Genomic DNA, 72,089 nt, shown 5'->3' on the forward strand with positions numbered 1-72,089 from the left:
CATGAGAGCGTTAATCCATCACCATGATATCCTTGTTCTTTGCCAACCATCTTCTTATCCTTTTGATTTTAGTATTGTTGGTAAAGAAGATTTATGAGTGCTTGGTTTATTTGTTTTTCTTCATGCACTCATATCTCGTAATTGTTGGACTCAAGTTGTTCTTGATAAGCATATTCTCTTTATCTTAGTTGTGTTCTAAATGATATATAGGGAGTGAGGATTCCATGTTTGTGCATATTGTATTCAAATGCAAACATTATAAATTGTGCACGAACCTTGGGGAGCTTTCTTATTTTATTTAGAGCACTATATCTCTCTTATCATGATATCTTTGTTTGTCCAATTGGATCTTTGATTGCTCGCTTTATTTGTTGAAGCTCACTTCACCATGTTACCTTTATGCAATCTTTGATCCTCAATATAGTTTGACTTCCTTCAAGTATTCATCATTGGATATGTGCATTTGATTCCACTCAAATTATGAGAAGTGCACACTTTGGGGAGGATCTCACATTATATTGGCTTTCTAAATTTTTCACCCATTTTGGCACTTGTTGCCAATGGGGGAGAAGTTTAGAGGGTTTAAGGGAACGGTTTTATACTTAAGTTTGGTTTGTGCTTAAGTGTTTTATCCTCTCATGCATTCCATATTTATATGTCTTGCATGGTTGTATATATATAGTGGAAACTATCCCAAAGGTTAATCTTGACAATATATGCAATGAATTCATGTTCATCACACGTGCATACATTGTGGGGGAGTTTCTCTCTATATATTGGTTCTACTCACATCCCTTGCATTTGTTGTAGTTGTGTGAGTAGAGCCGGTTTTGATATGGGCTAGTAGCTTTGTGTTACTTGACCATATCAAATACAACCTCTTGTATACAACTTATTCTCGAATAAGTTGCGTACTTGTTTCTAATATTCATTATATAAACCCTCTTATTGTGATTGTCATCAATTACCAAAATGGGGGAGATTGTAAGGGTATATTGCCCCTATGTGTGGTTTTGGTAATTAATGACAACCCCTATGGACTAATGTTTTCATTGAGTTTATATGAAGGAATATTCCATAGGTACTTCTTGTATTCCATGTGTTGGATTCAAGTATGGATGCCATGAAGATAAAGATACACCTTGTGTATTGGCATCAAGATCATCGATTTAAAGATACATATGTGATATGATCAAGAAGATGAAATGAAGATGGAGTTCTTATGTGGAACTCAATATTATCCATGCTCTATCTTAAGTGAGTATGAGAAGATACAAGATTGAGTTGGGCAAGTTCAAGATGAGCATCTTGAGTGGATCACATGCTTGAAGCTTGTCGTCCATTTGGTGATAATGGACATGTGAAGATGTGCATCAATGGAGCTTTCCCATCATAGTGTATGGGGGAGCATTTGTGAGTCTTCACGAAGCAACATTGATCAAGTGAGGCATTCCGGCTTGAGTGAAGCTTGAAGAGTTATCATCAAGATCAAGCGGGATGCGCAAGGCAAAGGTATGGCCTTGCTAGGTTTTCCTTTTACCGGTCTCAAGGTGGATGTTGGGAGACCGGTTTATAGGATAGATAGCCACACTATCAAGAGGGGCTTTCGGTTGAGTAACTTGATCACATCGTCTTAGGGAGCTCAATCCTTTGCATACTTTGCATATCCTTATTGCTTCTTGGTGTTTCTCTGTGTGAGGATCTTGAGCTTGTTGCTAGCTTTACAACAAGCCCAAGTTCATCGAAAACGGAATCCGCATGCATCTTCTATTGCGTTTTCGAGTTTGGACGTCTTCACCGTCTCTTGGCGGTGGGAGACTCCCTCTCTAAAATCATCTAAAAATGTTCTGTGAGGAGTCTCTATATTTTGTTGGGGTTCTATTCGTCGTTATCTTTCCAACAAAATTGGTTTCATGCGAATCGGAGTTCGGGAGCATTAGTTATTAAAGAAAAAGGAAAAAGGAGAAAAGAAGAAAAAGAAGAAAAAGAAAAAAGGGGGGGTGCAACCGGCCGACCGACCGGCCTGCCAGGCGGCACGCCGGCCCACCCGGTCGTGACCGGCCCAGGCGCCTTTGCCATCCGGGCAGCGTCCAGTGGGCTTGGCCACCCCATCCGACCCGGCGCCGGTCACCAAACCGCCGCCCCGCTGCCCGCCCCGGCCTGACCGGCCTCTGGCCGGGCTGGGCCTCACCGCCCGCGGCCCACCTGCGGCCTGCGCCCCGCTCGCCCCCGCGCGACCAAGCTGCCGCCCGGTGCGGCGCGCTGCTCCGCCCGGTTGCTGGGCCGGTCCGGGCGGACCCCCTGCTGGGCTCCTCAGCGCCAAATCCGGCCGGCCGGCCTGGCAGCCGCCTGGGCCACTTTTTGGAGCCGTTTTTCCTACGTTTTTCACACAGCTTTTTCCCCAACGGTTATTTTTCTCCTTGGACTATAAATAGCCCTTCTTCCACCTTGAGCAATTTAGTTCTTCCCCTTTCTTCACCTCCATTGTTGCTCTTGGAAGAACTTGCTCTCCCCTTTGATTCCTCCCATAATTCTTGCTAATTCTTGAGGGATCTAAGAGAGGAGATCTAGATCTACACTTCCACCAATCCATTTCTTCTCTAAGTGAGGGGAACTCTTGGGATCTAGATCTTGGAGTCTTTTGTTGACTTTCCCCATTGTTCTTCCTCTCCAATCTCATCCTAGCATTTGTTGTTTGGGTGGGATTTGAGAGTGAAGGATTTGAACACCTCTAGTGTTCTTGCTTTGCATCTTTGCATAGTGTTGAGCTCTCCACCACGATTAGTTCGAGTGAGAGACCGTGAGCTTGTTACTCTTGGAGGAAGACCTCCTAGTTGGCTTGGCGGTTGGTGCTCCGGTGATCTCTTCAAGAAGATTGTGAAGAGGCCCGGACTTCTCCTTTGTGGAGCTTGTGAAGTGGTTCTGGAGCTTGCCATCTCCGGAGCGGAGGAAAAGCTAACCATAAGGAAAGGGCCATTATCCTTCGTGGGTGTGGTTCGGAGAATAGGGTGAGCCTTCGTGGCGCGGGGAATCCTTCGTGGGACCTCCACTCCTCCAAACGTGACGTACCTTCTTGCAAAGGAAGGGAACACGGGAATACATCCTCGTCTCCGCGTGCCTCGGTTATTTCTATACCCGAGCTCTCTTTCCTTGTGACAGCCATCGTGCTTAAAGTACATATATCTTGCTATCACTTGTGCTACATATATCTTGTGCCTATCTTGCTTAGCTCTAGTTGCTCTTGTTACACTTGGTTGAGCTTAGCATATTTAGGGTTTGTGCTTGTAGACTAAACGTTAGTTTAATTCCGCATTCTTACAAGACAAATCCGCAAGAGTTTTTAATTGCCTATTCACCCCCCCTCTAGGCGACATCTCGATCTTTCAATTGGTATCAGAGCAAGGTCTCTCCTTGTTTAAGGCTTCACCGCCTTGAGAGTAAAGATGTCGGCTAGTATAGTGCACAATGACACAATTGTCTTTAATGGCACAAATTATCTTTTGTGGCGAAATTGCTTGCTTTGTAATCTTCGGACCTTGTGTCCAAATATAGAGCAATTTCTAGATGTCGGTTTTTCTCCTACGATGGATTCTCAAAATCTATCTCTAGAGGATGAGAAAAACTTACATCTTGAAGCTCTAGTATCTAATGAGCTTTTATTCTCCTTGAGACCCGATTTTCGTAGGTTCTTGATATATATAAAGCGAAAGTCGTCTCATGAGATGTGGATCAAGCTTAAGGAAATGTTTGGTGGATCCATTTCTCATTTGGTCGGTGGTGTCTCCGAGGAGCTCTCTTCCCCTTCATATCATGAAGAGCCCCAAGTTGCTTCCACCTCCGGCCGTGATGAGTTCTCATCTTCCTCCACTTCACCAACGTGTAGCAAGACACGAGGTAATGATATGGTGAGTGGTGAGGAAAATTGCAATGTTGATATTGTGCTCAATAGTGATGATTCTTCATCTCTATCCCATTGCAATGCTTCCTCTTTGGACTTAAACACATCTAGCATTGAAAATAATCTACATGCTTGTGTTGATAGTCCTTGCATATCATGTGTAAATTGCTTACATAAATCCCATGATGATATGCTTGCCTTGTCTTGCTCCCATAATCAAAATGCTTCTATTTTCTCTAGTTGTTTGTTGACTAAAAATGTAGAGGAAACCGAACACTCTATGGATCAAGACATGCTTTCAAATGAGGATTCAATAATTTCTTCATCTTCATCCTCCGGTATGCACATGTGCCTTATGGCAAATGGATCAAAGGTATCTCCTACTTTGACTCCTAACACTTCCTCTAATGATGAGAGTGATGATGATAATAATGATGAAGAATATAATGCCTTGGTGCATAATATGGCAGTGGTATATGCTTCTCTTCATGGTAATAAAGAAGCTCGTGCTAATCTCGAACACTCTATGGAAACCTTGAATAAATATAAGAAAACCATAGTGGAGTTGGAGTCCCATGTTGAAAATGGGGAAATGAGATTCACTCTCCTCAAGCATGAGCTAAAAGATGAGAAGCATACTAATTTTATGCTTACACAAAAAATTGAATCCTATGAGCTTAGCATATTTAGGGTTTGTGCTTGTATACTAAACGTTAGTTTAATTCCGCATTCTTACAAGACAAATCCGCAAGAGTTTTTAATTGCCTATTCACCCCCCCCCCCCCTCTAGGCGACATCTCGATCTTCCACTTCTTACAGCGGAAGCAACATTATCAGTAGGTGCGGAAGACTGTCCATTATCCTTTTCCTTTGCTTTAAACTTTGGCATTTCCTTCTTGAAGGTCTTCTTTGGCGACTTTGAAGGGCCTGGCCCGTCATGCTTTCTGTTTGAGGAGCCAACATGAAAAGCCTGATCCTTGTTCTGCCTCATCATTTTTTCTTCTTCCTGGATAATCCGAGGGGATATCTCAGCAAGTGTCCACTTCTCCTTCATGAAATTGTAGTTGATCTTGAACTGATCGAACTCTTCAGGGAGGGACTCCAAGATCATGATGATAAGGAGATTGTCACTGAGCTCACACTTTAGGTGCTTCAACTTATTTGAAGCATTTATCATTCTCAGTATGTGTCCCCTAACATCACCATCATTTTTGTACTTGCCAAGTAGCTTGTGAAAAAGCTCATGTGCATAAACCTTTTCAGAGCCTTTGAATTTCTCCTCCAAGGCTTCCATAAATTCCTTGGCAGTATCTTTCTTGGGGAGAGCCCCAATAATCTCAAGTGAAATGGAAGAATTCATCACGAGCATTGCAACGTGATTGGATTTGTCCCACTTCTCCTTCTTGGAGTCATAAGTTTTCTTTAGTTCATCATACCGCGCCACGGGCTTATACTCCCTCAAAGCAAAATCAAACTCTTTGAAAGCCAAACATAGCTCAATGGAATTCTTCCAACGAGGAAAGTTGCTGCCGGTCAACTGCTCGACAGCATCATAACGCATCGCAGCGGAAGCTGAAATTTGACATGGACATTCATTAGTAAAATTGCATGCATATAAAATAAACATGCCATAAGTTTCTTATTCTATGTCAAACACCGTTGGGCAGAAATGACATGAATTAGAACAACATTAGGGGTTGACATGCAGAAATAATGCAACGTTGGTCAAAATTATTTTGCAGACATAACATTCTCAAAATAAATATCAACTTTAAATCATTTAAGGAACAACATATGTGATGCTTAATTTGATAATTCAACATTAAAACATGCTAAATACTCTAAACAAAATAATCTCGTTGGTTCATTTTTGTCCAGAAAAAATAGCATGTTTTCTAATCATATTATTTTAGGCAATTTAATTTCTGTTCAAAAACAGTGCAAAAACAAAAAAAATCACCTTAATAATCATTTATTTGCACTGATAAAACAGAAAAAGTAACAGAGAAACGTACAGCAGCCCAAAACTTTATGGGCTGTCGAAAACTTGGGCCGAAGCCTGCCTCCAAAATCAGCCCAAAACCCCCTTTGGCCTGGCAACCGTCCCCACCTCCATCTGGTCCGTCCAACCAAACGGACGGCCAAGATCGGTTCAGAAACGAACAAAAAGGGGGGGCCGGCCAGGAAACCCTAACTTATTTCTTCTCCTCCTCCCCCGAGTTTTCCTCGTTAGAGAGAGAGGGCCGATGCCGGCGGCGCTGCCCTCCTCCCCCGGCGGCGCGAGGCGCGCGAGGCGGCCTTGCCCGGTGGCCAGAGGCGGCCCTTCATCATGCCGGCGCGGTGGCGGCGCTCGCCGGAGCAGCGTGCGACGGACCATGTCTGGCGCGCTCCTCCGTCGAGCGTGGCTACTGGCGCCGTTTTCGTTTGCGAGGGGGGGGGGCGCTCACCGGCGAGGCCGACAGTCATTCCGCGCGTTACCGCACGTCCATCCGCGCGCTCCTCCATCGGGAGAGAGCGGCGGCGCGGGATCCTTGCCCTCGCCGGAGCTATCGCTGCTCCGGCGGGCCCCGAAGGGAGAGGCAACGACCCGGCGGCGTCAGGTGAGGTTCTCATCCTCAACGTGCCAAAATTGCATATTTAGGGTTCATCCGTAATTGGGGAATTAGGGTTAGGGTGTATACATCATCTAATCATGCAACATAAAACAACAATTTGGGCTAATCTGAGGCTTAAGCATGATTTCGAAACTAAAATAGGATTATCAGATTGCTTGCATAACAAATCTGAGAGCCTAGCATGCGTAACAGGGGCTAAACATCAACATAATCAGCCTAAAAACATGATCTTTATACAAAATTGTGATCTCAGATCACCACTAGGGTTCTAGTGCTAGCAGTACTAGGCTTCTGATACCATTGTTAGATCTAAATCGATTGCAGCAGCACAAGATCGCGAAAAGTAGCCACTAGAACACATAATGATCATAATCAGAGAGGTTTAGAGATGCATTACTGGGCATTGCAGTTGCCATCGATGCCTGCGTGAGGCAGGCTTGGTGCAGCGGTGTTGACGACGATCCGGTGGTCGCAGACGATCTGGAGATCCTCCTGATCCCCTCCGGGCGCCACCTGCACTGCCCTGGCACAACACGGCGAGGTTCCAGCCTTCCCGTTGCTTCTGGCCACTCTAGATCGGTAGAGTTTTGGGATGTGGGGGAAGCAGATGTTTAGATCGTTAACTGGATATCGATCTCTGCCAGACTCCCCCCCTTTATATGGCACAGCGCAACAGGGGACCAAAACCATCGAGTTGGTTTTTGGTACCCCCGATCAGGGTGCGTTTGTTACATACGAGAATAAGTCACGTACAGATCAAGTCCTGGACATTGGTCCAGTGGGCCCATCCCTTTAACGTAAAATTTTGACTTTTCTCTGTTAACTGAAAATGACTGTCGAACCTGACAGATCAACCAACATCACCATCCATATGGCCTTACTTAGCGCATCATATCTACCCAGTCGGTAGAGATGACATATATATGATGATCGTGTTTTGAAGCTTCTGATGGTAACTTAATTTTGTTCGTGTTGTTGATCTTCTATTTTCTCATCAATGTCAACTTATATACTTGGCTTCCTTCTCGTTATCTTTAGCCGAATTAAATGGTCTATATCTTACAGCTTTTCTGTAGCAATGGCTGGATGGATCCCAACAAATAAGTAGACATGAAAGTGCCGTACGAAAGCCAGTTTCCCTTGTTACGCTTTCTATAACCCCACATGAATGACGAACCTACTTGTTGAAATATGGCAACAATTAGCCAAGAATGCAACAGCCATCCCTAACTGCACCCTTGTGTTTTGCATTGTGCATCGAAAACGAATAACTACATGCCTTGGAACTTGGATCCCTGCCCGGCCTACACGTAGGTTTTCCATCTTCTCTCTAAGACCAGTCACAATGAGAAGTATCATACACTAGTATCATGCACATGATACTCGTTTATGATACTAACCTCACAATGCATAGTATCATAAGATAGTATCATAATATCATCATATTTCATGTTTTGTAGAATCTCAATGCAAATGTGTGTACATGATGTGTTTGCCATTAAGTTTTCTAGTTTTACGTGCTATGATACGGTATCATATTATGATACCACTCTCATCTCTCACCTCATTAATTGGGGTGCCACGTCAGATTTTTGCCAACATGGCATGTATGATACTACTTATGATACTCACACTGTGACTAGTCTAAGCCGTCAGAGCTCCAAGGTGGCCCTTTCCCCGACCGCCACAACACACTTGGGGAAGGAAGCCTCAGTCTTTGCCATCTTGCACTCCTATGGTAGCTCGTGCCGAGATGTAGAAAATTTTAGGCATTTGAGGGTTTTTTGCTGGCGCAAGAGGTCAAGATCATAGAGATTTCGAGGTACTAAATTTTCTCCGAGGCGAAGTAATCTTTTTTTCCAATGCGAAGCAAGCAATTTGTATAGTTAACTAGTTAGAATCACTATCTTAGGGTTCATAAAAATTTCACAAAATGATACACTTATGTTTGTGCTTTGACATAAATGTCACGCCATGTACCATCGACATGTGGCCCCAGACTCCACATGTCGGTTACACAAGGGCATCATATTTTGTCAGTACAAAAACTAAAAGTGTTACGTTTTTCAAATATATTGGCATTTAAGGGAGCATTGACATGTTTGTTAAATTGGTGCTGAGTGGTCGCATACGGAAGTTCATGCCTACTGCACTTCCATTTACTTCGATTTTCCAACCTCGGTTGTGATTGAATTCTTGTATTTGTGCAACAGGTCACCTCACTGCCATGCCTAGTACTGCTTTGAGTAGCGGTTGAGATGCAATATACCACCTCGAGGTGCTCAAGCTTAACTGACATCAAATTTCTGGACTCATGTATGGAGAAACTACATCTATCGCACCGGGCATGTGTGATGTGTCCATGCAGACACTAACGTCTTGGTGCAAGTTGACACCTGATAAGGAGTGTCCCAACAAATGGGGAGAGAATCATAATTCAGCAGTCAAAAATTCTCATCAGCACTTGGCTGGTTCAGCCAGTGGGTCAAATTCCGAGCACAATAATGCAGATATCTCTAATCTAGTTCTGTAGTATTCTGGTTCATTTGAGCTTAGTGCAGTTGAGCTACAATATCAAGTTTCAAGAAAATGGAACAAGTTTTCACTTCATTGCCATGGGTTCTTCTTTCGGCCTGCTGCAAGTGTAGAACTTGATTTGGAACCCTGCAGGTACAAAATCATAAGATGTGTGTAGGATTGAGCTAAGAAAGCATAGGTGTGAAAACTAGTAGGTTTTGCAGGCTTACAGATTTCAACTTCCTCAACTTGGCTCGGACCCTGTTCTTTTGAGGTTTTAGTTTATAAATGCGGACCATCCAGTGGTGCGTCGTGAACACCTTCATTCAGCACCATGATACGTAAGCACAAAAAGCAAAGGATGGAAAAAAAGGCCAAAACCAACTTTAGCTAATGGTTAGGAGAGTAATATCGCAATACCTCCTCAAAATGTGTTAGCTTGAAATGCTTCTTTCCTATTTCATATCCTCTTACTCTATCGAAGCCTTTCCCATCAGTCTCAACGAACCTGAGGGGAACAAAGGTAAGCAAATGTCAAAAGAGCATGCATGGTGAAGTCAACTGAACTTATGCTGCTGAATTCTATGAGCCATACCTGTAATAGCAAAGCTTGTACATGAGGCAATTCAACATAGTTGGGGTTGCTTGAGCATCGACACGGTACTGGCCATCTCTCTACCAAATACATAGCACAACACAAATCAGAAAAGGCATGCCATACGCTATGTTGAATATGTTTCAACATTGCTTTACTCCTTACTGCTAACAAAATTATGTGTAGGGCACTATCTAAGAAAGAAATTCAGTACTCACGAGATAATCCGGTTCCTTGATGTGAGGGAATTCACCACCTCCTATGCGAACCATCCAAAGGAACTTATTGATATCATCACTAGGGTAGCCAACCAGCCCTGTAAAAGAAAATTTCACATGTCAAGAGATTGCTGGTTTCAGGCATGCACTTCCTTTTTTTTTCAAGTCCATAAAGAACCAACCTCCAAACACAACAAGCACATATTTGACATCTAGAGAATCAAAAATCTCCCACGCTGCTTTTTCTGGGGATGACATCGCTGTACCAACTGTTGCTATGTGAGTGTTGTTCCAGGTATTGTTGTCTACAATCACAGTCCTGTTGGCCATAGCAGTTGTTTGATAACCATAGTCCCACCAGGATGCAACCTATAGCAGAGCATCTTGCTGTAAGAACAGAAAAACAGTACACATAACGATAAAACCCAAGGGGTTGATCATACCTTGTCATCAACATCTGTGTTATGGCTAAGCCATGCGTAAGCTTCACGGAAATCATCAAAAACATGCAATCCCTCACGCGAACGAGATGTCAACACAATTGAAGGTGCAGAGTATGCTTCAGCTGCAGCCCAAACACAATGGACCTGCAAAAGTGGCATTGGTTAATCCATCTATCTATCTATAAAGAGAAAATTTTCTGGTACGACTAAGGGCAGTGAACTTACTACGTAGAAACCACCTAATATAATCAGTAACAAAGTGCCTATAACAGATGCTTCCAAAGGAAGAACAGAAAGTCTCTTTTCCTTCTTAGACTTGGCAGGAACACTTTCTGTCACTTCTTTTTCCTTCCTCCGGTTCTTCTTTGATGATTTTTCCTTTGGGGCTGCTTCGGATTTTTCAGTCTTATTTTCACTTTTTGATGAATTTGTATTAACTGCGCTAGCACTAGTAGCCTCTGTGCTACCATTCCCTGACTTCAGTTTCACAATAAACAAGTTGTCAATAAGTTGTTTTAGAAGAAACTTAGTGATTCAATTCAGACAGGACAAAAATTGGAGGGAATGAAGCAACCATACAATAGCAGAGCCATCATCAAATAATTTTGATAGCTGAAATTTCATTGATCGTGTGAGGACATCAAAAGCTGAGGAGAGAGCAATCCCAGATAGAATGCATGCAGCAGGAGCAAGGACAAGCATAAGTCGAACCTAACAGAAAATGAACATAACGAGAAGTTAATACATAAGCATTGAAAAACATAGGACTAAATGATTTATGTACCACATATACTTACCATCACTCCAGAAAAATAGACCGCAGTGACCAAGTACAAGACCATGAATGAGCTTGCATCGGATAAAGGCAAGAAGCATGACTGTGGATCATGTCAAAAAGCGAGTGGTTAGAAATTAGACTGGTGCTAAATCACCTCCAATTCAAAAGGTGCATTGCTTACAATTATCCCGGCAGGAACCAAGAAGGCCAAAACATTGATATCCATGAAATAAGAGGGCCAGGTAGGGGGTTGATGTTCACTGACACTGGCAATGATGGGAATATACTTGCTTGCATAGGTTCTGTAAGAAAAGCAATATCTTTTAGCACAAAAAAGAACCAGAGCAAATGGACTCTAATAGAACAGTATAAACAAAGCAAAATGCACATAACAAAGATGTAAACTATACTAATTAGTGAGAAACTGCATTTCATTGAGCATCAAATGTAATTCTTTTAAACGACTAAAAAACCTAATTAGTGAGTAGCTGATTAAAAATGTTTAGCAGTTCCCCCAAACAGTTCATTCAACTGAAATAGCAAGATAACTAAAGTTTTGTTTGATAAGATGCATAAGAACTTACGGGTCAAGTAGACTCAAACTGCGCCCGCTCCAGCCTTTTGTTGGGCTAGATGCCACCAATGCTACAAGTATAGCTACCACAGCGAAACAAACAGCCCTGTAGGAAGGAACTCTCGGTTAACATATGGTGAATGAGATGCCACCAGTTCAACAAAAACAAATGTTTATATTTTTGGGATATTGTTTGGTAGTTTTAAAATATGAACACCTATCTAGGTTTTAATAGTTCCTTATGCCTTCTAGCTGATAGATAAGGTCAGAAACTTACATGCCAACAGTTATAACAAGAGTCATAGCCATTTTGTACAGCCTGGGAGTCAAAAGTCCTTTGATGTAAGAAACAAAGGCAACCACATGAAGGATTATAAACACCTGCAATACAAGTGTACTGTTATCAATGAAATCAAGAGTGCACTTATTGCATTTTCTTCACATCTATCAATTATTGTGAAGTTAAGAGATGGGGGTGGAGACTTTCTTTGAATAGGCTAGCATGGTCTTGCCTTGTTAGTTGTGATTGATTCATAGGATAGGAAAAGCATAGGATTGAGATGCCATGGCTAGTTGAATCCTCTAGGAAGGTGAGTTGTGTTTGATTGTGCCAAAGGAATTTTTCCATGAGGTATGACCTAATGTTTTATTCCTACAGAATTTGCACTACAAGATTCCTATAGGATTAGTTCCTATAGGATATGTTCCGAGAGAATAGCCAAAATACCACACATCAAAACCGAGAGTGCCAAAATACCACACTTAAAAACCAAAGTGCCAAAATACCACACTTTTTGGTTTTTCCATGCCAAACTACCACTACCCTCCATTTGTCAAAGAAACTCTCTTAGTGAACCCTTCAGGTTTTTTCAACTTACCAAAACTGCCCCTGAACAAAGAAAAAGAAAACAAACATCAATATTCTTACTTCTTAGCTATTCCCGTGCCCAACAATTCGTGCTCTCTGTTATGTGAGGAAGAACGTGGCGGCACTAGTACATGCCCGCAGCTAGGGATGCCATCGGCGAGCCACTCCCCTAGCTCCCCGCCTCTCCGCCACTCTCTCATCCCCGGCTGACAGTCTCCCGTCCCCTACTCCAGTCCGCCGTTACCCACTTCTGCTAACCCTAGCGGCCGCCACTGCTTGGCCCCACCCACCCGTGCTGCAAGGAGATGAATTTAGTGCATTTTGGTGAGAAGGTAAGGGTATCTATGTCTTTTTGTGAGAAAGTTAGTCTCAGTTAGTCATTAGTGGTAGTTTGGCATGAAAAACTGGAAAAGGGTGGTATTTTAGCACTTTGGTTTTGAAGTGTGGTATTTTGGAACTTTCGGTTTTCATGTGTGGTATTTTGGCTATTCTCTCATCAAAGAAGCCTCATCTTTTATTGATTCAGTACCTCCTTAGTCTGTGCACGCAACGCAGTTGCACAGATATTGTGAATAGAGTAGGTATTCATTATACATAGATGGCGGGAATGGGGTTTATTATGTATGGCCTCGCTATTGCCATTGATGGGTCACTTTACTGGGATTTTGGAGATGGAGACCGAGGTACAGTACCTCAGCTAGTTACAAAGACAGGAACAGGCAAGATGGTTGTGCTCCTGTTATCAGTTTCAAGGAAAACTGTGATTGCTACACGCCAGAATTATGCATTCTAAATGGCTTTTCATGTTAGTTTGTAGTGTTTCCGGACTGTTGGTCCAATCAAGAGATGGCTTAATTAACTTACATGAAGTACTCCCTCCGATTCGTATTCACGCTAATATAGATGTATCTAGACACATTTTAGTTGTAGATACATCCATTTTAGCATCAAGTAATATGGATCGGAGGGAGTAGCATTAACTTGATCTAGCCTTTTATTGTGCATTTTTACAGATGGACTAAAAAAGGTTAATGCATCTTTTCATTAGGTCCTAAAGAATCGACATCCAGTGAACACATTTCGTCACTGTAACTGATGTTGTTTTCGCAACACGTATAAAATTCAACAATTCAAGAAACTTCATTAAGACCAGTTTCAAGAAAACTGAAAGAGTGAATGGGTTAATATTTTTTGCTGAACAGAGGAAATCGCAAGGAAGAGAAGGCATGCATAAGAACGTGAATGTAGGTACCAGAAAGGATGCAAAGTGCTCAGATGTCAATACTGCATTAAAACCAACCACAGGTACCAAGGCTGCGAGAAGTGTTCCCAATATAACCTGCAATAAGATTAGTTAATCAAGTAAGATAATTTTCTAACAAATGGTACTAGCAACATGTTCAATTGATATACGTTTATTTTCTTTGCTAGAGCACAATTGTATGCACTTACAAGGGGTGCATATGCAATGTAAAGTCGTGAAGAATAACGACCGGTTACAATGCACAAGAGCACATGCATCGGAATAAGATTTATGATGAATGTGTAGCCTCCCCAAGAACAGACCTGGAAAAATCTAGTACATGATTATAAAATTCATTTTGAAACAACAGATCAAAATCAACAAGTTTACCATGTAGAAATATGAGAGAGCGTTGAGCGTTGCATAAAAGAGTGATCCTGTATTCAGTGTCTGCGTATTATTAACAAACAAGTGAGTACATAATGCTATGTTAACAAGAGGCCAACTGAAGAAACATGAGGTTACCATTACCTTTACATACAGATAAAATGTGAACACCAAGGCAAATATTGCTACAGCCTCATTATCATAGCTGCCTGCAACTGATCTTGAGATATACGAAGGGACCTGTAACAATGCCAAGAGAGGATGGAATTTTGATCAATGAATAATGATAGATAAGATTACACTCGTAGGTAATGCAGCATTCTAGCAAATAATGATAGATAAGATTACACTTGTAGGTAATGCAGCATTCTAAGAAACACAACAAATTGTCTAAACCTGTGGCGCATTTGGGGCAAAAGAAGGATCCTGAAACAGTTCTACAGATTGTGAACTTGAAATAATTGAGGACCTCAGCCAGGGTTCTTCTTAGTGGCAATGACACCATATAGTCATTGAGTAACTTCCAAGGATTCTATAAATACTGGCTTGGCATAACAAAATCAATAAGCGCTAATAGAATGTTCCGTAAATGAAACTTCTATGTTCCCACACAAAGACAGGTAAAGCTGAAACTACCAAATGATGCTCTAGCTTCATCAAGAAGTATTCATATTTCCACTTCCACCATGACATAAGAACCAAAAGAAAAATCGTTAGTGCAATTTACCATTCCCAGAATCGCTGCTGCCATCAATCCAGCTCCAGTGCCCTTTGCTTCCTATAGAAAAAATAAAGCTACAGTAATTAGCACAGAACTTCCAGATGAATGACTAGTGTGAGAACGTATGCTTCTGTTAAAAAGCAACCTTTGTCAATAGGTAAGTAGCCCAGGAAGCGAATGCTGAGAAAATTGGAGCTGTGAACACACATACGGTCTCCACTGACAATGGAATGTTAAGAGCGTTGACCAACCTAGTAGACCAATCAAATATTTCAGGCACATTTCAGTCATTAGAAGGAGCGGGAGAGCATGTTTCTATGATAACATACCACCAAATGCTTCCAGCTGTCAATGTCAACCCAGGATACACAGTGCCACCAATCACACGGCCCAGGGGATACCTAATAAAACAGAAGCAGCAGAAGAAAATTCAGCCTGTACTCACAGTGCATGTTCCACTTCACAAGTAACTTGCACAGAATAGTGCTAAATGATTTAGTGGTGTATGAGGCTCTTACCATGTCCTATCATCAAACCAGTTCCAGAACTCGTAGATTCCATTCTTCGACAGAAACTGCACAAGTAGGGGAAATTTAGAACAGATAGAGGTATAGCTGACTCACGCCATCTACTTATGTTCCACTTTAACTACTTGCTTGCTCTATACTTCCACTAAACATCGATAGAGTATACAGAATCGACCAGACACACAGTGGTCAATTTCCAAAACCCAGAACCCTCCGACAGCCGCGCTCAGATTCACAGGTCAAAAGTGAACATTGCAGTACCCTACGAGTTGGGAGCTCAGCTGCACATGCTCCAGAACAAAAAGGAAAAGAAAACGGAACCGAGCAATCGAACCTGGGTGACGCGGTAGTTGAAGTAGGGGTCGAACTCGTGGATCACGCTCTCGTACTTGATCACCTGCGGCGCCGAAACGACGAGAGACGAGTAAGAAAAACACGATTCCGGGAGCGCTGAACTGGATCTGGGGGCACGGGGTGTGGATCAGATCTTACGGAGAAGAGGCGGATCGAGAAGGCGAGGACGCCGATGAGGATGAGGGTGAAGGCGCACAGCACGCCGCCGAAGGCGTTGCGGAGGCGGCCGGGGGCGGCGGAGGGCGCCGCCGCCGCGTCGGCCTCGGTCTCTGCCATTGTGTGTGCGGAGGTGGGGAGAGGACGAGAAATCTCAGCAGGCGGAGACGAAGACCCTCGCGATCGCGGAACCCACTGGAGCCGAGTCCAGTGTCTGGGATTTATTGCACTTTTGCGGATAGCACCCTGGGAGAGCGTGCTATTCGTGGTAAGAGAACTCTTATAAAATTCTGGTAGTAGAACACTTAGAAATCATAGCTACCCAAAAATACCCTAGTGAGCTTCTGCTACCTCATGTTACATAGTACTTCCTCCGGTCCTATTTAATTGACTCGAATTTAGTACAACTTTATATTAAATTCGAGTCAATTAAATAGGAACGGAGGGAGTAGTATATCTAACTTCAAAATTTTCAAACACGTATTTCAACCGCAATGCGGAAACAAAAATGCTCTACTACTCTACAATGTTTCATGTATGAATTTCATCCGATGCTTCCTCTGCACCGTGTGATAGCCCAACAATCAGATTAGACACGGCCGGATGTCATTGTCATGGGTGAGAAACATCGTGCGCATAGCTGTTCTCATGCGGGAATTCTATGAAATTTACCGAATCCTTGTTGAAGTGCATGCGTGTACAAATTCGAACACTAAGATTGATCAAAAGATACCCATAAGTTTAGGGAGCCATTTATAACATTCTTTTATAAGTAAGATTATCAAACCCAACAAGGAGGCAATGGTGTGTGAAAATAGTACGGAATTAGCTGCAAGTTGTTCAAAGGATTGTTTGAGTAATATTTTGTTGTAAGAATTTTGAATAAAGTAAATAGCAGAAAGTAAATACCATTCAAAGATGGCCTAATCCTCAGTATTAGATCAAGGATAAGATAATGATCACAGTTAATAAAGCTCAATATTCTCAAGTATGTCTAGATAGTTAATTGTTAATAAATTAGTTATTTTCCGATATATTGTTTGTTTGTTCTTAGGTGGGTGGATCCAAAGTTTAGTATAGTGCAATAACCATGACAAATGTATTACTTGTAAGTACACAGTAAACACATAACCATCTACATGTTAGGAATAATTAAGATAAATCCTAACCATGGCCATTAAGTTCCATAATCGCAGTAACCAAGACTTGGGGAATTGTTTCTTGTCACTTCGGCATTCTCTGCTCAATACACTATGAGGCTACAAATGGCAAAGTAACATGTTGTTGATGTTCATAAATTACCAATACAGAATCACAACAATAGAAATTAGTCAGCATCAACTGCAATCTAATATGAAAAATCATTTACTAGGGTTCTCTCATGTCCTAAAAAAACATAATGAACTACTCATAAGTAACAAATATAGGCATGTGGACCAGTGCGGGCTTAAATAAACATGCGGTTTCGATCAACGATAAAGAGATAAAATATTGAAGTGATTATGGACTTCGATCTATGCCAATTGCATGTGGACAACGTCGAAGATGGAGATGGTGCTCTGAGATGATGCTCCCCAGTCTGCCTTGGCATTAGTTTTGAAAACAAAAAAACAATTATGCAAAAGTCTCTCACTTTGTTTGTGTACGTATGTCTGGGGATTAATGTAATTATTACGGAAAAGGATAAGGTCTAATATGTAAAGCATACTTCCCGTGCTATAAGAGCATCTCCAACAGAGGCTCTAAAATTTGGCGCTGTAAAAGTCGTTTGCAGCGCGCTCGTTCCGGATACAGCATCCATCTAAATTATGTCTCCTATTTCTATGAAGGAATTATTCTACTATTGATCAATAATCATAGTGGAATCAAGGGTACAGAGTCAAAAAGGGACTCTCCCCTAAGGCTATGGATCAATCAGTTCAAGGAATTTACCCCTAACAAATTCTTATAGGAATTCCGATAGAATTAGAGAGCATTAAGTATAAATACGATACATAGCCCTTTTTTTCATTAAAAAATAGTACAGGAATGATGTCCTGAATAGAAGAAGCGGAAATAGGAATATTTTTTATTCCTTTTGTTTGTTGCGACGCAGCCGCGAGCTTCGCCGGAGGCTCTATTTTACAGCGCAAATAAAGAAGTCAAAAACAGCCCTTCGCCAGAGGCTGTAAAATAGAGCTCCACAAACAAGTTTTTTCAACATACATACATCAAACAAGATCAAACATGCCACACTTAAATCTGAAAAAATCAACTAAAAAATAAACTCGAGCAGCGAGGAAGAGATTGCGCGGGGATACAGCCGCATCATTCATTCATCTCCAACAAACAAGATTGGCGCGCTCGGCATTCGTGCGCCTCCTCCAGTTTGTGCTCTGCCCGTGCTCTCTATTCTGGGATTGCGCGGGGATGAGAGCCTTCCGGCCCAGAGCAGCACGGGGCCCTCGAGCAGCGACGTGCAGAACGCGCCCGCGGCGGTGGCGCGCCTCGGCGGGGGGCCGGCGAACGGCGGGGCGAAGGCGTCTTCGCCGGCGCGCGCGGAGGAGAGCGGGGCTGGGCACGGCGGCGCGAGGGCGTGGAGGAGGTAGGCGAGCACGGCGGCGGCGGGGCGAGAAGGGCGTCTTCGCGCCGGCGCGCGGAGGAGAGCGGGCCGGGCACGGCGGCGAGGGCGTGGAGGAGGTAGGCGAGCACGGCGGCGGCGGAGGCGAAGGGCGTCTTCGCCGCCGGCGCGCGGAGGGAGAGCGGGCTGGGCACGGCAGCGGCGGGGGCGTGGAGGAGGTAGGCGAGCACGGCGGCGGCGGGGGCGTGGAGGAGGTAGTCGCCGCGCGGAAGGCTGGGCAAGGCTGGGCGCGGCCGGCGGAGCTCCTCCTCGCAGCGTGGAGGCGAGGCTCAGAGTCGTTTTTTTGGCGCCGTGGAAAGAATCGCTTCGCACTAAAATATTTACAGCGCAGCCTATTTTGCAGCGTCTGCTGGAGGGCGCAAAAGCGCGTTCCGCGCTGTATATTGACAGTTTTTTTAGCGCATCACTAGTTTACAGCCTCTCTTGAAGATGCTGTAAGATTCGCTGAAAAAAGGAATCAGGACCGTGGGTGTCTTGCGCTCTTTCATCGACTGATCTGTTGACCAAGGAGACGCCTTCTGATTGGCCCGATGACATATTTCCAAGCAAACTAGCCAATCAGAAGGCCGCTACTCAGTACCAGTCTACAGCAGGATAATTCCCTCTCCTTCAGTGAAACAAAAACCCTGCTGTGGATCTAAAAAAAAAAACAATCCCCTGCTGTGCAAAAGAAACAAGCAATCCAATCAGACAACACCATTACATTAGATCCAGCAAGTCCAACTAATATCCAATCGACAGATTGGCATTACAGAAAACAATACAGTTTTCAATTTTCTTACAGTAGTTCTATCTAGACAATATAATAATCCCTATAATAAATAGAACAGAGCATATGTAGATTCTAAATAATGGACAAAATAATCTATATTGAGATCTCAGTTTCATGTGAGCTGCACATCTCTCATGACTTGCTCATGACAGCACCCACAAGTATGCAAAGTACACAAGCCGCCCACACTTTGGCAGATCATAACATAAACATGAAAAATTGCACATTTATAATTGTTACATTGCCAAAGAAAATAAAATTTTACTCTCCAGTTTTTCTCTCAAATTTGCTCCCGAACCTTTGGCAACACAGACAACCTCGCCCACTCACACATCCACCATGAGACGACACTGATCACACAACAGGATCAAACACCGAAAGGAGGTTCCTGATCTGGCAAACTAAATGCCAAATATCAGGTCCATCACGTTCGTTACAATAGATTTTGCTGGAGCGGCAACACTGCCAGTTGCGCGACGCCCTGCATCTCTGACAACGTTTGTGGAAGACTTCGGATCATACGGGCGCGGCAAGGCTCCTAACTGGTTTGATGCACCCGTGCTCTTCAGAGCAAGTGATTTTGAAGGCAGGGAAACCATGAAGCGTCCCTGATTGATTCCAGTGAACCGGTCATCCAGCTGCTGCCGGTGTGTTGGATCAATATGCTTTACTCCAATTATGACGCCGCTGCTTAGCTGGATACCGTTCCTTTGGAGGGCTTTCCGTGCATCGTAGGAGTGCTGCAAGACCAAGAAGATTGTAAAAACAATTGTCAGCTTAAGATGTATAAGGCCAGAGGAATTGGTTGTCAGACCAACAATGTAGAAACCTATCATGTGAGGGATGCACATAGCGCAATTGAGATGTCAAAGAAAAGAGCTAGGTTGCAGATGTCATAAGCATATCAAGGGAACCACATCTTCCCATAAGTAAAGAGAAAATATCAGGGGTATCCAATTTAAGGTGGAAACTGGTGAAAACCAAATGAAAACTGTGTTTCTAATAGATCTGAAAAAGTACAGTATGTTGTGGAGGTGATATTCTACAAACATGTAAAATTTTGAGTTCAAAATCAAACTCAGCTGGGGGTGTGAAAAAACCCAAATTCAGCAATGAATAGTAGTAACAAACAGTACATAATCCTTATTCATGCATAATTTGTTTTTTCCTACCTTCCCAGTGAAAATGAGTTTGAACATCAAATTTCACATCAAAGATCAACTTTCTAGCCTACCATATTTTTTTGAGAATTTTTTGTAATTTCCAAACATGGTTTCCATGGAGTTTACGTTGTAACTTGGTTTCTTTTGGATACTTTTTCTTAAATTATAGGCTGAAGAAACCTATACACTCCCATCATGCATAAACATACACAGATAGATTATACTAAAAACTTCAACAAGAAAATTATTTCATATGGTGTTACACTTGACCATATGATGCTTAATGACATAGCCAAGTGACCCAGACTATAACTATGTATGTCATGTTCAAAGGATAACCTAACCGTATACCAAAGCATTAACAGTTTAACACATATAGGAACCTAACTTGAGGTGCATGGTGGTGTAGTTCAGAAAAATTACTGAAACTGTTATAAAGAAGATGCAACCTTAGGCTAAATCAATCTTACAAGTAATAATATGACAAAAAGGCATCTCTACTGCAATTTTGTGCAGCCATACAACATTGGAATTGAGCAAGTTGAGAAACTCAATTTCAGGATCTTAAGATGATGAATGGGCACGAGCTCATTTCCAGAAGTGATGAATGGAGACGGTTCAAGTAATAAAGGAGCTTTTACAAGTTTATGTAAGCGTCGCTGCTCACTAGCAACTAGCGAGCAAATCAATATTCAGCGAAGCAACCTTATGCAATATGATTGTTCTGAAAACTTAAGAAACGAGGATATTGAAAGGAAAAAACAGAAAGCAGTAGCGATTGTAGTAATCTGAAGATATCATTATTACCTGGTATAATATGTGGATCCAATTACCCTCTCTTGGACCGGAGTGGTGTCTCAATATAACACCACATTTCTCGAACTCCCGGAGAACGAGGTTGGTATCTCTAAGGGAGAATCTGTTGGGGGAAACAGAAAACATCAAGAAACCAAATTAGCATATGAGGCACCCAAAATTTAGCAAGCAAATGTTAATAAAACCAAACTTTGACTGCTGCTGTGCCAGGCATGGTTTAGGATTATTAATAACGAGCTATAGCACTAAATGATCAATTTTGCTGCTGCTCATCGACATACACAGGCACACAGCAGGAAGCAGGTAGAAAGGCCATAGACCTATCCAAAGTACTGAGTAGTAATTTTGTCAGCTCGCAGCTACATGTCCATCACACCACGAAGCTGACAGACAAGGTCCAAAGAGGATGGTTCTTCCCATCCCCTGTGCGCCCTTTTTTAGTAATAACTGGAGGATGGTTCTTCCCATCCCCTGTGCGCCCTTTTTTAGTAATAACTGGAGCAAGTGGTGGCGAAGCTTCCTACGTACTAGTAAATTTTCAGACTACCCCAAGAACTGAACCTAGCATGTACTCGTTCCTCTGCCTACATGTTCCAGCTTGAAAGTGCACTCACAGTATGAAGTCCAAGCTCTAGGATGATAAATAACAAGCCACACAACTAAAGATCATTTTTTTCTAATGCTCGTTGACATACACATCAGGGAGCCGGTAGAAGGGCAATAGACCTATCCAAAGTAGCAACTTTGTCGGCTCGTGGTTACATGTCCAACAGGCACCAAGCTGACAGACAAGGTCCAACAGGCACCAAGCTGACAGACAAGGTCCAAGGAGGATGGTTCCTCCCATCGTTGTGTGCCATTCTTCAGTAACTGGAGCAAGTGGTGGCGAAGCTTCCTACGTGCTAGTAAATTTCCAGACTACTCCAAGAACTGAATCTACCACGTACGCGTGCCTCTGCCTACATGCTACAGCTTGTAAAACCACTACAGATGCAGAGGAATTAAGCATAATCGTTTGCTCACCCGAATACAGTGACCCACTCCTCGCAATCTCCCTTCCCCTCGGTCGCCGGCGGCTCCGTCCTAGCGGTGGCCGTCGCGGGGGTCACCGGCGACGGCGCCTCCGCGGCCATGGTCGTCGCGGGGGGCGGGGGCGTACAGGGGCTCGAGGGCGCGGGCAGCGCGAGCATCTCCTTCCGGGGCTCGACGACCCCGTCCATGGGGGACCCGGGCGCGGAGGCGCGGGAGCGATCCCATGAGGGCGAGCGGCTGCCGGCGCCGGCGGCGCGGGGGGAGGGGGAGCCGGCGACGGGGAGGAGGTCGGAGGCGGTGGGGTCCGGCGAGAAGTCGGCGGCGGCGAAGCGGTCGTCGAGCGTGAAGAGGGGCGGCGGCGGCGGCGTGGCGGAGGGCGTGGCGTTGGCGCCCGAGGGGGCGAAGCGGGAGCCGCCGGCGCGGTGGGACGGGATGGGGGAGGCGAGGTCCCGGAAGAAGGGGGACTGGCGCGCCGCGCGGCCGCCCCGGCGCGAGGCGGCGGGGGAGCGGGAGGAGGAGGCCATGTGAGGGTTTGGACTGGCCCTGCAGGCTGCAGCGTTGGGAGCGGGCGGGCTGGTGTCCGTTGCCGACTGCCGAGCGGGATGCCTCTGTATCCCGTTTGGGACTGCTTTTATTGGGCCTCCCTGTGAACTTGCGAGGCTGGCAAACGGGTGAAGTCCAGCCCGGACTCATTCAATCTGTTCCAAAACTTCTATAAATAAGTTTCAAATTAAGTTTCTGAACGAAAAATGTTTTAAAAAGGAGCATCCAAGTTTGGCAAGTGCAAATTTTGAAGGAAATTTGAGCAAACTGAACATGTCCAGCCAAATTGTGTCGTTACACACATAATGTTGCAGCACGATCGATATGTGTGGGAACCAAAATAGTTTCGGTCCATGCGCATGTGCCATTGCTGGCTGCTTGCACGGCTAAGAAAAGAATCCACGGGTATTACTTCTATCGAAGTTTACACATTTCGAGAATTGGACTAGAGATGGTAACATAAACACCCCTGGAATCCTGCATGCTTTGCCGTTATGTTCTGGTGATACTGGAGGGAGATCCCTCTTGGCTCTTTGACACACGCTGCAAGCAATCGGAGTGTCTGAGGGGAGATCCCTGTTGGAGGTTTTCCGTTTGGACACAAGCTGCAAGCAATCCATTACTTGTAGAGTCACGATAACCTACTTCGGATTACAAAATAGGACTACTTGCTCAGTGTCGCAAGAAAGCAACGAAAAATTAAGAAAAAAGCTGAGGTGCACTAGCATCAACAAATGATAAGAAGGTTGCATGCAGAGCATGGCAATTTTAAATCAAGCACTGCAGAGTTCGATCGGCACAATCACTTCCACTCTTCCAGGTTGACGTGAGGAAACAGGTACAGCAAAAAGGCTTCTGGCCTTCAAGCGGGAGCCCACGGCACATAGGGTGCTACCCTGCCTGGTGCTACCCTACTATCCGGCATTCTACTCAGGAACACTTTGCAGTTGAACCATGCTTGAATGCTCTGGAGTAGCTGTTCCAAGCAATACTACGATGTTACCTGCATCAATATGAATATGGTTACTATCAGTTCCTTTTTTGTGGAGCCTCAGGTTTTATTAAGGGTTCTAAAATTTGGTCGAAAACCACAAGACAGAAGCCATATATGTTGGGAAAGAAAAGCTTCAGGAAGAACAGAGAACTGAGACTGACCGTGTCCAATATGCAGCTCACAGTAAGCGCAGCATCCCAGTAACTGTGTCTATGTCGGCTTTCCTCCCTGCACCACAACAAGAAGCTATTTATGCTCTGCTATAGTGCCAAATTTATATCTGTTACTTATTAGGCTTCATAGAATAGCAGTTCGCTCATTTTATCAGTGGCAAAACTCCATGCAGAACCTGAGGACCGTATTCTTTTTTTACAACCTCTGTTCACTAATATAAGACGTTTTAGCAAGCTAAACGGAGGGAGTACTTAATTAGCACCAGGCAATTGCAAAAAAAAAATCAGAGAGTAGCTAAGAGAATAGAACTCATAGTTCTGTTTGAGAAATTAACCTGGCCCTACTGCGAGAACTGTCTTAGACCCAGCCAGTACCTACAGAGATGAGAGAATGGTGATGACCAGGGTAAATGGGATCACAATCATTAGATGTATAACTGCCTATTTTATTTTTGATGCAATAGCTGCCAGTGCCACTAGCCATTTGTTATGCATCGAAAGAGAGATGCTACAGCACAAAGTACTAAAGAAAATCAAACCTATGAATTTGAATCATTGCATTACACATTCACGACGATATAAACATGGTGAAAAATAAGTCATGTTCAAAGTAACTACATTATTTCAGTATAAGAAAATTTCCATAACGACAACTAACCAAGAACTATTCAGATTACTCCTGATCACTTTGATATGCAGAATTACCACAAGGACTATTCACAATTGGTCTTTACTGTTTGTGAATGCCAGATGAGGGCTTATTTTACACCTCAATAGATCACCGACATGTCCTCAAGTCCCAAAGAATCCCCAGCACAGAAAGAAAACAAACCTGTGTGCGTCCTGCATCTGCAACAACAAAAGTAGGGATACCTCGGTGTTCTGCACTTTCTTTTATCCTGTTCCTGATAATATAGAATGGAAAAAATGCATGCTACATCATAATCTAGCAAGTACAGCTCAATAAAACATACATCCTGAGAGAGATGCATACATGTCCTGTTGGTTCTTGCATGCCAGGACAATCTTAGCTTGTCCGAATTGTTCCCATTGTCTCAAAAGGCCCCGGTTGCTGCAAAGGGATACATCAAATGAATCATGAAGATGGCAGAAAATTCTTCAACTGTACAAAGCACTGAAGGATGCAAGGGAGGCAAACACGTTCTTGACAACAGCACCTCTTATCTTGCTAGAGCTTTAGGAGTTTAGTGCATTCCATGGACACTAGGATACTTTGCTTTGGTACAAGAATATGTGACATGTTCCTGACTGGGAACAGCACTAATTAAAGACCAGAATGTTTTGATTAATCAATCACTTTCCTGTCCACCCCACTTCCTAAATTTGCGTTCCTCACTTTAAAAGCTTTAGATTGTCTCTACTGCATCACTAGTTTTTTTAAAAGGCTTGCTTTCACTGAAAACATAACCAACAGAAAAAGTAAAGCCTTTCTTAAAGATTATGCTCTAGATGGAAGATGGAATACTTATGAGTAGCATAATAACGCAAAATTAAATTTAACAATTATCTCCGCAAGATACTTTTGTTTGTGGCCTTCGATGAAAAAAAAATACGACACTGACTTCCATGCAGAAATACAGTCAATAAACTGGTGTGGTACTAAGGCAATGAATTGATTTTAACTTCAATCAACATGTACCAGCATTTTTACCAGTGTCAGTCCAACCCTACATGTTCCTAAGTAAGCTAAAAGTTGGTGGAGAGAACAGTATACATCCTTCAATTAAAACTACCTAATGAAGTAAGATCGGAAACTGCATTAGCACCTTGCCAACAGCTCCGCATAAAGTCCAGTTGCTGCATCTGCAAAGAAAAAAATTGCAAGTAATTAGTAAAAACATAAGAGATGTCCAGTGGTTTACAAATTTAGTACAACAAAATCTTTATCAACTTTAGTACATGGACGTCTCAAAGCGAGAGTTTCTCCAGCTAGAATTTGGTTGTTGCAGAATAGGCAAGCAATCAGTTCAATTTGAGCAAAGCGTGACAATCTCCAGGTCAGGATAAGTTGAAAGAAAGAGATGTGTCGTCAATAAAAGATGCTGACACCAAGAGAGGGGAACTTACGGGCACATTGAGACGCTATTTTTCCAGCTCCCATTTTCAGGTCCTGACGCACTACTAGAACCTGCAAACCGGTGCCAAAGCTTCAAAACCCAGTTCAAGTATATAATCGTGGGATTGCAACAGAAAACCAAGAGTGCTACTAGTAAATACAGTTCAAGCACTCCAGTATCCTTTACTCCAGCAGAGATGTCAATCCATGCGGCTGTCCATTAACATTCTCATCCTCCTCCTCACAGAGACCATCTCTCTTGTTTTTTTTTTTACTAAAACATAAATGCCCAAGTGGAAACCCTTATAGCTATCCTCATCTTTCATCGACTCTAAATTCCCCAAATTCAAATCCGTGCAGGGTGCAGTCTGCAGCTCCCAATTGTGCCAGTGGTGAAGACTGGGCCTAGATCTGTATGCTAAACCATGTCGACGAAATGCAATTTGATAATCTGTAGCAACGCATGGGATTTCAACTACAGTAATATATCCCCAACTAGGAGGTCAAGTAGAAAACATCCGGTAAACTGACAAGCCTTCAGGATTCGACCAGTCAATTAACTGTATAAGATTGGGCGTGGTTCGTTTCTGACAGAAAATGTGAGATGACAATGTACAGAACCCCGTAATCCAGCTTACCATCTTAAGCTCTTCACCCGGGGCGGCGGACGAGCCGCCGGACCGCTTGGAGCCGCGTGACGCCGAGGCAGGCGGGGCCGGGCCGAGGCTGAACCTGGGTCGCCAGGAGGAGGACAGGTCCAGGAGCAGGCCGAGCAGGAACCCGATGGCCAGGCCCGGGAGGAAGTTGGCCGGGCGGATGCCCGCGGCGAGCCACGGCTCCTCGTGCTGCGAGGCGGGTAACAGGGGACAGGGTTAGGGTTTAGGCGCGGCGTCGCGGGGAGAGGTGGTGGACGGAGACATGGTGGGTGGTGGTGCTCACCTTCCGCCTGCTGCCGTTGCCGTCGGGGTTTCGCCGCGGCGGAGGCGCCATGGATTGGAGGAACAAGTCGCTATCGTGACGAGAGAGACGAGTGGAGAAGGCAGTGTGGTGGTGTCCGAAAGCGTCGTGTGCTCCGCCCGATCCGTGGTACCCGTTACATTTTTTTTTTTTCGAGTGTAACCAGCTCGCTTTATTAATTAACAGCCAAATTTACAGGCTATCATGGGGTTCTAAGAGCCATATATGTCGCCCCTGGCCTAAAGAAAGAGCATATCGAGCTAAGTTATAAGCATCTGAGTTCGATTCTCGTCCTTCATAGATGAACGAGATACTAGAGAAAGTGGAGCGCTGCAGATTAATCTCCTTTACTATGTAGCATAGCATCCGCCAGTTCCATCCGCCAAGTCCTTAACAACTTGTTTGCAGTCACTCGCCACCACCATATCATGGATCATAAGATCAGTTGCCAGTGCAAGAGATTCCCTGCATGCTAGTGCCTCGAGCATCCCTGGATCAGTCACTCCCGGGAACACCACTGCAGATGAACCGAGGTAGACACCGTCACCCGTTCTGAAAATTGCAGCAACTGAACCGACTCTATTATTTCTCGACACAGCACCATCTACATTCCCTTTCGCATGATTATTCGGAGGTGGGATCCATCTGCGAGATCTGATGGGTACCGTCTGGGATGTAATCACCGGAGGTTGGGGTTTTAGTGCCGACGGTTCAGTCATGTATCGCTGAACAAAAGCATGTGTAGACAACGGACTCTGAAACTCTCCCTCATGTATTGCTTTTCTTCGAGCAGTCCATATAGCCCACAACGTTACCAACATTTTGACGAAATCTTCATGAGATAAAGACTCCAACATCGTGAATATCCATCGCTTGGCACTAGGTTCCATAGTAGCACACATATGTTCAACTGTTTCCTCATCTGAGAGAGCCCAGACGCACCTGGCCATTCTACACTCAATCAAAGAATGCCTCCAACTGTCAGCAGCTCCACACAAATCACATGTACTAGTAGTTGACATGTTCCGATGATGCAAGAGATCAGAAGTGGGAAGCGATTGCTTTGCCAATCTCCATAGAAAGACTCTTATTTTAGATGGTACCTTCACTTTCCACATTGTGGTCCAACTTTTGCTATCAGCAGTAGTATCAGAGCTCGAAGCTCTTCCATCAAGCCACGCCTCTCTCCTCTGTTTGGTTTCAACAAGCATGCGGTACGCAGACCTGACCGTGAAAATGCCCTTCTTCTCGAAATTCCAGGACCAGAAATCCTCTATATTGCGAGTGCAAATCGGGAGGCCCAAAATCAGATCGGCATCGACCCTAACAAAGAATTTATGAATCTTCTCCATATCCTAGGATGCGGAAGATGCATCGATCAGTTCACTTACCATAGTAGGTGGTTCAGCAGCAAGGCATGCCAACGGCCTCATCATTTCATCTCTTGGAATCCAGTTCTGATTCCATATACGTGTAGTCTCACCATTGCCTATGCGACGAATTAGACCCCTTGATAGAACCTCCTTCCCTTCCACTAGGGCACGCCAAATTTGGGAAGGGTGGGAACCCAGCTCAGCTTCAAGGAAGCCTCCTTGAGGGTAGTAGACTGCTGATACGTCTCCGACGTATCGATAATTTCTTATGTTCCATGCCACATTATTGATGATATCTACATGTTTTATGCACACTTTATGTCATATTTATGCATTTTCTGGAACTAACCTATTAACAAGATGCCGAAGTGCAGTTCATTTTCTAACTGTTTTTGGTTTCGTAAATCCTCGTAACGAAATATTCTCGGACTCGGCCGAAATCAACGCCGAGGTTCCTATTTTGCCCGGAAGCATCCAGAACACACGAGAACCGCCAGAGAGGGGGCACAGGCCCACCAAACCCTAGGCCGGCGCGGCCAAGGGGGGGCCCGCGCCCCCCTATAGTGTCGTCACCCCTTCGACCTCCTGACGCCGCCTCTTCGCCTATATAAAGCCCCTGGACCTAAAACCTCGAGACGAAAAAAGCCACGGTACGAGAAACCTTCCAGAGCCGCCGCCATCGCGAAGCCAAGATCTGGGGGACAGGAGTCTCTGTTCCGGCACGCCGCCGGGACGGGGAAGTGCCCCCGGAAGGCTCCTCCATCGACACCACCGCAATCTTCATCAACGCTGCTGTCTCCCATGAGGAGGGAGTAGTTCTCCATCGAGGCTCGGGGCTGTACCGGTAGCTATGTGGTTCATCTCTCTCCTATGTACTTCAATACAATAATCTCATGAGCTGCCTTACATGATTGAGATTCATATGATGATGCTTGTAATCTAGATGTCGTTATGCTAGTCAAGTGAATTTTACTTATGTGATCTCCGGAGACTCCTTGTCCCACGTGTGTAAAGGTGACAGTGTGTGCACCGTGTGGGTCTCTTAGGCTATATTTCACAGAATACTTATTCACTGTTATGAATGGCATAGTGAATTGCTTATTTATATCTCTTTATGATTGCAATGTGTTTTGTATCACAATTTATCTATGTGCTACTCTAGTGATGTTATTAAAGTAGTTTTATTCCTCCTGCACGGTGTAATGGGGACAGTATGTGCATCCGTGTTAGTACTTGGCGTATGCTATGATCGTAATCTCTTGTAGATTATGAAGTTAACTATTGCTATGATGGTATTGATGTGATCTATTCCTCCTACATAGTGTGAAGGTGACAGTGTGCATGCTATGTTAGTACTTGGTTTAGTTGTGTTGATCTGTCATGCACTCTAAGGTTATTTAAATATGAACATTGAATATTGTGGAGCTTGTTAACTCCGGCATTGAGGGTTCGTGTAATCCTACGCAATGGTGTTCATCATCCAACAAAAGAGTGTAGAGTATGCATTTATCTATTTTGTTATGTGATCAATGTTGAGAGTGTCCACTAGTGAAAGTATGATCCCTAGGCCTTGTTCCTAAATACTGCTATCACTGCTTGTTTCTTGTTTCTTTACCGTTACTCTTCTTTGCGTTCTGTCCACGGGCAAAGCACTTTTCTGGTGCCGTTGCTACTGCTTATATATATTCATACCACCTGTATTTCACTATCTCTTCGCCGAACTAGTGCACCTATTAGGTGTGTTGGGGACACAAGAGACTTCTTGCTTTGTGGTTGCAGGGTTGCATGAGAGGGATATCTTTGACCTCTTCCTCCCTGAGTTCGATAAACCTTGGGTGATCCACTTAAGGGAAAACTTGCTGCTGTTCTACAAACCTCTGCTCTTGGAGGCCCAACACTGTCTACAGGAAAAGGAGGGGGCGTAGACATCAACTGCCTTAATAATTCTAGCACTAAGGGTATTAGGATCCTGGAGTATCCTCCATGCTTGGCGTGCTAAGAGAGCAAGGTTGAACAACTCCGTATCGCGAAAGCCTAGCCCTCCCATGTACTTTGGTTTTGTCATCTCCTCCCAAGAGACCCACGCCGTCTTCCTCTCACCCTCTTTACTCCCCCACCAGAATTTCCTAATAATAGAATCAATGTGTTGACAAAGGCCTCGGGGTAACTTAAAACACGCCATCGAAAACACGGGAACTGCCTAGCGGTGTTCTTGGGCTAAACCCTAGCGCAGTGGGTTATTGGGCAGTGCAGATAGTACTATTACTCCAAAAATGGAGAAGCCATTTCGAGGTGATCATGATTCTACTGTATTTCTTCTTCGTTGAACTGGAAATTTCATTCCACTAAACTTAGTCTTTAATCCTCTTGAAAGACACACTGTGTATTTCCATACTAGTTGCATTTTACAAGATGTTTTTAGCAAGGATTGCATCTCTACGAAGATACCATGTAAAAACTTTAGTTTTTAGAATCTTTATTTTCCAAATCATTTTGTTATATCATCCGACAAATCTAGCTCGATTAATGATATGTGCATAGAATTCACAGAGAATTTACCACTCTCATGATTCCATCGAAACTTGTTAGTCTCTTTGCGTCAATTGGACCAAAACTAGCCATTGTAGCTATTCGATATTTTTTTCTTACTATTTTCTTGTCAAAAAAATCTTGGTTGGAAATAATTCAATCGCTGCAAAACTTCTTTGGGTAACTGGAAGAAGAAAAACATATACATTACCACATTACTTAGTACTTCATTAATGATAACAAAGCTTTCGCCCGGAGATAGTAATTTCCTTTATAGCTACTTTTCCTCGACGTGTTTCCATTTGGCATTTGAGAGGCTGCGATAATGTATCAGAATGCCTAAATAGTTGATAGGAAAGTTGCCTTGCCCTTAGGCAAATAGTTCAGCTAAAGGCCAGCCATGTCTTGTGTCTCACTAAAGCAAAATAATTTGCTTTTGTGGAAGTTTATTTTGAGGTCTAAGAGCTACTCAAAAACTTATAATGTTAATTTTAGATTTCTCGCGTTTTCAAGGTCATGTTTCATAAAGAGAATCGTACCAAATGGATAGTCCACCATGCACCAGATGTGGAACCGCTCCTTCAATTTGGCCATCACTTTTTACGCGCTCTATAATAATAGCTAGCATATCAGAAACTATATTAAATAGCCTGGGTGATGATGAATTGTCTAGCCTTAATCCATTTTTCGTTTGAATGTATCTTTTTTCGACAAAGAGTATATATTAATATCAGAGATACCAATTACACCCAGCCTCTGCAACAACGCACTGTCCTAGCGACATTACGGATGCACACAGCCAAAAAGGAAAGAAGAATTACCAAAAAAGAAAAACCCCGCTACAGTGATCTAATCCTTTAAACAACAGCACTAACACCACCATGACAGCACCAGAAGTTTAGCTTCTCCAAAAGCAACGCCTCCAAGAAGGTAACAGTGCACCAGCGCTATCGTCGCCCAATCATAGATCTTAGGTTTTGACCCTGAAGAAAATCCTCACTCTCAAAACAATGCCTTCAACAAGGACATTGTCAGGCACAACCAATTAAGGTCAGACCTTGGATTTTCACCCTGAAATGTAAGATTTTGAACTTCTCCTGTGCAGTCGCCCCCATTCACATGCCGTTGCTCCAAAGACACCGATCATGAAGCCAATTCCTCCTCGCCACCTAGACTCGAGTCACCATTGCAAGACCACAGATCTCGACTTACATATCATTCTCCGCCAGCACCACGGAACGAAAACGTGCTCCATGATAATAACCGCCAGCAGAGCTTCGAAACGCTCCCTCTGTAACCAAACGGCTAGAGTAAAAACATGGGTGGGCTCGACCAAATTCCACCCGATCCGGCAACCTCCAGGCTTGAATCGCCCAATGGAGCGCCGGCGGAGCCTTCCGGAACATGACACATCCGCCAGATCGATGAGGACAGGCACCAGCAGATCTGCATCTTGGCGCGAGAAGAAATCCAAGGACCACCGCCATTATTCGCAAGATCAACCGGTCCCCACACCGTTGGTCAACTCCGATGCAGCAAAGGCCAAAGAGGAAGAAAAGGGGATCCAGTGCAAGACCGGACTAACCCCACGATCACCGGATCGGACCGCAGCCATCCACCAGATCTCGTGGGTTAGGGCGCCGCCACGGACGCCTCACCCCTCCTCCTCGACGCCTCCCGCCGGAGACCTCAAGCGCCGGCCATGGGGCAGCCACGCGGCCCTGCGCCCCCGAACCTATCTCCCACCTCCTCCCATGAGAGACCTCCAGGGCGCGTCTCCCCTGCCCACCATCGGGTGGGCGCCACCACCGCTACCGGTGAGGGCAGCAGCGACGGCCAGGAGGGTGGTGGAGGGCGGCCTTGAGGCGGCGGCGGCGGGGTCCCCCGGAGTCGCTCGAGAGAGTAGCGACTCGGGAGGAAACGGTTCGTTGGGGCGGTTTGAATGTATCTATCAACGCCATCATTGACTTCGATGGCCACACTTCATGCAAGAACAAATTTATGGATTAGGCTGCGTCAGTCATCAGAAAAATATTTCATATGAGTGTATGTTGAAGAAAAAATCACTTGATTTTTTCACAAGCCTTTTCAAAGTTAATCTCCAGTATTACCCTATTTAAGTTTTTCCGATGTAGCTCATGAACGTCCTACCTTAAATTAAAGCAGTTTCGGTGAGGTGTACTGACAAGCCACCTAATTGAACCTAGTAGTTACGATTTTCATGAATATTTTGAAGTTGACATTTACAAGATAGATAGCCCAATATTTTTGAAAGTAACCTTAGACAATAAGATTATCTCACTAAAGTTTAGGCAAAATATATAGGAACGATCAAGCTGTCGACTTTCAAAAACCAAAATGTTGTCGACGTGAAAGGAAAGCGCCAAAGTTGTGTCGAGTCAGAAAGCGACGAGCATGAGCAGCACGAAGGTGTAGGAACGCCGTTGTGTCCCACGCAAACTCTGAGCTCCGGACGTACGTGCGTAGTGCGTCGCGAGGCTACGTGCTACGGACAGGCCATGTTCCTGTTGCTTGCTGGGATTCCACGTTTGGACAGGCACGCCGTTGTGGAGAAAAAACAAGTTCGGCGAGTGGCACGGCGAGTGGCATTTGTACTATGCACTCGATCGATCACTTTTACGCGTAGCATCTCGTCCAAAACTTGGCCCTGCCTGCCATCGGTATTGTTCTTGCTCAGACGCCGCGCGTCGGATACGTATGTGCTTTACTTTTGGACGTGTAAACCACTCGTCGTCGTCGATCGGTGCGGAAGTGAAAGCACGCCGGTGGAGGTTTCTAAAGGTTTACAGCTTATACACTGTCAGTCTGTGACGCAAGATGCACGATGCCACGCGGTCGATAAGCACATTTGTTGTTCCTGGCCGAACCAAGCTTTCCGTTTCGCCATTGTCGCTGTCGTTCTTCACGGCTTCTGATTTGTTAGGGACTTAGGGTAGACATGTAAGAATCCAGACCTGAGGTGATTAATCTATCCACTCCGACTCGGAGCACGACCGCTGCAGGCCTGCACGACCGGCCCATCCATTAGCTCAGCTCGTGTCTCTATCATCAAACACAAGCGGTGTCCCGTCCGACGTCCGTGCGAGCCCACCTCACATGCATGAACGGGACCCTGACATGGCCTCCAGCTTGGGCTCACGCGTGGCATGTGGGAACCCACACGTCCCCTCGCTTCATGGCTCAGCCGTACTTGCCGCCGTGAGAATCGTGGGCGAGCGTCGGCGAGATAGAATATTGTTGCTGCCGGTGTAGCTGTCCATTTCTGCAAACTTCGACACTTTTTTGAAGAGTAAAGTCTATTTTAAACCTTTAACTCATATAGGGTGTGTAGATCCAACCTTGAATTCCTAATCCCAGTAATCACCACCCTAGACTTATCAATCCCGGCCAATCCAGACCCTGAACCAGTTTGGACTAGTTTGGCAGAACGATCCCGGCCAGGATTAATCCTTACCCTGAATCCCATGTCAGCACCGCGGCACAGCGGGTGTGTCAGCACCGTGGCGGACGTCCTGATAACCCCGCACATCATGGCCTCCCTAGGCACGTTGAGCTCGCGCATCTTGTCGACCCCTTCGATGAAGATGGCGCCCATGCCCCACGGGTGCGTCTCGCACGCCTTCTTCCTCATCATGTCACCGTTCTGCAGCACCACGTCCACCAGCGCGACGTGCGGCACCTCGTACACCGCGTCCAGTTCTGCGCCGCCGACGTCCCCGGACGTGTCTTGGTGGTGGCGTTCCTCGGAGCTTTGATCCTGTAGGTGAAGCTCTTGCTGCGCCGTCGTCCCAGGAGTCTCTGGCGGCGCGCTGCCCGCCTGCCCAGCCAGTCGAACTTGCTGTTGGCTTGGCGTGCCGCCCTCTCACGCCCACGAAGATCCAGAAAGCTCCCGGCCTATAGAAGTTCGGCGTATGGTTGGTCATGAGCAGGACGGAGTAGCTCTCGCCGGAGTACATGTCGATGTCCGTCACCTTGAACGGCTCCACCGGGTTGCCTTCCGCCTCCACCACCATCAGCTCGTGCTGCAAAACCACGCTGACCACCGTGTCAGCAGCAAGTGAATGAGTGTCACTCGCTGAAGAGCAACAACAGTAATTTCCAGGCACTGAAGAGTGAGAACAAGTAATTTCCAAGCCCCTGGTTACAGGCTTGCAGCTGCATCTTGCCAATTCTACGCGCTGCAAAATCACCCCGACCAGTGTGACAAACTAGTCCAAGTTGCTAGAGGGTTGAGCTTGACCGGGATTGGTAACTACAGGGTGCTGATTTCCGGGATAAGGAGTACAGGGTTTGATTCAGACACCATGTATGAGTTAAAGGTTTAAAATAGACTTTACTCTTTTTTGAAACTTCAAAGCACGATTTAATCTTGTTTCAAAAAAAATCAAAATCAAATTCTTTTCTCTAGCGCAAGCCACATGGGCGATATCCTCAACTGTGTAGTGTTATGCCGCCATCGTGCCGTAGCGGGACCCACAACCTATTTAGGGAGTGCCATTCATGACGGCGTTACCACGTGTATGGTAGTGTCATGCATATTGATGCTACCGTTTGGATATATGGTTAAAACTGCATTGGTTCGTCCTATAACCCACCTAACTCATGGTAGCCTCATGCATATTGACGTTATCGTTTGGATATGGTTAACACTGCATTGGCCCGTCCTAGTCACCTACCTAGCTTATTTCCCATCTAACCAAGACATTGTGTTCGTCCCTCTCTCTCCCCCAACTCACCCCCTCTCAAATCTCTTTTTGTTGAGACGATTTTACCGTGGGCTTTGATTTCCCTTGATGTAAAAGGTACTCTCCCACATCCTCATTACTTTTGACCGATTAATTTTTTGTAATTGGTTCCATTTTGCTATATATCTTTGAAATCCTAAATTTGGATTTGGGCATGATGAGTGCAATTATGACACATATTTAAGCAAACAAAATATTCATATTCTCATTCATTTTATGCTCTATCTAACTACAACTATGCCTATTATGCATGATTACCAGTTCACGTTCATTTTCATATGAGTTCTTGCACAAGTATTAGTTTTATATTTTTTATTAGGATTGTATTACTTTTCTTTGTCTTTGACATGTGTGTAGGTGTCATGCGATATTATGAATAGACCAAGGCAAAAGAATCAAACAGAGGACAATACTGAAGAATCAAATACAAGACAATATTGAAGAGCTGCAAGCATCAGACTTAGCCATATGAGGAAGGGAAATGATATTTTTTTCATCATCTCATATTGAAGACCATGGTGTTGTAGCCCTCGTCCATACGAGTCCAACTAGTCGAAGAACACTCAAATCGGAATTCGTATGAAGAAAATCACGGCCAAAATACAAAGAGTATCAGACGGTTTAACGACCGCTAGTATGGGCGCGTCCGGCCGTACCGCTCGCCCGTACTGCGGGTTTTGGGTGGCGGAAATCACCATAACCGACGCGATTTTCAAAGTTTTTCCCCATTTGTTCCTAGACCTTCCTTAGGTCATAGGCAACCAAGGAGGTGCTATTGGGGGGCATCCTAGATCTATATAAAGAGGTGAGGAGTAAGGGAGACACCATCCTCTCCAGATACATCCACGATGGAGCCATGCCGCCTTGCAAACCTCATAGTCGCCACACCTCCAAGATCTAGATTTCCATCAACACCTTCACACCATCCAAGCAAGAAGAGGAGGAGAAGGAGGACAACACCATCACCACCACCACGCATTGGGCTCCAGCTTCATTACCATCTCCATCCCCATCAACGCCTCCATCTCCCTCTCTCTTGTATTTAGTATTTGTAAGATTGAACATGATGATGACCTCAATTAATTATTCTTTGTGTTATTATTCATCTACGGTTGAGTAATTAATTTCGTTTTAGGTTCGGGTATGATCTAGTATATAACCATAGACTGTGTGGCTTCATCTATTATATTACTCTCTTGTCTAGTGCAAGGAGGAGATATATGCACTACTAGGAAAAAGATTACTCGTGGTGCGCCTGTTTTTTGCTACCCGTGGCGCACTACCCGTGCGCCACGACTAGCGCACGTTGCGAGAATGCACCATCATCTTCGGGAACTACTCCACTCTCGGGTGCTGGAGGGACGCACGTTGCTAGAATAGAAGGCTATCAAGAGAAAGAGAAGAATGTTAGTTTCAAATACAAAGGATGCCGTCGATTGCAAAACAATCGAGTAATTACCTCAGAAGGGAGATGATGAAGATCGTAGGGAGATTGAGCTGAGGTCATGGCTATGATGTGTCTCTGGCTGAAGCAAGTCAAGCGTCTTACTTCATCCCGAAGCTCGCTCTCCGTAAAGTTAGCCAAGCTGATTCGCGTCTTATTGCTAGGGCCAGTATACTTCCAAAGTTGATGGCTCCTCGACATCACTGGTTGCACCCGACGCTTCAGAAACAAGGCAACGACTTCGGTTCCGCACATCGTTTGACCTCCCGCACTCTTCATATCTAAGACCTTCTCATACAGTTGGTCAGCCACCTCGCTCTCTTCGGCAGTCAAAGTGTTTTGCCAAGACTTCTTCAGCACTGCCTCGAGAACGGTGTCGAACGGCGGTAGATTGGAGCGGTGGCCTGTCGCTGGGCGGTCCCTAAGGTAGAACCATTTTTGTCGCTAGCCCTGGACAGACTCCCTCATCGGAAAATTGAAGTAGTTGACTTCCTTCCTGACGACGAAGCCGACACCGCTGACCACATGGGGACCTTCACCTCCGCTGTGGCGCTTGACATAGAAAATCTTTCGCCAAAGACCCTAGTGGGGGTCAATGCCAGGCTTCGCATACAGTGATGAAAATGGCAAGGTGGAGGATGGAGTTTGGGGTCACCTGCCAAAGCTAAATCCCATAGGAGAAAAGCACGCAGCGGAGGAATTCGTGGGCTGGAAGAGAAAGCCCACGCTGCAGAAAAGCCGAGAACATAACAGTGAAGCCCTTTGGGGGCTTTGGGCAAGAGGCAGAACCTGGATGAACAAAGTCCGACTCATCGGAAGAGATGAGCCCTAGCGACCTCAGCTTGTTCTCGTCGCGCTTCGAGATGGTGGACGCCGCCCAGTCAAGATTGGCGGCGGCGCCCGCTTTGCGTTATTCAGAGGACTCCTTGGCCTTGGCCGTGCTTGCAGTGGCGCCGGAACTAGTGATACGTCTCAAACGTATCCATAAATTCTTATGTTCCATGCTACTTTTATGATGATACTCACATGTTTTATACACATTATATGTCATTATTATGCATTTTCCGGCACTAACCTATTGACGAGATGCCGAAGAGCCAGTTGCTGTTTTCTGATTTTTTTGTTTCAGAAATCCTACAAAGGAAATATTCTCGGAATTGGACGAAATCAACACCCAGGGTCTTATTTTTCCACGAAGCTTCCAGAAGACCGAAAGGATCACGAAGTGGGGCGACGAGGCGCCACCACACTAGGGCCGCGCGGTCAAGCTAGGGCCCGCGCCGCCCTAGCGTGTGGGGCCCCTGTCAGCCCTCCGACTCCGCCCTTTCGCCTACTTAAAGCCTTCGTCGCGTAACCCTCTGTACCGAGAGCCACGATACGGAAAACCTTCCAGAGACGCAGCCGCCGCCAATCCCATCTCGGGGGATTGAGGAGATCGCCTCCGGCATCCTGCCGGAGAGGGGAATCATCTCCCGGAGGACTCTTCATCGCCATGATCGCCTCCGGATCGATGTGTGAGTAGTTCACCCCTGGACTATGGGTCCATAGCAGTAGCTAGATGGTTGTCTTCTCCTCATTGTGCTATCATGTTAGATCTTGTGAGCTGCCTATCATGATCAAGATCATCTATTTGTAATGCTACATGTTGTGTTTGTTGGGATCCGATGAATATTGAATACTATGTCAAGTTGATTATCAATCTATCATATATGTTGTTTATGTTCATGCATGCTCTCCGTTGCTAGTAGAGGCTCTGGCCAAGTTGATACTTGTAACTCCAAGAGGGAGTATTTATGCTCGATAGTGGGTTCATGCCTCCATTGAATCTGGGACAGTGACAGAAAGTTCTAAGGTTGTGGATGTGCTGTTGCCACTAGGGATAAAACATCGATGCTTTGTCTAAGGATATTTGTGTTGATTACATTATGCACCATACTTAATGCAACTGTCTGTTGTTTGCAACTTAATACCGGAAGGGGTTCGGATGATAACCTGAAAGTGGACTTTTTAGGCATAGATGCATGCTGGATAGCGGTCTATGTACTTTGTCGTAATGCCCTGATTAAATCTCATAGTACTCATCATGATATATGTATGTGCATTGTTATGCCTTCTTTATTTGTCAATTGCCCAACTGTAATTCGTTCACCCAACATGCTATTTATCTTATGGGAGAGACACCACTAGTGAACTGTGGACCCCGGTCCATTCTTTACATCTGAAATACAATCTACTGCAATTGTTCTTTACTGTTCTTCGCAAACAAACATCATCTTCCACACTATACGGTTAATCCTTTGTTTTCAGCAAGTCGGTGAGATTGACAACCTCACTGTTACGTTGGGGCAAAGTACTTTGATTGTGTTGTGCAGGTTCCACGTTGGCACCGGAATCCCTGGTGTTGCGCCGCACTACACTCCGTCACCAACAACCTTCACGTGTTCCTTGACTCCTACTGGTTCGATAACCTTGGTTTCTTACTGAGGGAAAACTTGCTACTGTACGCATCACACCTTCCTCTTGGGGTTCCCAACGGACGTGTGTTAACTGCACGCATCAAGCACTTTTTCTAGCGCCGTTGCCGGGGAGATCAAGACACGCTGCAAGGGGAGTCTCCTACTTCCAATCTCTTTACTTTGTTTTTGTCTTGCTTTACTTTATTTTATTTACTGCTTTGTTTGCTCTATATATCAAAAAGAGAGTGGATCTGGTGACCGGGTGTATACGTGAGCACGCATCCATTACCGTTGGATTCGCTTTGAGATTCTGGCCTCATGAACAGAGACCAAACGGCGTGAAGCCTCCATCTAGATCACGGGTGAACAACAAAGCAACTACCAATCGATGAATACTGCCTACTCCCACCCGTTCGCGAGTCGCAACTTCCACGTCCGCTCCTCCACGTTCGCTCCTTCTCCCTCCCCTGCAGCTCCCACTCGTTCCTCGCCCATCTCTGCAACCACATCACCGCCGTCCGCTCCGGGGTCGCTGCACCCTCGTCCCCACGTCCGCTCCTTCTCCCTCCCCTGCAGCCCGGCGAACAGGAACGCCACCGTCTCGTACACCGCCCCGTCCGTCGGGATCGTGAAGGGCGCCGGGTACTGCGCGCCCGCCACCAGCGTGAGCGACAGCCCGAGCCCCACCACCGTGTTGAAGAGCGGGCCGACGTAGTGAAGGAGATATGCCCTAGAGGCAATAATAAAGTGGTTATTATTTATATCTTTATGTTTATGATAAATGTTTATATATCATGCTATAATTGTATTAACTGAAACATTAGTACATGTGTGATATGTAGACAAACAAGAAGTCCCTAGTATGCCTCTTAAACTAGCTTGTTGATTAATGGATGATTAGTTTCATAATCATGAACATTGGATGTTATTAATAACAAGGTTATATCATTATATGAATGATGTAATGGACACACCCAATTAAGCGTAGCATAAGATCTCGTCATTAAGTTATTTGCTATAAGCTTTCGATACATAGTTACCTAGTCCTTATGACCATGAGATCATATAAATCACTTATATCGGAAAGGTACTTTGATTACACCAAACACCACTGCATAAATGGGTGGCTATAAAGGTGGGATTAAGTATCCGGAAAGTATGAGTTGAAGCATATGGATCAACAGTGGGATTTGTCCATCCCGATGACGGATAGATATACTCTGGGCCCTCTCGGTGGAATGTCGTCTAATGTCTTGCAAGCATATGAATAAGTTCATAAGAGACCACATACCACGGTACGAGTAAAGAGTACTTGTCAGGAGACGAGGTTGAACAAGGTATAAAGTGATACCGAAGATCAAACCTCGGACAAGTAAAATATCGCGTGACAAAGGGAATTGGTATTATATGTGAATGGTTCATTCGATCACTAAAGTCATCGTTGAATATGTGGGAGCCATTATGGATCTCCAGATCCCGCTATTGGTTATTGGTCGGAGTGAGTACTCAACCATGTCCGCATAGTTCACGAACCGTAGGGTGACACACTTAAAGTTGGATGTTGAAATGGTAGAAATTGAATATGGAATGGAGTTCGAATATTTGTTCGGAGTCCCGGATGAGATCCCGGACATCACGAGGAGTTCCGGAATGGTCCGGAGAATAAGATTCATATATAGGATGTCATTTTATGTGAATTAAAATGTCGCGGAAGGTTCTATGGAAGGTTCTAGAAGGTTCTAGAAAAGTCCGGAAGAAACCACCAAGGAAGGTGGAGTCCACATGGGACTCCACCTCCATGGCCGGCCAACCCTAGTGGGGGAGGAGTCCCAAGTGGACTCCCCCTTAGGGGGCCGGCCAACCCCCCATATGGGAGGTGGAAATCCCACCTTTGGTGGGAGTCCTAGCTTGGCTAGGTTTCCCTCTCTTATGGGAAGTTTTTGGTTCGGGTCTTATTCGAAGACTTGGAGACCAACTCTTGGGAATCCACCTATATAATGAGGGGCCAAGGGAGGGGGCCGGCCACCCCAAGACCACAAGCTGGCCGCCCCCCTTGAAGTGGCCGGCCACCCCCTCCCAAACCCTAGCCGCCCCCCTCTCCTCCATATCTCCCGCATAGCTTAGCGAAGCTCCACCGGACTTCTCCACCGCCACCGACACCACGCCGTCGTGCTGTCGGATTCAAGAGGAGCTATTACTTCCGCTGCCCGCTGGAACGGGGAGGTGGACGTCGTCTTCATCAACAACCGAACGTGTGACCGAGTACGGAGGTGCTGCCCGTTCGTGGCGCCGGAACCGATCGTGATCAAGATCTTCTACGCGCTTTTGCAAGCGGCAAGTGAACGTCTACCGCAGCAACAAGAGCCTCCTCTTGTAGGCTTTGGAATCTCTTCAAGGGTGAGACTCGATAATCCCCTCGTTGCTACCGTCTTCTAGATTGCATCTTGGCTTGGATTTCGTGTTCGCGGTAGGAAAATTTTTGTTTTCTATGCAACGTTATCCTACAGTGGTATCAGAGCCGTGTCTATGCATAGATGGTTGCACGAGTAGAACACAATGGTTTGTGGGCGTTGATGCTTTTGTTATCTTTAGTTGAGTACTTTGCATCTTTGTGGCATAGTGGGATGAAGCGGCTCGGGCTAACTTTACATGAACGCGTTCATGAGATTTGCTCCACGCTCGACATGCAACTTGTATTGCATAAGTGGCTTTACGGGTGTCTGTCTCTCCTACTATAGTGAAGATTCAATTTATTCTTCTATTGACAACACTAGTATCACCGTTGTGGTTCATGTTCGTAGGTAGATTGGATCTTACTCGAAAACCCTAAACCACGTAAAATATGCAAACCAAATTAGAGAACGTCTAACTTGTTTTTGCAGGGTTTGGTGATGTGATATGGCCATAATGTGATGATGACTATGTATGAGATGATCATTATTGTATTGTGGCAACGGCAGGGAGCCTTATGGTTGTCTTTAAATTTCATGTTGAGTAGTTTTTCAAAGTAGTTGTAATAGTTGCTACATGGAGGACAATCATGAAGACGGCGCCATTGACCTTGGTGCTTCGCCGACGATGATGGAGATCATGCCCGTTGATGATGGAGATCATGTCCGTGCTTTGGAGATGAAGATCAAAGGCGCAAAGACAAAAGGGCCATATCATATCACATATGAACTGCATGTGATGTTAATCCTTTTATGCATCTTATTTTGCTTAGATCGCGACGGTAGCATTATAAGATGATCCCTCTCACTAAAATCTCAAGATAATAAAGTGTTCATCCTTAGTAGCACCGTTGCCAAGACTTGTCGTTTCGAAGCATCTCGTGATGATCGGGTGTGATAGAATCAACAAGTGCATACAACGGGTGCAAGCCGATTTTGCACATGCGGATACTAAGGTGGCCTTGACGAGCCTAGCATGTACGTACATGGTCTCGGAACACGTGATACTGAAAGGTAGAGCATGAATCATATGATTGATATGATGAACACTTTGAATGTTCGCCATTGAAATCACACCTTGTCTCGTGATGATCGGACTTAGGTGCGGTGGATTTGGTTCGTGTGATCACTAAGACAATGCGAGGGATATTGTTTTGAGTGGGAGTTCACCTAGTTTTTAATTAAGTTGAATTAAAATTTGAACTCAATTTGTCATAAACTTAGTCTAAACTATTGCAAATATATGTTGTAGATATGGCGTCCTCAATCAATTTTAACCAGGTTCCTAGAGAAAGAAAAGCTTAAGAGCAACGGTAGCAACTTCACCGACGGTTCTGTCATGTGAGGATTTTCCTCAATGGCGGAAATCTGCAATATGTGCTTGATGCACCGCTAGGTGACCCTCCCGGCAGTAAACTGAAACCGATGAAGTAAAAGCTGTTTACGCAACTCGAAAACTCGGTACTCTCAAGTTCGGTGTGCCATCTTATGCGATCTGGAAGCCGATCTTCAAAAACGTTTTGAGCACCACGATCCACATGAGTTGATCAATGAGTTGAAGACTATATTTGAGACTCATGCGGCCGTGGAATGCTATGAAGCATCGAAACACTTCTTCAGCTGCATGATGGAAGAAGGCAGCTCCGTTAGTGAGCACATGCTCGCCATGACCGGGCATGCGAAGAAACTCAGTGACTTGGGAATAGTGATTCCTAATAGATCGGGATTAATCGTGTCCTTCAATCATCGCCACCTAGTTACAAGAACTTTGTGATGAACTACAATATGCGTAACATGAACAAAGAGTTACCCGAACTCTTCTCCATGCTAAAATCTGCTGAGATTGAGATCAAGAAAGAGCACCAAGTGTTGATGGTCAACAAGACCACCGACTTCAAGAAACAGGGCAAGTCTAAAGGCAAGAACGGGAAGAGTGGCAAGAAAGCTGCCACGCCTCCTATGAAACCTAAGACTGGCCCTAAGCCTCGATGCCGAGTGCTATTACCGCAAGGAGAAGGGACAACGCAAGCGTAATTGCTCCAAGTATTTGGCGGATACGAAGAGCGGCCTTGTCAAGAAGAAGAAAGAAGGTATATCTCGATATACATGTTATAGATGTTTATCTTGCGGTTCTCGTACTAGTACCTGGGTATTTGATACTGGTTCGGTTGCTCATATTTGTAACTCGAAACAGGAACTAAAGAATAAACGAAGACTACTAAAGGATGAAGTGACCATGCGCGTTGGAAATGGATCCAAAGTCGATGTGATCGTTGTCGGCACACTTCCTCTACATCTACCTTCGGGATTAGTTTTAAGCCTCAATAATTGTTATTTTGTACCCGCGTTGAGCATGAACATTATATCTGGATCTTGTTTAATGCAAGACGGTTATTCATTCAAGTCTGAGAATAATGGTTGTTCTATTTTTATGAATGATATCTTTTATGGTCGAGCACCTGAAAAGAATGGCTTATTTCTGTTAGATCTCGATAGTAGTGATACACATATACATAACATTGATGCTAAGCGAATTAAATTGAATGATAATTCTACTTATATGTGGCACTGTCGTCTTGGTCATATTGGAGTGAAACGCATGAAGAAACTCCATATCGATGGATTACTTGAATCACTTGACTTTGAGTCACTTGATAGATGCGAAGCATGTCTAATGGGAAAAATGACTAAGACTCCATTCTCTGGTATTATGGAGCGAGCTACTGACTTATTGGAAATCATACATACCGATGTGTGCGGACCAATGAGTGTAGCATCGCGCGGTGGTTATCGTTATGTTCTAACCTTCACAGATGATCTGAGTAGATATGGGTATATCTATTTCATGAAACATAAATCCGAGACTTTTGAGAAGTTTAAGGAATTCCAAAGTGAAGTAGAAAATCAACGTAACAAGAAGATTAAATTTCTACGATCTGATCGCGGAGGTGAATATCTGAGTTATGAGTTTGGCATGCATTTAAAGAAATGCGGAATACTTTCACAATTGACACTGCCGGGAACACCACAACGTAATGGTGTGTCCGAACGTCGTAATCGAACTCTCTTAGATATGGTTCGTTCTATGATGTCTCTTACTGATTAGCCGTTATCATTTTGGAGTTATGCATTAGAGACAACCGCATTCACTTTAAATAGAGCACCATCAAAATCCGTAGAAACGACACCGTATGAATTATGGTTTAATAAGAAACCTAAGCTGTCGTTCCTAAAAGTTTGGGGTTGCGAAGCTGATGTCTACGTTCCCCCTCCTTTCCTGTAGACAGTGTTGGGCCTCCAAGAGCAGAGGTTTGTAGAACAGCAGCAAGTTTTCCCTTAAGTGGATCACCCAAGGTTTATCGAACTCAGGGAGGAAGAGGTCAAAGATATCCCTCTCATGCAACCCTGCAACCACAAAGCAAGAAGTCTCTTGTGTCCCCAACACACCTAATAGGTGCACTAGTTCGGCGAAGAGATAGTGAAATACAGGTGGTATGAATATATATGAGCAGAGTAACGGTGCGTAAAAATAGCTTGCGGGCGTGTAGTTGATGGTGGTAGTATTGCAGCAGTAGTAACACAAGAAAACAAGAAACAAGCAGCGATAGCAGTATTTAGGAACAAGGCCTAGGGATCATACTTTCACTAGTGGACACTCTCAACATTGATCGCATAATAAATAACTCTTTCTCATATGTGCTACATACACTCTTTTGTTGGATGATGAACACATTGCGTAGGATTACACGAACCCTCAATGCCGGAGTTAACAAGCTCCACAATAATGTTCATATTTAAATAACCTTAGAGCATAATAGATCATTGCAAAATAAACCAAGAACTAACATAGTGCACACACTGTCCACATTACGCTATGAAGGAGGAATAGATCACATCAATACTATCATAATGATAATTAACTCCACAATCTACAAGAGATCATGATCATAGCCTACGACAAGAACCACATGGTGCACACACTAGTCACCTTTACACCATGCAGGAGGAATAGATTACTTTAATAACATCACATGAGTAGCACACAACTAGTAGCGATACAAAGCTCATATGAATCTCAATCATGTAAAGCAGCTCATGAGATCATTGTATTGAAGTACATAGGAGAGAGATTAACCACATAGCTACCGGTACAGCCCCGAGCCTCGATGGAGAACTACTCCCTCCTCATGGGAGCAGCAGCGGTGATGAAGATGGCGGTGGAGATGGCAGCGGTGTCGATGGAGAAGCCTTCCGGGGGCACTTCCCCGTCCCGGCAGCGTGCCGGAACAGAGACTCCTGTCCCCCAGATCTTGGCTTCGCGATGGCGGCGGCTCTGGAAGGTTTCTGTGGGTTTCGTCGAACGCATCAGGGTTTTCTCGACGGAGGCTTTATATAGGCGAAGAGGCGGCGCAGGAGGGCTTCTGGGGGGCCCACACCATAGGGCGGCGCGGCCCCCCCGCTGGCCGCGCCGGGGTGTGGTGTGGGGCCCTGTGGCTCCCCTCTGGCGGCTCTCGGGTGTTCTGGATGGTTCCGGGAAAAATAGGAATCTGGGCGTTGATTTCGTCCGATTCCGAGAATATTTCGTTACTAGGATTTTTGAAACCAAAAACAGCAGAAAACAGGAACTGGCACTTCGGCATCTTGTTAATAGGTTAGTTCCAGAAAATGCACGAATATGACATAAAGTGTGCATAAAACATGTAGATAACATCAATAATGTGGCATGGAACATAAGAAATTATCGATACGTCGGAGACGTATCAGCATCCCCAAGCTTAGTTCTGCTCATCCCGAGCAGGTAAAACGATAACACGAGATAATTTACGGAGTGACATGCCATCATAACCTTGATCATACTATTTGTAAAGCATATGTAGTGAATGCAGCGATCAAAACAATGTATATGACATGAGTAAACAAGTGAATCATAAAGCAAAGACTTTTCATGAATAGCACTTCAAGACAAGCATCAATAAGTCTTGCATAAGAGTTAACTCATAAAGCAATAATTCAAAGTAGAGGCATTGAAGCAACACAAAGGAAGATGAAGTTTCAGCGGTTGCTTTCAACTTATAACATATATATCTCATGGATATTGTCAACATAGAGTAATATAATAAGTGCAATATGCAAGTATGTAGGAATCAATGCACAGTTCACACAAGTGTTTGCTTCTTGAGGTGGAGAGAAATAGGTGAACTGACTCAATATTGAAAGTAAAAGAATGGTCCTCATAGAGGAAAAGCATCGATTGCTATATTTGTGCTAGAGCTTTGATTTTGAAAACATGAAACAATTTTGTCAACGGTAGTAATAAAGCATATGTATCATGTAAATTATATCTTATAAGTTGCAAGCCTCATGCATAGTATACTAATAGTGCCCGCACCTTGTCCTAATTAGCTTGGACTACCGGATCATCACAATGCACATGTTTTAACCAAGTGTCACAATGGGGTACCTCCATGCCGCCTGTACAAAGGTCTAAGGAGAAAGCTCGCATTGGATTTCTCGCTATTGATTATTCTCAACTTAGACATCCATACCGGGACAACATAGACAACAGATAATGGACTCCTCTTTTATGCATAAGCATGTAACAACAATTAATAATTTTCTCATATGAGATTGAGGATATTTGTCCAAAACTGAAACTTCCACCATGGAACATGGCTTTAGTTAGCGGCCCAATGTTCTTCTCTAACAATATGCATGCTTAACCATAAGGTGGTAGATCGCTCTTACTTTAGACAAGACGAACATGCATAGCAACTCACATGATATTCAACAAAGAGTAGATGGCGTCCCCAGGAGCATGGTTATCGCACAACAAGCAACTTAATAAGAGATAAAGTGCATAAGTACATATTCAATACCACAATAGTTTTTAAGGCTATTTTGTCCCATGAGCTATATATTGCAAAGGCGAATGATGGAAATTTAAAGGTAGCACTCAAGCAATTTACTTTGGAATGGCGGAGAAATACCATGTAGTAGGTAGGTATGGTGGACACAAATGGCATAGTGGTTGGCTCAAGGATTTTGGATGCATGAGAAGTATTCCCTCTCGATACAAGGTTTAGGCTAGCAAGGCTTATTTGAAACAAACACAAGGATGAACCGGTGCAGCAAAACTCACATAAAAGACACATTGTAAACATTATAAGACTCTACACCGTCTTCCTTGTTGTTCAAACTCAATACTAGAAATTATCTAGACCTTAGAGAGACCAAATATGCAAACCAAATTTTAGCATGCTCTATATATTTCTTCATTAATGGGTGCAAAGCATATGATGCAAGAGCTTAAACATGAGCACAACAATTGCCAAGTATCACATTACCCAAGACATTTATAGCAATTACTACATGTATCATTTTTCAATTCCAACCATATAACAATTTAACGAAGAAGAAACTTCGCCATGAATACTATGAGTAGAAACTAAGGACATACTTGTCCATATGCTACAGCGGAGCGTGTCTCTCTCCCATAAAGTGAATGCTAGGATCCATTTTATTCAAACACAAACAAAAATAAAAACAAACAGACGCTCCAAGTAAAGTACATAAGATGTGACGGAATAAAAATATAGTTTCAGGGGAGGAACCTGATAATGTTGTCGATGAAGAAGGGGATGCCTTGGGCATCCCCAAGCTTAGACGCTTGAGTCTTCTTGATATATGCAGGGGTGAACCACCAGGGCATCCCCAAGCTTAGAGCTTTCACTCTTCTTGATCATAGTATATCATCCTCCTCTCTTGACCCTTGAAAACTTCCTTCACACCAAACTCGAAACAAACTCATTAGAGGGTTAGTGCATAATCAAAAACTCACATGTTCAGAGGTGACACAATCATTCTTAACACTTCTGGACATTGCTCAAAGCTACTGGAAGGTAATGGAACAAAGAAATCCACCCAACACAGCGAAAGAAGCAATGCGAAATAAAAGGCAGAATCTGTCAAAACAGAACAGTCCGTAAAGATGAATTTTAAAATGGCACCAGACTTGCTCAGATGAAAATGCTCAAATTGAATGAAAGTTGCGTACATATCTGAGGATCACTCACGTAAATTGGCATAATTTTCTGAGTTATCTACAGAGAATTAGTCCCAGATTCGTGACAGCAAGAAAATAGTTTCTGCGCAGTAATCCAAATCTAGTATTTACTTTTCTATCAAAGACTTTACTTGGCACAACAAAACACAAAACTAAGATAAGGAGAGGTTGCTACAGTAGTAAACAACTTCCAAGACACAAATATAAAACAAAGTACTGTAGCAAAATAGCACATGGGTTATCTCCCAAGAAGTTCTTTCTTTATAGCCATTAAGATGGGCTCAGCAGTTTTAATGATGCACTCGCAAGAAATAGTATTTGAAGCAAAAGAGAGCATCAAGAAGCAAATCCAAAACACATTTAAGTCTAACATGCTTCCTATGCATAAGAATCTTGTAAATAAACAAGTTCATGAAGAGCAAAGTGACAAGCATAGGAAGATAAAACAAGTGTAGCTTCAAAAATTTCAGCACATAGAGAGGTGTTTTAGTAACATGAAAATTTCTACAACCATATTTTCCTCTCTCATAATAACTTTCAGTAGCAACATGAGCAAACTCAACAATATAACCATCACATAAAGCATTCTTATCATGAGTCTCATGCATAAAATTATTACTCTCCACATAAGCATAATCAATTTTATTAGTTGTAGTGGGAGCAAATTTAACAAAGTAGCTATCATCAAATATAGGAGGCATATTGTAATCATAATCAAATTTATCCTCCATAACAGGTGGCAACAAAAGACTACTATCATTATAATCATCATAAATAGGAGGTAAAGAATCATCAAAGTAAATTTCCTCCTCAATTCTTGGGGGACTAAAAAGATCATGCTCATCAAAACCAGCTTCCCCAAGCTTAGAATTTTCCATAACATTAGCAATAATAGTGTTCAAAGCATTTATATCAATAACATTCCCATTAGCATGCATATAAAGTTCCATGGGTTTTTTAATTCTCTCTTCAAACACATCATGTCCTAATTCAAGATAAAGTTCATAAAGATCTCTCATTTTATTGTTGTCTTCCATTAAGCCTAACTAGTGTAAACAAGAAACAAAAAGTTGCAATTGCAGGATCTAAAGGAAATAGCTTCGAGTACTTATGGCACCGGAAAATAGCTTAGTAGCTGAGATCCGGAGTGTGAGTACCTTTTACCTTTCCTCCCCGGCAACGGCGCCAGAAAATATGCTTGATGTCTACGTTCCCCCTCCTTTCCTGTAGACAGTGTTGGGCCTCCAAGAGCAGAGGTTTGTAGAACAGCAGCAAGTTTTCCCTTAAGTGGATCACCCAAGGTTTATCGAACTCAGGGAGGAAGAGGTCAAAGATATCCCTCTCATGCAACCCTGCAACCACAAAGCAAGAAGTCTCTTGTGTCCCCAACACACCTAATAGGTGCACTAGTTCGGCGAAGAGATAGTGAAATACAGGTGGTATGAATATATATGAGCAGTAGCAACAGTGCCAGAAAATAGCTTGCGGGCGTGTAGTTGATGGTGGTAGTATTGCTGCAGTAGTAACACAGTAAAACAGTAAACAAGTAGCGATAGCAGTATTTAGGAACAAGGCCTAGGGATCATACTTTCACTAGTGGACACTCTCAACATTGATCGCATAATAAATAACTCTTTCTCATATGTGCTACATACACTCTTTTGTTGGATGATGAACACATTGCGTAGGATTACACGAACCCTCAATGCCGGAGTTAACAAGCTCCACAATAATGTTCATATTTAAATAACCTTAGAGCATAATAGATCATTGCAAAATAAACCAAGAACTAACATAGTGCACACACTGTCCACATTACGCTATGAAGGAGGAATAGATCACATCAATACTATCATAATGATAATTAACTCCACAATCTACAAGAGATCATGATCATAGCCTACGACAAGAACCACATGGTGCACACACTAGTCACCTTTACACCATGCAGGAGGAATAGATTACTTTAATAACATCACATGAGTAGCACACAACTAGTAGCGATACAAAGCTCATATGAATCTCAATCATGTAAAGCAGCTCATGAGATCATTGTATTGAAGTACATAGGAGAGAGATTAACCACATAGCTACCGGTACAGCCCCGAGCCTCGATGGAGAACTACTCCCTCCTCATGGGAGCAGCAGCGGTGATGAAGATGGCGGTGGAGATGGCAGCGGTGTCGATGGAGAAGCCTTCCGGGGGCACTTCCCCGTCCCGGCAGCGTGCCGGAATAGAGACTCCTGTCCCCCAGATCTTGGCCCGCGATGGCGGCGGCTACGGAAGGTTTACGTGGGTTTCGTCGAACGCATCGGGGTTTTCTCGACGGAGGCTTTATATAGGCGAAGAGGCGGCGCGGAGGGCTTACGGGGGCCCACACCATAGGGCGGCGCGGCCCCCCCCCTCTGGCCGCGCCAGGGTGTGGTGTGGGGCCCCCAGGGCTCCCCTCTGGCGGCTCTCGAGTGTTCTGGATGGTTCCGGGAAAAATAGGAATCTGGGCGTTGATTTCGTCCGATTCCGAGAATATTTCGTTACTAGGATTTCTGAAACCAAAAACAGCAGAAAACAGGAACTGGCACTTCGGCATCTTGTTAATAGGTTAGTTCCAGAAAATGCACGAATATGGCATAAAGTGTGCATAAAACATGTAGATAACATCAATAATGTGGCATGGAACATAAGAAATTATCGATACGTCGGAGACGTATCAGAAGCCTATGTAAAGAAGTTACAACCGGACAAGCTAGAACCCAAAGCGGAGAAATGCGTCTTCATAGGATACCCTAAGGAAACTATAGGGTACACTTTCTATCACAGATCCGAAGGCAAAATCTTTGTTGCTAAGAACGGAACCTTTCTTGAGAAAGAATTTCTCACTAAAGAAGTGACTGGAAGAAAAGTAGAACTCGATGAGATTGATGAATCTATACTCGTTGATCAGAGTAGCGTAGTACCGGAAGTTGTACCAGTACCGCCTACACCGACAACAGAGGAAGCTAATGATAATGATCATGAAACTTCGAACGAGGAAACTACTGAACCTCGCAGATCGACAAGGGAACGTGCCACTCCTGATTGGTATGATCCTTGTCTAAATGTCATGATTGTGGATAACAATGATGAGGACCCTGTGACGTATGAAGAAGCGATGATGAGCCCAGATTCCAACAAATGGCAAGAAGCCATGAAATCCGAAATGGGATCCATGTATGATAACAAAGTATGGACTTTGGTAGACTTACCTGATAGCCGAAAGGCTGTTGAGAATAAATGGATCTTCAAGAGAAAAACAAATGCTGATGGTAATATTACTGTCTATAAAGCTCGACTTGTCGCAAAGGGTTTCCGACAAATTCAAGGAGTTGACTACGATGAGACTTTCTCACCTGTAGCGAAGCTAAAATCTGTGAGGATTTTGTTAGCAATAGCTGCATTTTTCGATTATGAGATTTGGCAGATGGATGTCAAAACGGCGTTCCTTAATGGAGACATTGAGGAAGAGTTGTATATGGTACAACCCAAAGGTTTTGTCGATCCTAAAAATGCTGACAAAGTATGCAAACTTCAGCGTTCAATTTATGGACTGAAGCAAGCATCGAGAAGTTGGAACCGACGCTTTGATAAGGTGATCAAAGACTTCAGGTTTATACAGTGTCATGGAGAGGCCTGTATTTACAAGAAAGTGAGTGGGAGATCTGTAGCATTCCTGATATTATATGTAGATGACATATTATTGATTGGGAATGATATAGAACTATTAAGCAGTGTAAAGGGTTATTTGAATAATAGTTTTTCAATGAAAGACCTTGGTGAAGCATCATATATATTAGGCATCAAGATTTATAGAGATAGATCAAGACGTCTAATAGGGCTATCACAGAGTACATACCTGGACAAGATTCTGAAGAAGTTTAGAATGGACGAAAGTAAGAAAGGATTCTTACCTATGTTACCAGGCAAGGTCTTGAGTAAGACTCAAGGTCCGGCTACGGCAGAAGATAGAGAAAGGATGAGTCAGATCCCCTATGCCTCGGCAGTAGGCTCTATCATGTATGCCATGCTATGTACAAGACCGGATATAGCACATGCTGTTAGTTTGACTAGCAGATATCAAAGTGATCCAGGAATGGAACACTGGACAGCGGTCAAGAATATCCTAAAGTACTTGAAAAGAACTAAGGATATGTTTCTTTGTTATGGAGGTGACCAAGAGCTCGTTGTAACAAGTTACACCGATGCAAGTTGGAACACTGATCCTGATGACTCTAAGTCACAATCTGGGTACGTGTTTATATTGAATGGTGCTGCGATGGTGGGCAAGCTCGAAGCAAAGGCACGGTGGCAAAATCCTCAACAGAATCAGAGTACATAGCGGCTTCAGAGGCTTCATCAGAAGCGGTATGGATGAAGAGGTTCATTATAGAGCTCGGTGTGGTTCCTAGTGCATTGGACCCACTAGTCATATATTGTGACAACATGGGTGCCATCGCCAATGCACAAGAACCAAGGTCACACAAGAGGCTGAAGCATATCAAGCTGCGTTACCACTCAATTCGCGAGTACATCGAAGATGGAGAAGTAAAGATTTGCAAAGTACACACTGATCTGAATGTAGCAGATCCGTTGACTAAAGCTCTCCCTAGGGCAAAGCATGACCAACACCAGAATGCCATGGGTGTTAGGTATATTACAATGTAATCTAGATTATTAACTCTAGTGCAAGTGGGAGACTGAAGGAGATATGCCCTAGAGGCAATAATAAAGTGGTTATTATTTATATCTTTATGTTTATGATAAATGTTTATATATCATGCTATAATTGTATTAACTGAAACATTAGTACATGTGTGATATGTAGACAAACAAGAAGTCCCTAGTATGCCTCTTAAACTAGCTTGTTGATTAATAGATGATTAGTTTCATAATCATGAACATTGGATGTTATTAATAACAAGGTTATATCATTATATGAATGATGTAATGGACACACCCAATTAAGCGTACCATAAGATCTCGTCATTAAGTTATTTGCTATAAGCTTTCGATACATAGTTACCTAGTCCTTATGACCATGAGATCATATAAATCACTTATATCGGAAAGGTACTTTGATTACACCAAACACCACTGCGTAAATGGGTGGCTATAAAGGTGGGATTAAGTATCCGGAAAGTATGAGTTGAAGCATATGGATCAACAGTGGGATTTGTCCATCCCGATGACGGATAGATATACTCTGGGCCCTCTCGGTGGAATGTCATCTAATGTCTTGCAAGCATATGAATAAGTTCATAAGAGACCACATACCACGGTACGAGTAAAGAGTACTTGTCAGGAGACGAGGTTGAACAAGGTATAAAGTGATACCGAAGATCAAACCTCGGACAAGTAAAATATCGCGTGACAAAGGGAATTGGTATTATATGTGAATGGTTCATTCGATCACTAAAGTTATCGTTGAATATGTGGGAGCCATTATGGATCTCCAGATCCCGCTATTGGTTATTGGTCGGAGTGAGTACTCAACCATGTCCGCATAGTTCACGAACCGTAGGGTGACACACTTAAAGTTGGATGTTGAAATGGTAGAAATTGAATATGGAATGGAGTTCGAATATTTGTTCGGAGTCCCGGATGAGATCCCGGACATCACGAGGAGTTCCGGAATGGTCCGGAGAATAAGATTCATATATAGGATGTCATTTTATGTGAATTAAAATGTCGCGGAAGGTTCTATGGAAGGTTCTAGAAGGTTCTAGAAAAGTCCGGAAGAAACCACCAAGGAAGGTGGAGTCCACATGGGACTCCACCTCCATGGCCGGCCAACCCTAGTGGGGGAGGAGTCCCAAGTGGACTCCCCCTTAGGGGGCCGGCCAACCCCCCATATGGGAGGTGGAAATCCCACCTTTGGTGGGAGTCCTAGCTTGGCTAGGTTTCCCTCTCTTATGGGAAGTTTTTGGTTCGGGTCTTATTCGAAGACTTGGAGACCAACTCTTGGGAATCCACCTATATAATGAGGGGCCAAGGGAGGGGGCCGGCCACCCCAAGACCACAAGCTGGCCGCCCCCCTTGAAGTGGCCGGCCACCCCCTCCCAAACCCTAGCCGCCCCCCTCTCCTCCATATCTCCCGCATAGCTTAGCGAAGCTCCGCCGGACTTCTCCACCGCCACCGACACCACGCCGTCATGCTGTCGGATTCAAGAGGAGCTACTACTTCCGCTGCCCGCTGGAACGGGGAGGTGGACGTCGTCTTCATCAACAACCGAACGTGTGACCGAGTACGGAGGTGCTGCCCGTTCGTGGCGCCGGAACCGATCGTGATCAAGATCTTCTACGCGCTTTTGCAAGCGGCAAGTGAACGTCTACCGCAGCAACAAGAGCCTCCTCTTGTAGGCTTTGGAATCTCTTCAAGGGTGAGACTCGATAATCCCCTCGTTGCTGCCGTCTTCTAGATTGCATCTTGGCTTGGATTTCGTGTTTGCGGTAGGAAAATTTTTGTTTTCTATGCAACGTTATCCTACACGTAGCAGGTCGACACGGCCGTCTGCGCGCCGCCGGGCCCGCCGTGCATGGCCATGGCGACGTTGGAGACCAGGTCCCCCAGCGAGTCCCCCCACGCCAGCACCGTGACGCCCAGCACGCCCGAGTCCACGCCCACCATGTACCCGATGGCCACCAGCAGCGCCACCAGCTCCCGCGCCAGCGTGTAGGCCCACAGCACGCTCATCAGGAACCCCGCGGCCAGCCACGGTACGCGGTGACGTCGGCTGCGGGGCGCGGAGCCGGCGTCCGTGGTGGACGCGGCGAGGGCCGCCAAGAGGAGGCCCAGGAAGGCGCTGGCGAGCAGGATGCCGACGCCGTGGCCGTGGTCGAGCGAGGCCACCGCGGCGCTGCGCGAGGTGAAGGTCGTGGCGACGAGGACCGGCGCCAGCGCGGCGGAGGCCACGGCGTAGGGCTTGCGCCAGCGGTGCCCCGCGATGTCCGGGATGGTCAGGCGCCGCGGGAGGTAGAGCGGCATGGTGAGCGCGTGCAGGACGCGTTGAAGACGCGATTTTTTCGCCGGGTCCGTCGGCTTCGCGGAGTGGGACGGCATGGTGGGGGCGTCACCGTCGAGGAGGAGCGGCTCGGCGAGGTCCGGCTTGCCCGCGCTGGCGCCGGCGCAGCACTGGGAGGTCCATACGAGGATGACGTAGGCGGCGTAGAGGGAGACGAAGGCCGCGGCGACCCAGACGGTGACCGTGCCGGTGGCGAGGACGGCCACGAGGAAGCAGAGCGCGAAGAAGAGGAAGCAGAGGTCGCGGACGAACACGCTCAGCTCCACCATGGCCCCGCCTTCGCCGCCGCGGGAGGTAGAAGAGGACGAGGAGCCAGAGCAGGAAGGCCGCGTACCCGACGGCTGCCGGCGCGGCGCCGAAGCCGTAGTAGAAGAGGCGGAGGTAGTCGATGTACCCCGCCGGCGCGCACGGCGCGTGCGACAGGATGTAGGCGCACTTGGCCTCCGCGCCATCGATGGAAGACTGAAGCTCTTCTTCTTCTTTTGATTAATCAGCCGTGTGTTCTCATCTTTTGATTTAACCTCCGGTTGTGCTCTTCTTCTTTTGATCCACTGTGTTCGTTTCTATTTTTTGGGACATGGAAGACTGAAGCTCGCGGAAGAAAATCTCGTTGGGGAGAGGATTAGGTGGGGGTGTGAGGACCGGTCAAATCTGGTGAAACAGTTTTTTAGTAGTAGTATATCACCTCACGGGGGACTAACGCCGTTAGACACGTGTCGACTTCTGAGCGCGTGCTCACGTATACACCCGGTCACCAGGCTTCATCCGATATCAAAAACACACAAAAAATTAGTTGCTAGCTTTACTTTATTTACTGTCTTGTTTGCGTTCTCTATATTAAAAACACAAAAAAAATAGTTACTTGCATTTACTTTATTTAGTTTGCTTTATTTACTACTGTTAAAATGAATACTCCTGAAAACACTAAGTTGTGTGACTTCACTAGCACAAATAATAATGATTTCCTATGCACACCTATTGCTCCACCTGCTACTACAGCAGAATTCTTTGAAATTAAACCTGCTTTACTAAATCTTGTCATGAGAGAGCAATTTTCTGGTGTTAGTTCTGATGATGCTGCTGCCCATCTTAATAATTTTGTTGAACTTTGCGAAATGCAAAAGTATAAGGATGTAGATGGTGATATTATAAAATTTAAATTGTTTCCTTTCTCCTTAAGAGGAAGAGCTAAAGATTGGTTGCTATCTTTGCCTAAGAATAGTATTGATTCATGGACTAAATGTAAGGATGCTTTTATTGGTAGATATTATCCTCCTGCTAAAATTATATCTTTGAGAAGTAGCATAATGAATTTTAAGCAATTAGATAATGAACATGTTGCTCAAGCATGGGAGAGAATGAAATCTTTGGTGAAGAATTGCCCAACCCATGGACTAACTACTTGGATGATCATCCAAACCTTCTATGCAGGACTAAATTTTTCTTCGCGGAACCTATTGGATTCAGCTGCTGGAGGTACCTTTATGTCCATTACTTTGGGCGCGGCGACAAAGCTTCTTGATAATATGATGATCAATTACTCTGAATGGCACACTGAAAGGGCTCCACAAGGTAAGAAGGTAAATTCTGTTGAAGAAACCTCCTCCTTGAGTGATAAGATTGATGCTATTATGTCTATGCTTGTGAATGGTAGATCTAATGTTGATCCTAATAATGTTCCTTTAGCTTTATTGGTTGCTCAAGAAGAGAATGTTGATGTGAACTTCATTAAAAGTAATAATTTCAACAACAATGCTTATAGGAATAATTCTAGTAACAACTATAGGCCATATCCTTCTAATAATGGTAATGGTTATGGTAATTCTTATGGTGATTCTTACAACAATAATAGGAGTACACCCTCTGGTCTTGAAGTCATGCTTAAAGAATTTATTAGTACACAAACTGCTTTTAACAAATCTGTTGAAGAAAAGCTTGGTAAAATTGATATTCTTGCTTCTAAGGTTGATAGTCTTGCTGATGATGTTGATCTTTTAAAATTGAAAGTTATGCCTAATGAAGATAAAGATATTAAGTCATTTGATACAGCAAACGCTATCCAAGTTCGAATTAATGAAAATATTAGATTGATGGCTGAATTGCATGCTAGGTGGGAAAGAGAAGAAAACGAAAAACTTGCTAAAGAGAGTAATGTAGCTAAAGTTTGGACTATTACCACCACTAGTAATGATGATGATTCACATGTTGCTACACCTCCTACTATCAATGGTAAAATAATTGGTGTTGGCAATGTTTCTACTCCTAGTGCAAAGCATGCAAAATTACCTGAAACTGCTAAAACTGCTGAAACTGTTTGTGATAAAACTGCTGAAATTTTTCAAAATATTGGGGACCATGATCCCATTGCTGTAGATCATAATGGTTTAGATTTTTATGATTGTCACATCTCTGAAGTTATAAAGTTCTTACAAAAACTTGCTAGAAGTCCCAATGCTAGTGCTATAAATTTGGCCTTTACAAAACATATTACAAATGCTCTCATAAAAGGTAGAGAAGAGAAACTAAAACTTGAAACTTCTATTCCTAGGAAGTTAGAAGATGGTTGGGAGCCCATCATTAATATGAGGGTCAATGATTTTGATTGTAATGCTTTATGTGATCTTGGTGCAAGTATTTCTGTTATGCCTAAGAAAATCTATGATATGCTTGACTTGCCACCATTGAAAAATTGTTATTTGGATGTTAATCTTGCTGATAATGCTATAAAGAAACCTTTGGGGAGGATTGATAATGTTCGCATTATGGTTAACAATAACCTTGTCCCTGTTGATTTTGTTGTCTTGGATATTGAATGCAATGCATCTTGTCCCATTATATTGGGAAGACCATTTCTTCGAACTGTTGGTGCTACTATTGATATGAAGGAAGGTAATATTAAGTATCAATTTCCTCTCAAGAAAGGTATGGAACACTTCCCTAGAAAGAGAATGAAGTTACCTTATGATTCTATTATTAGAACAAATTATGATGTCGATGCTTCATCTCTTGATGTTACTTGATTCACACTTTCTGCGCCTAGCTGAAAGGCGTTAAAGAAAAGCGCTTATAGGAGACAACTCATTATTTTACTTCTGCACTTTTGTTTTATATTTGAGTCTTGGAAGTTGTTACTACTGTAGCAACCTCTCCTTATCTTTATTTTATTGCATTGTTGTGCCAAGTGAAGTCTTTGATAGTAATGTTGATACTAGATTTGGATTACTGCGCAGAAACAGATTTCTTACTGTCACGAAATTGAGCAGCCCCTTCTGTAGAAAATTTAGAAAAATCTGCTAATTTACGTGCGTGATCCTCAGATATGTACGCAACTTTCTTTCAATTTGAGCATTTTCATCTGAGCAAGTTAAGTGCCCCAGAAAAATTCGTCTTTACGGACAGTTCTGTTTTGATAGATTCTGCCTTTTATTTCGCATTGCTTGTTTTGCTATGTTTGATGGATTTCTTTGTTCCATTAACTTTCAGTAGCTTTGTGCAATGTCCAGAAGTGTTAAGAATGATTATGTCACCTCTGAATATATGAATTTTCAATTATGCACTAACCCTCTAATGAGTTTGTTTTGAGTTTGGTGTGGAGGAAGTTTTCAAGGGTCAAGAGAGGAGGATGATACAATATGATCAAGAAGAGTGAAAAGTCTAAGCTTGGGGATGCCCCCGTGGTTCATCCCTGCATATTTTAAGAAGACTCAAGCATCTAAGCTTGGGGATGCCTTGGGCATCCCCTTCTTCATCGACAACTTATCAGGTCACCTCTAGTGAAACTATATTTTTATTCAGTCACATCTTATGTGCTTTACTTGGAGCGTATGTTTGTTTTCGTTTTTGTTTAAATAAAATCGGATCCTAGCATTCTTTATGTGGGAGAGAGACACGCTCCGTTGTTGCATATGAACACATATGTTCTTAGCTTTCTTCTTAATGTTCATTGCGAAGGTTGAACTACTTCGTTCATTGATATATGGTTGGAAACGGAAAATGCTTCATGTGGTAAATGGTATAATGTCTCGAATAATTTGATACTTGCCAATTGTTGTGCTCATATAGATCATGTTTAAGCTCTTGCATCATGTACTTTGCACCTATTAATGAAGAACTACATAGAGCTTGTTAAAATTTGGTTTGCATGATTGGTCTCTCTAAGTCTAGATATTTTCTGGTTAAGGTGTTTGAACAACAAGGAGACGGTGTAGAGTTTTATAATTCTTACAATATGTTCATATGTGAGTCTTGCTGTACCATTTTATACTTGAGTTTGCTTCAAACAACCTTGCTAGCCTAGCCTTGTATTGAGAGGGAATTCTTCTCGTGCATCCAAATCCTTGAGCCAAAAACTATGCCATTTGTGTCCACCATACCTACCTACTACATGGTATTTCTCTGCCATTCCAAACTACATTACTTGAGTGCTACCTTTAAAATTCTATTCTTTGCCTTTATAATATATAGCTCATGGGAAAATAGCCTTAAAAACTATTGTGGTGAAGAATATGTACTTATGTATCTTATTTCTTAATAAGTTGCTTGTTGAGCGGTAACCATGTTTCTGGGGACGCCATCAACTTTTACCTTTGTTGAATATCATGTGAGTTGCTATGCATGTTCGTCTTGTCTGAAGTAAGGGCGATTTTCATGATCAAACGGTTTGAGTATGCATATTGTTAGAGAAGAACATTGGGCCGCTAACTAAAGCCATGAATCATGGTGGAAGTTTCAGTTTGGACACAAATCCTCAATCTCTTATGAGAATATTATCTGTTGTTGAATGCTTAAGCATTAAAGAGAAGTCCATTATCTGTTGTCTATGTTGTCCCGATATGGATGTCTAAGTTGAGAATAATCAAAAGCGAGAAATCCAAATGCGAACTTTCTCCTTAGACCTCTGTACAGGCGGCATAGAGGTACCCCTTTGTGACACTTGGTTGAAACATATGTTATGCAATGATAATCCATGTTAATCCAAGCTAATTAGGACAAGGTGCGGGCACTATTGGTATACTATGCATGAGGCTTGCAACTTATAGGATGTCTTATACATAACACATATGATTTATTACTACCGTTGACAAAATTGTTTCTATCTTTTCAAAATAAAATCTCTAGCACAAAAATAGTAATCCATGCTTCCCTCTGCGAAGGGCCATTCTTTTACTTTATTGTTGAGTCAGTTTACCTACTTCTTTCTATCTCAGAAGCAAACACTTGTGTAAACTGTGTGCATTGATTCTTACATGTTTACCTATTGCACTTGTTATATTGCTTTATGTTGACAATTATGTAGGGATTCGTTGCATAGAAAACAAAAAATTTCCTACCGCGAGAACGCAATCCAAGCCAAGATGCAATCTAGAAGACGAGAGCAACGAGGAGATGATCGAGACTCACCCTTGAAGATTTCCAAAGCCTACAAGATGAGGCTCTTGTTGCTGCGGTAGACGATCACTTGCCGCTTGCAAAAGCGCGTAGAAGATCTTGATCATGGTGCCACGATCGGGCAGCACCTCCGTACTCGGTCACACGTTCGGTGTTGATGAAGACGACGTCCTTCTCCCCATTCCAGCGGGCAGCGGAAGTAGTAGCCCCTCCTTGAATCCGTCAGCACGAGGCGTGGTGGCGGTGGCGATGGAGAACTCCGGCGGAGCTTCGCTAAGCGTTGCGGGAGAGGTGGAGGAGAGGGGGCGGCTAGGGTTTGGGAGAGGGGGGCGCCGGCCACTATAGGGTGCGGCCACCTTGTGGTCTTGGGGTGGCCGGCCCCCTCCCCTTGTCCCTCATTATATAGGTGGAACACCCAAGAGTTGGTCTACAAGTCTTCGAATAAGACCCCAAACCAAAACCTTCCATATGACATGAAACCTACCCAAGGTGGGATTCCCACTTGAGGTGGGATTCCCACCTTTCCTTGGGAGGGGGTGGCCGGCCACCTTAGGTGGAGTCCACCTGGGACTCCACCCCCTAGGGTTGGCCGGCCATGGTGGTGGAGTCCCTTCGGGACTCTGCCTTCCAAAGTGATTTCTTCCGGACTTTTCTAGAACCTTCTAGAACCTTCCATAAATGCACCGGATCATTTTCAAACTTATAAAATGACTTCCTATATATGAATCTTATTCTCCGGACCATTCCGGAACTCCTCGTGATGTCCGGGATCCCATCCGAGACTTCGAACAATACTTCGAACTCCATTCCATATTCAAGTTCTACTATTACAACATCAAACCTTAAGTGTGTCACCCTACGGTTCGCGAACTATGTAGACATGGTTGAGATCTCTCTCCGACCAATAACCAATAGCGGGATCTGGAGATCCATAATGGCTCCCACATATTCAACGATGACTTAGTGATCGAATGAACCATTCACATACGATACCAATTCCCTTTGTCACGCGATATTTTACTTGTCCGAGGTTTGATCATCGGTATCACTCTATACCTTGTTCAACCTCGTCTCCTGACAAGTACTCTTTACTCGTACCGTGGTATGTGGTCTCTTATGAACTTATTCATATGCTTGCAAGACATTAGACGACATTCCACCGAGAGGGCCCAGAGTATATCTATCCGTCATCGGGATGGACAAATCCCACTATTGATCCATATGCCTCAACTCATACTTTCCGGATACTTAATCCCACCTTTATAACCACCCATTTACGCAGTGGCGTTTGATGTAATCAAAGTACCTTTCCAGTATAAGTGATTTACATGATCTCATGGTCATAAGGACTAGGTAACTATGTATCGAAAGCTTATAGCAAATAACTTAATGACGTGATCTTATGCTACGCTTAATTGGGTGTGTCTATTACATCATTCATATAATGATATAACCTTGTTATTAATAACATCCAGTGTTCATGATTATGAAACTAATCATCTATTAATCAACAAGCTAGTTAAGAGGCTTTACTAGGGACTCATTGTTGTTTACATAACACACATGTATCAATGTTTCGGTTAATACAATTATAGCATGGTATATAAACATTTATCATAAACATAAAGATATATATAATAACCACTTTTATTATTGCCTCTTGGGCATATCTCCAATAAATTATCCATGAGATAAACATGTTGAAGTTGAAAGCCGCTGAAACTTATATCTTCCTTTGTGTTGCTTCAAAGCTTTCTACTAAGAATTTATTGCTTATGAGTTAACTGTTATGCAAGTCTTATTGATGCTTGTCTTGAAAGTATTATTCATGAAAAGTCTTTGCTATATGATTCAGTTGTTTACTCATTGTCTTCATCATTGCTTCGAATCGCTGCATTCATCTCATGTGCTTTACAATAGTATTGATCAAGATTATGATAGCATGTCACTTCAGAAATTATCCTTGTTATCGTTTACCTACTCGAGGGCGAGTAGGAACTAAGCTTGGGGATGCTTGATACGTCTCAAACGTATCCATAATTTCTTATGTTCCATGCTACTTTTATGATGATACTCACATGTTTTATACACATTATATGTCATTATTATGCATTTTCCGGCACTAACCTATTGACGAGATGCCGAAGAGCCAGTTGCTATTTTCTGATGTTTTTGGTTTCAGAAATCCTACAAAGGAAATATTCTCGGAATTGGACGAAATCAACGCCCAGGGTCTTATTTTTCCACGAAGCTTCCAGAAGACCGAAAGGATCACGAAGTGGGGCGACGAGGCGCCGCCAGGCTAGGGCCCGCGCCGCCCTAGCGTGTGGGGCCCCTGTCAGCCCTCCGACTCCGCCCTTCTGCCTACTTAAAGCCTTCGTCGCGTAACCCTCTGTACCGAGAGCCACGATACGGAAAACCTTCCAGAGACGCAGCCGCCGCCAATCCCATCTCGGGGAATTCAGGAGATCGCCTCCGGCATCCTGCCGGAGAGGGGAATCATTTCCCGGAGGACTCTTCATCGCCATGATCGCCTCCGGATCGATGTGTGAGTAGTTCACCCCTGGACTATGGGTCCATAGCAGTAGCTAGATGGTTGTCTTCTCCTCATTGTGCTATCATGTTAGATCTTGTGAGCTGCCTATCATGATCAAGATCATCTATTTGTAATGCTACATGTTGTGTTTGTTGGGATCCGATGAATATTGAATACTATGTCAAGTTGATTATCAATCTATCATATATGTTGTTTATATTCTTGCATGCTCTCCGTTGCTAGTAGAGGCTCTGGCCAAGTTGATACTTGTAACTCCAAGAGGGAGTATTTATGCTCGATAGTGGGTTCATGCCTCCATTGAATCTGGGACAGTGACAGAAAGTTCTAAGGTTGTGGATGTGTTGTTGCCACTAGGGATAAAACATTGATGCTTTGTCTAAGGATATTTGTGTTGATTACATTACGCACCATACTTAATGCAATTGTCTGTTGTTTGCAACTTAATACCGGAAGGGGTTCGGATGATAACCTGAAAGTGGACTTTTTAGGCATAGATGCATGCTGGATAGCGGTCTATGTACTTTGTCGTAATGCCCTGATTAAATCTCATAGTACTTATCATGATATATGTATGTGCATTGTTATGCCTTCTTTATTTGTCAACTGCCCAACTGTAATTCGTTCACCCAACATGCTATTTATCTTATGGGAGAGACACCGCTAGTGAACTGTGGACCCCGGTCCATTCTTTACATCTGAAATACAATCTACTGCAATTGTTCTTTACTGTTGTTCGCAAACAAACATCATCTTCCACACTATACGGTTAATCCTTTGTTTTCAGCAAGCCGGTGAGATTGACAACCTCACTATTACGTTGGGGCAAAGTACTTTGATTGTGTTGTGCAGGTTCCACGTTGGCGCTGGAATCCCTGGTGTTGCGCCGCACTACACTCCGTCACCAACAACCTTCACGTGTTCCTTGACTCCTACTGGTTCGATAACCTTGGTTTCTTACTGAGGGAAAACTTGCTACTGTACGCATCACACCTTCCTCTTGGGGTTCCCAACGGACGTGTGTTAACTGCACGCATCAACTAGCGGCCGCCCTCTTCTTGCCCATGGTTGCGAGAAAGCTCTTGGATGCAGAGGCAATGGCAAGATGAAAGCAAAGGTAGAAGATGAGTAGTGCGGGAGGCATAAAAGTTTAAAACTAAAACACCCCCTCTTATAAATAGAAATGGTTGTGGATCGTGGCCATTAAATCCGCATCATGGGGAAGTGGACGAGGATCTAATCGCACACGTGTCAAGAAGGGAGAGAAACCGGCGGCCCATTACCCCCACTACGCACGATAAATGAGGAAACGCCTCGGTCAACGCGCAAGGAGCAGCGATGCGTATAGCAGCAAGTTTTCCCTCAGTAAGAAACCAAGGTTATCGAACCAGTAGGAGATGAAGGCCACGTGAAGGTTGTTGGTGGAGGAGTGTAGTGCGGCGCAACACTAGGGATTCCGGCGCCAACGTGGAACCTGCACAACACAATCAAAATACTTTGCCCCAACTTAACAGTGAGGTTGTCAATCTCACCGGCTTGCTGTAAACAAAGGATTAAACGTATGGTGTGGAGAATTATGTTTGCTTGTAGAAAACAACAGAGAACAGAGATTGCAGTAGATTGTATTTCAGATGTAGAAGAATGGACCGGGGTCCACAGTTCACTAGTGATGTCTCTCCAATAAGATAAATAGCATGTTGGGTGAACAAATTACAGTTGGGCAATTGACAAATAGAGATTCATACACATATCATGATGACTACTATGAGATTTACTTAGGGCATTACGACAAAGAACATAGACCGCTATCCAGCATGCATCTACGCCTAAAAAGTCCACCTTCGGTTTAGCATCCGCACCCCTTCCAGTATTAAGTTGCAAACAACAGACAATTGCATTAAGTACTGTGCGTAATGTAATCAACAAAAATATCCTTAGACAAAGCATCGATGTTTTATCCCTAGTGGCAACAACACATCCACAACCTTAGAACTTTCTGTCACTGTCCCAGATTCAATGGAGGCATGAACCCACTATCGAGCATAAATACTCCCTCTTGGAGTTACAAGTATCAACTTGGCCAGAGCCTCTACTAGCAACGGAGAGCATGCAAGATCATAAACAACACATATATGATAGATCAATAATCAACTTGACATAGTGTTCCATATTCATCGGATCCCAACAAACACAACATGTAGCATTACAAATAGACGATCTTGATCATGATAGGCAGCTCACAAGATCTAAACATGATAGCACAAGAGGAGAAGACAACCATCTAGCTGCTGCTATGGACCCATAGTCCAAGGATGAACTACTCACGCATCAATCTGGAGGTGGGCATGATGAAGTAGAGTCCTCCGGTGATGATTCCCCTCTCCGGCAGGGTGCCGGAGGCGATCTCCTGAATCCCCCGAGATGGGATTGGCGGCGGCGTCTCTGGAACTTTTCTCGTATCGTGGCTCTCGGTGATAGGGTTTTCGCGACGGAGAGAATTTATAGGCGAAGGGGCAGAGTCGGGAGGCGCCCGAGGGGCCCACCCCATAGGGCGGCGCGTCCAAGGGTGGGGCCGCGCCCCCCTAGGGTGTGGCCGCCTCGTCGCCCCTCTTCGTCTCCTCTTCGGACTTCTGGAAGGCTCCCTGCAAAATAAGACCGTGGGCTTTTGTTTCGTCCAATTCCGAGAATATTTCCTGTGTAGGATTTCTGAAACCAAAAACAGCAGAAAACAGGAACTGGCGCTTCGACATCTTGTTAATAGGTTAGTGCCAGAAAATGCATCAAAATGATATAAAGTGTATATAAAACATGTGAGTATTGTCATATAACTAGCATGGAACATAAGAAATTATAGATACGTTTGAGACGTATCAAGCATCCCCAAGCTTAGTTCCTACTCGCCCTCGAGTAGGTAAACGATAACAAGGATAATTTCTGAAGTGACATGCTACTATCATAATCTTGATCAATACTATTGTAAAGCATATGAAGTGAATGAAGTGATTCGAAGCAATGGTAAAGATAATGACTAAACAACTGAATCATATAGCAAAGACTTTTCATGAATAGTACTTTAAAGACAAGTATCAATAAGTCTTGCACAAGATTTAACTCATAAAGCAATAGATTCTTAATAGAAGGTTTTGAAGCAACACAAAGGATGATTAAGTTTCAGCAATTGCTTTCAACTTGTAACATGTATATCTCATGGATAGTTGTCAACATAAAGCAATATAACAAGTGCAATAAGTAAACATGTAAGAATCAATGCACACAGTTGCCACAAGTGTTTGCTTCTAAGATAGAAAGAAGTAGGTAAACTAACTCAACATAAAGTAAAAGAAAGGCCCTTCGCAGAGAGAAGCATGGATTACTCATGTGCTAGAGCTTTTTATTTTGAAAACATGGAAACAATTTTGTCAACGGTAGTAATAATTCATATGTGTTATGCATAAAACCTCCTATAAGTTGCAAGCCTCATGCATCGAATACCAATAGTGCCCGCACCTTGTCCTAATTAGCTCGGATTTCCATGGATTATCATTGCATTACATATGTTTCAACCAAGTGTCACAAAGGGGTACCTCTATGCCACCTGTACAAAGGTCCAAGGAGATAGATCGCATTTGATTTCTCAATTTTGATAGATCTCAACTTGAGGACATCCATACCGGGACAACATAGAAAACAGATAATGGACTCCTCTTTTTAATGCTTAAGCATTCAACAACAGATAATATTATCATAAGAGATTGAGGATTAATGTCCAAACTGAAACTTCCACCATGATACATGGCTTTGGTTGGCGGCCCAATGTTCTTCTCTAACAATATGCATACTCAAACCATTTAATCATGATAAATCACCCTTACTTCAGACAAGACGAACATGCATAGCAACTCACATGATATTCAACAAAGGTGTAAAAAGTTGATGGCGTCCCCAGAAACATGGTTACCGCTCAACAAGCAACTTATAAGAAATAAGATACATAAGCAACATATTCAATACCACAATAGTTTTTAAGCTATTTTCCCATGAGCTATGTATTGCAAAGACAAGGAATGAAATTTTAAAGGTAGCACACAGGCAATTTACTTTGGAATGGCAGAGAAATACCACATAGTAGGTAGTTATGGTGGACACAAATGGCATAGGTTCTGGCTCAAGGTTTTTGGATGCACGAGAAGCATTTCCTCTCAGTACAAGGCTTTGGCTAGCAAGGTTGTTTGAAGCAAACACAAGTATGAACCGGTATAGCAAAACTTACATAAGAACATATTGCAAGCATTATAAGACTCTACACTGTCTCCTTGTTGCTCAAACACTTTTACCAGAAAATATCTAGACTGTAGAGAGATCAATCATGCAATCCAAATTTCAACAAGCTCTACGGTAGTTCTCCACTAATAGGTTTAAACTACATGATGCAAGAGCTTAAACATGATCTATGAGAGCTCAAAACAATTGCCAAGTATCAAATTATTCAAGACATATACCATTTCCCACATGAAGCATTTTCTGTTTCCAACCAAATAGCAATCAACGAAGCGGTTTTCAACTCCGCCATGAACATTAAAAGTAAAGCTAAGAACACCAGTGTTCATATGAAAAAGCGGAGCGTGTCTTTCTCCAATACAGGGAATGCTAGGATCCGATTTTATTCAAACAAAAACAAAAACAAACAGACGCTCCAAGTAAAGCACATAAGATGTGATGGAATAAAAATATAGTTTCACTAGAGGTGACCTGATAAGTTGTCGATGAAGAAGGGGATGCCTTGGGCATCCCCAATCTTAGATGCTTGAGTCTTCTTGAAATATGCAGGGATGAACCACGGGGGCATCCCCAAGCTTAGACTTTTCACTCTTCTTGATCATATTATATCATCCTCCTCTCTTGACCCTTGAAAACTTCCTCCACACCAAACTCAAAACAAACTCATTAGAGGGTTAGTGCATAATCAAAAATCCACATGTTCAGAGAAGACACAATCATTCTTAACACTTCTGGACATTACCCAAAGCTAATGAAAGTTAATGGAACAAAGAAATCCACTCAACACAGTAAAAGAGGCAATACGAAATAAAAGGCAGAATCTGTCAAAACAGAACAGTCCGTAAAGACGAATTTTTTCGAGGCACTTAACAGGCTCAGATGAAAAATCTCAAATTGAATGAGAGTTGCATACATATCTGAGGATCACGCATGAATTTTGTCAGCATTTTACGAGTTTCCTACAGAGAGATCTACTCAAATTCGTGACAGGTAAAAATCTGTTTCTGCGCAGGAATCCTTCGTCTCCTCTTCGGACTTCTGGAAGGCTCCGTGCAAAATAAGACCGTTGGCTTTTGTTTCGTCCAATTCCGAGAATATTTCCTGTGTAGGATTTTTGAAACCAAAAACAGCAGAAAACAGGAACTGGCGCTTCGGCATCTTGTTAATAGGTTAGTGCCGGAAAATGCATCAAAATGATATAAAGTGTATATAAAATATGTGAGTATTGTCATATAACTAGCATGGAACATAAGAAATTATAGATACGTTTGAGACGTATCAAGCAGTCATCTCCTAACTGACCGCATATATATAGGGTGGGCCCGTTAGGTGATGTCTACGCATGCTTCTATTCCTGTAGACAGTGTTGGGCCTCCAAGAGCAGAGGTTTGTAGAACAGCAGCAAGTTTCCCTTAAGTGAATCACCCAAGGTTTATCGAACTCAGGGAGGTAGAGGTCAGAGATATCCCTCTCAAGCAACCCTGCAATTAAGATACAAGAAGTCTCTTGTGTCCCCAACACACCTAATACACTTGTCAGATGTATAGGTGCACTAGTTCGGCGAAGAGATAGTGAAATACAACTAATATGGATGATTATAAGTAGTAATTGCAATCTGAAATAAAAATGGCAGCAAGCAAACATGTAGCAGAACTTGTTGGAAACGGTGTTTCAATACTTAGAAACAAGGCCTAGGGATCATACTTTCACTAGTGGACACTCTCAACAATGATCACATAACTGAATAAATAAATGCTACTCTTAAACACTCTCTTGTTGGATAACAAACACCATTCATTGTGTAGGGCTACAAGAGCACCCTCAAGCCGGAGTAAACAAGCTCCACAACTTCATAAAGGAATCACAAACGATGCGCACACTGTCACCGTCACACTGTGGAGAGTGAATCCGGAGTTCATATTAAAGTAACCTCTAGAGTGCATAATAGACCATTGCAATTTAGACCGAGTACTAACATAGCATACACACTATCAACGATAGCTATGAAAGGGGGAATAGATCACATCAATACTATCATAGTAATAGTTAACTTCATAATCTACAAGAGATTACAATCATAACTGATACGTCTCCGACGTATCGATAATTTCTTATGTTCCATGCCACATTATTGATGTTATCTACATGTTTTATGCACACTTTATGTCATATTCGTGCATTTTCTGGAACTAACCTATTAACAAGATGCCGAAGTGCCAGTTCCTGTTTTCTGCTATTTTTGGTTTCAGAAATCCTAGTAACGAAATATTCTCGGAATTGGACGAAATCAACGCCCAGGTTCCTATTTTCACCGGAAGCATCCAGAACACCCGGGAAGGACCAGAGGGGGGGCACTGGGCCCCCAGACCATAGGCCGGCGCGGCCCAGGCCCTGGCCGCGCCGCCCTATGGTGTCGTCGCCCCTTCGACCCTCCTGCGCCGCCTCTTCGCCTATATAAAGCCCCTGTCGCGAAAACCCTATTGCGATCGACGAAACCCACAGAAACCTTCCAGAGCCGCCGCCATCGCGAAGCCAAGATCTGGGGGACAGGAGTCTCTGTTCCGGCACGCTGCCGGAACGGGGAAGTGCCCCCGGAAGGCTTCTCCATCGACACCGCTGCCATCTCCACCGCCATCTTCATCACCGCTGCTGCTCCCATGAGGAGGGAGTAGTTCTCCATCGAGGCTCGGGGCTGTACCGGTAGCTATGTGGTTAATCTCTCTCCTATGTACTTCAATACAATGATCTCATGAGCTGCTTTACATGATTGAGATCCATATGATGAGCTTTGTATCGCTACTAGTTGTGTGCTACTCATGTGATGTTATTAAAGTAGTCTATTCCTCCTGCATGGTGTAAAGGTGACTAGTGTGTGCACCATGTGGTTCTTGTCGTAGGCTATGATCATGATCTCTTGTAGATTGTGGAGTTAATTATCATTATGATAGTATTGATGTGATCTATTCCTCCTTCATAGCGTAATGTGGACAGTGTGTGCACTATGTTAGTTCTTGGTTTATTTTGCAATGATCTATTATGCTCTAAGGTTATTTAAATATGAACATTATTGTGGAGCTTGTTAACTCCGGCATTGAGGGTTCGTGTAATCCTACGCAATGTGTTCATCATCCAACAAAAGAGTGTATGTAGCACATATGAGAAAGAGTTATTTATTATGCGATCAATGTTGAGAGTGTCCACTAGTGAAAGTGTAATCCCTAGGCCTTGTTCCTAAATATCGCTATCATCGCTTGTTTCTTTTTTCTTTGCGTTACTACTGCTGCAATACTACCACCATCAACTACACGCTAGCAAGCTATTTTCTGGCACCGTTGCTACTGCTCATACATATTCATACCACCTGTATTTCACTATCTCTTCGCCGAACTAGTGCACCTATTAGGTGTGTTGGGGACACAAGAGACTTCTTGCTTTGTGGTTGCAGGGTTGCATGAGAGGGATATCTTTGACCTCTTCCTCCCTGAGTTCGATAAACCTTGGGTGATCCACTTAAGGGAAAACTTGCTGCTGTTCTACAAACCTCTGCTCTTGGAGGCCCAACACTGTCTACAGGAAAGGAGGGGGAACGTAGACATCAAGCTATTTTCTGGCGCCGTTGCCGGGGAGGAAAGGTAAAAGGTACTCACACTCCGGATCTCGGCTACTAAGCTATTCTCCGGCGTTGTAAGTA

General features: G+C 43.9%; 3 protein-coding genes across 4 annotated transcripts; all 3 read right to left on the bottom strand.

Moving 5' to 3' along the window:
• Nucleotides 1-8,913: 8,913 nt before the first annotated feature.
• Nucleotides 8,914-16,096, bottom strand: LOC127326779 (dolichyl-diphosphooligosaccharide--protein glycosyltransferase subunit STT3A). The gene is made up of 23 exons (XM_051353577.2): nucleotides 15,877-16,096; nucleotides 15,719-15,781; nucleotides 15,376-15,431; nucleotides 15,187-15,258; nucleotides 15,003-15,108; nucleotides 14,864-14,914; nucleotides 14,281-14,376; nucleotides 14,140-14,199; nucleotides 13,959-14,072; nucleotides 13,759-13,845; nucleotides 11,916-12,019; nucleotides 11,649-11,744; nucleotides 11,246-11,366; nucleotides 11,084-11,164; nucleotides 10,866-10,997; nucleotides 10,512-10,763; nucleotides 10,287-10,430; nucleotides 10,026-10,212; nucleotides 9,844-9,941; nucleotides 9,626-9,705; nucleotides 9,451-9,538; nucleotides 9,261-9,350; nucleotides 8,914-9,177 (listed from the first exon to the last, which is right to left on the bottom strand). The coding sequence occupies exons 1-23, from the start codon at nucleotides 16,012-16,014 to the stop codon at nucleotides 9,121-9,123; spliced, it is 2,373 nt and encodes a 790-aa protein (XP_051209537.1). The 5' UTR covers nucleotides 16,015-16,096; the 3' UTR covers nucleotides 8,914-9,120.
• Nucleotides 16,097-19,457: 3,361 nt separating this feature from the next.
• Nucleotides 19,458-27,173, bottom strand: LOC127326770 (nuclear pore complex protein NUP35). Of its 2 annotated transcripts, XM_051353566.1 has the most exons (10): nucleotides 27,024-27,173; nucleotides 26,723-26,929; nucleotides 26,096-26,156; nucleotides 25,795-25,831; nucleotides 25,002-25,079; nucleotides 24,840-24,912; nucleotides 24,343-24,382; nucleotides 24,017-24,062; nucleotides 21,257-21,368; nucleotides 19,458-20,026 (listed from the first exon to the last, which is right to left on the bottom strand). In XM_051353566.1, the coding sequence occupies exons 1-10, from the start codon at nucleotides 27,072-27,074 to the stop codon at nucleotides 19,688-19,690; spliced, it is 1,044 nt and encodes a 347-aa protein (XP_051209526.1). In that variant the 5' UTR covers nucleotides 27,075-27,173; the 3' UTR covers nucleotides 19,458-19,687. The 2 variants fall into 2 exon arrangements, with proteins under 2 accessions (XP_051209526.1, XP_051209518.1); XM_051353558.2 differs by lacking the exons at nucleotides 24,017-24,062; nucleotides 24,343-24,382; nucleotides 24,840-24,912; ... (3 more) ...; nucleotides 26,723-26,929; nucleotides 27,024-27,173 and adding an exon at nucleotides 22,289-22,895.
• Nucleotides 27,174-40,008: 12,835 nt separating this feature from the next.
• Nucleotides 40,009-56,572, bottom strand: LOC127338163 (cation/calcium exchanger 1-like). The gene is made up of 2 exons (XM_071824797.1): nucleotides 55,645-56,572; nucleotides 40,009-40,339 (listed from the first exon to the last, which is right to left on the bottom strand). The coding sequence occupies exons 1-2, from the start codon at nucleotides 56,445-56,447 to the stop codon at nucleotides 40,009-40,011; spliced, it is 1,134 nt and encodes a 377-aa protein (XP_071680898.1). The 5' UTR covers nucleotides 56,448-56,572.
• Between the last annotated feature and the right edge of the window lie 15,517 nt (nucleotides 56,573-72,089).

This window comes from Lolium perenne, chromosome 1 (genome assembly GCF_019359855.2).
Source record: "Lolium perenne isolate Kyuss_39 chromosome 1, Kyuss_2.0, whole genome shotgun sequence".
Taxonomy (NCBI): Eukaryota; Viridiplantae; Streptophyta; class Magnoliopsida; order Poales; family Poaceae; genus Lolium; species Lolium perenne.

Bases quoted from the DNA above. Each gene is read 5' to 3' on its own strand.
- LOC127326779 (XM_051353577.2), bottom strand. From the start codon at position 16,014: ATGGCAGAGACCGAGGCCGACGCGGCGGCGGCGCCCTCCGCCGCCCCC. The intron at 14,377-14,863 runs GTAAATTGCACT...GCATTGTTACAG, and splicing joins CAGCAGCGATTCTGGGAATG to GTCCCTTCGTATATCTCAAG. The intron at 14,200-14,280 runs GTAATGGTAACC...AATAATACGCAG, and splicing joins CATTTTATCTGTATGTAAAG to ACACTGAATACAGGATCACT.
- LOC127326770 (XM_051353566.1), bottom strand. From the start codon at position 27,074: ATGGCGCCTCCGCCGCGGCGAAACCCCGACGGCAACGGCAGCAGGCGG. The intron at 21,369-24,016 runs GTGAGCTGCATA...TTCCCCCAACAG, and splicing joins ACTGGGATGCTGCGCTTACT to ATTCTCCCTTAGAGATACCA. The intron at 20,027-21,256 runs GTAATAATGATA...TTGGTCTTGCAG, and splicing joins GGATCCACATATTATACCAG to CACTCCTACGATGCACGGAA.
- LOC127338163 (XM_071824797.1), bottom strand. From the start codon at position 56,447: ATGGTGGAGCTGAGCGTGTTCGTCCGCGACCTCTGCTTCCTCTTCTTC. The intron at 40,340-55,644 runs GTAGGATAACGT...TATTGCCTCTAG, and splicing joins GCCGTGTCGACCTGCTACGT to GGCATATCTCCTTCACTACG.